This window comes from Pyrus communis, chromosome 3 (assembly GCF_041283825.1).
Source record: "Pyrus communis isolate YQ-2024b chromosome 3, ASM4128382v1, whole genome shotgun sequence".
NCBI lineage: Eukaryota > Viridiplantae > Streptophyta > Magnoliopsida > Rosales > Rosaceae > Pyrus > Pyrus communis.
Genome location: NC_142567.1, coordinates 26,059,879 through 26,130,962, shown reverse-complemented (window position 1 = coordinate 26,130,962; position 71,084 = coordinate 26,059,879). Strand labels below are relative to the sequence as shown.

The following is a 71,084-nucleotide window of genomic DNA, read 5'->3' as shown; positions in this document are numbered from 1 at the left end:
TAGTGGTGCCACAAGAATAGCAATTTCTTTCAAATAAATTGCTTACAAATGACGTGGTTGGATGTTTTCATCTAAATTTTTTTATAGGAAAACTAATAAAAATTATTTGAAAATTTTGAGTTTTAATCAAAAAGATAAAAATATTTTGTCAGTGAATAGTATGTAACTTTTTAGAATAAAAATATCCTTAAAATTAAAAATAAACAGTACCAAAAGTATTTTGTTAAGATTATTTTATTTTATTTTTTTATATGTCAAAGTTTCAAAAGAAAGAGGTGAAGATGGGCAAAAGGTATTTGATTTGACTTCTTGTTTTTGTTCTTTGTAGTTGTCCTTTCCTTCGTCCTTTCGTTTTCCTTTTCCTTTTCCCTTGTTTGCTTGCCTTTACACACTTCTATTTCTCTCATTCCAAAAGAAAAATATAAAAAAATCTTAGTTTGAAGATCTGCAACTCTAACTTGGATTCCCAAATCTATACAAGAAAACTACGTACCTTTGAAAAACTAGAGATGTGAGGAGAGGAGACTTCACTTGTAAGCAAATCCCACTTTTACTTTCTTAGAGTTGATGAAAATATGGTTTGTATAGCCATGGTTTTGAGCAAGGTCTTTAAATTTTTAGACGCGTTTTTATTAGAAGCATATCAATATTTTTGATAAAAATGTCAATATGATTTGTATAATTGTTGTTTTGAGCAAGGTCTTTAAATTTTAAGACGCATTTTTATTAGAAGCACATCAATATTTTTTATAAAATAATATGTTAGAATGTATGTTAAGTACTTTTTGAAACCTTAAAGAACTTATAACTTTTTCTGCTAAATATTATTAGAACCGTTTGCATTGATTTGAAACTGTGTTGGTGTGTTTAATTCTTTTAAAAACTCTTTGAAACAGACTTCAATTAGGGGGGAAGTGGTTGATCCTATTTTCCGTTCATGAATTTCCAAATTCATGATTTCTCATTTCCAAGTAAGCAAAGCATGCCTAACTTCGTGTCAAGAAATGCAATATTGTAAACTTATAGCATGTTTACTTATCAGATGTGACTGTGAGCATGAAAATAATTAACATCATTCTGATTTATTAATTTTTTTAAAAAAATTCAGTGAGAATCGAATTTGGAGTAAAGCACAATCTGCCAATCAGTAAAAAAAATTTCAAAGGCAATATTAGTGGGTTTTACTGGGAAAGGGGAATAAGTGAGAATCGAATCCGTGCTAGAGTGCACAAACATAATTACTTTCTATCATTGTAGGAAAGCACAATCTGCTACTTTTTCTACATTTACTAACACGTAAATGGTCAAAAAATAAGTTAGGCTACACATTAAGATGAGTAATTTGATACTTCCCTTATTTCAACTTTACAGTCGATAACATCAATGGTCCTACAACATGTTTCTATCTTAAATTTTTTGCAAGACATATAAACCTTCCCCAGAAGCAAACATTTTATTTAATTTATTGGACTGAACTAACCCTAGAAGCAAACTTCAAACCTTTCATGTGAACATAATCTCTCCATCAATCTCTTTATATTCGCACCATAATCCTTCATCCTCTCCTCTCTTTCTCTCTCTCTCTCTCCTATAATGTTGGAGTTGATGTTTATGGTTGCTAGTGCTATTCTTGCACATATCACTTTCTTCTCCTCTCACCCTTTCAATGCCAAAAGAGTCGCCCTGATGATCCCATCCCCCACCCCACCAAAAAGCTCTTTGCTCGTGACAGCTTCTTTTGGACTTGCATGCATCAACTTGCCAACCCTTAGTCACAGGTGAGTTGGATTCTCTTCCCCTCCCGTTCTCTCTCAGTTTTTTCCTTTCTACTGATAAGGTAAAACAAAATGATAATGTAGCTTAATTTTTAGTATTTAAATAAGAAGGGAAGAAGGGGAGGAGAAAATAAGCGTTCCAAAAACAGTAGATTTGTTTGTGTATTGTATTTGAACACTATAAACAAGTAAGGAAAACTAATTACAATCTCATTCTCCTATTTCTTCTATTTTTTTCTATCATATTTGTCTCTCTTATTGGGTGGGGACTGTATTGTGAGTACTATATGCTCGATAAAATACTTTAGTTGACAAGTTTTGACAATCTTCAATGTTACTCTATGGTATTCCATCCACCCTCAACAAACCTTTACAAATAATAGTAGTTGTCGATATATGTTGGTATAAGATTTCAACATATATTGGCAAGAATTGATAGGTGCCCACTATATGCTTCGAACGAAGTTTTTTGATGGATATTATGACCAATTATTTGAAAACTCCGAATCCGCCGTTAGCCAAAGATGTTAATAAAACTGACCTGAAGATAAAATATTAATAAAGATAAGAGTATTTTCCAAAGGATTAGGCAAAAGTTCGAGTAAAATTTTACTTTGGGAGCTGGTGCGGTAATTTGTTAGCGAGATGTGCTTTGCCTAAACCTTTCGAATTAGACAAAGAGTCTTATCAAGCTCCACTAGGTTTTTTTGTATAGTCGTTTATCTAGTCTATTGAGGTGTGATTTGCTGACACGTATGGCGCATTAAAATGTAATTGCTTAGTCATTTGGTTAGGCTTTTGGAGATGCGATTAGACTCTGTTTAATTCTTTATATGTAAAAATTTATTCTTCTTTGAGTCACGACTTGACATTATTTTAATGTACAATCTTTATAATCATAAAAAAATTTTTTCATTAACATCTACATATTATTTTTAGAAATTTTATTCGATTAAAAGATAATTTAGCCATCTATATGAATCAAAATAATTGGTAATTTATTATGAAAATGTTACTTGTTTTTATAACTGTTGATTTACTCTGCAAATAAAAATGACTAAGCACTCCAACCAAATAAATCTTCTAGAAATCATTTTTAGACGAGGAAAAAGAGAAATAAATCTTCTAGAAATCATTTTTAGACGAAGAAAAAGAGAAATAAATCAAATAAATGCTTATATTACAATGTTGATAAGATAAATGATATCAGGTCCTTGAAACAAAACACAACTTTTTACGTGTAAGAAGTCAAATATTGGATGTAAAGCTTATGAGAAATATTAAGGAGACTCTCTCAAAGTAAAACTCTCTATTGATAGATTTTTCAGTGTGGTAGAAGCACAGTCCTGTACAGGAATTGTAAATAATACAATTGATTAAAAACTTAAAAAAAGAAAATTACAATCAATTATATTATGACAATTGATGTACCTAGATGTGGTAATAAATTAAAGATAGTGTTGTTCACACAACTTTGTTATTTCTTATACACTTTATTAGTTTTTATTCACTATTTATTTTATTTCATTTAAGTTGACGTTTAAAAATATAAAAAAATATGTGTAAAACGAAGAATGCATACATAAACAACGTTAATTAAATTAATAATAGAGGAGAGATTTTTCTTTCATGGGCCATGAATGTCACTTTCCGCATAAAGTGACTTTTGCTCAATTTGGAATGCCTGCATTTGTTCCACCTTCAGTTCCCACCTCATTCAGTGGTTTCTGTTCCTCTTTTGTGCACACACCAGACAACAAACAGTTGGTTGGTTTTGCCGATTATGTATGGTCCATGACTCTATGGGACCTTGCTAGCTGTTCTTTGAACTTCTCACGTGTCATTTGCTACTTTAAAGGCCATTCTAAAAGTTGCTTTTAGAAAAAAGAAAAGAAATCATCTTTCCTCAACCACGTTATGTGTACTTTCTAATACATGTGAATTTATATAAGTTTACTTATAATAGAAATTTGTAGTGACGGAATTATAATTTTATGACTGATGTACAACAAAGAAAAATGAGATTTGAGTTGAAAGTGGAACTTATGCCAACAAAGAAAAACGATATTCAACTATGAAAAATAAGATTTGAGTTTTGACCACAATTATCTCCAATGCAAATACACACAACTTGTCAAAACTCAAAACTCCGAAGTTATCTCCTTCAATGCAAAAATCAAATTATAAAACTTAAATAAGTCTTTTTTTTTTTTGAACAAAAATTTAAATAAGTCTTTTACATCCGAGGAGAAAAGAAAAAAAAAAGAAGAGAAATTTTATTGAACCCAACTATCTTATCTTTACACCCAACTAGAAAATTTTGTCTACCAAACTTCCATATTCATCCTTAAATAAATAAGAAAGAAGAAACAATTTTATACACCCAAACACAAACATAATTTTTTTTTCTCTCTACACCCATTTTATCTAATCCGATGAATCTAACCCTAACGCTAACAACCCTTCTCCAAAATCATCAACACCCACCATCCCCTTACACTTTTTTTTTTCCCTATAAAAAGGGTTGAGTTCACCGGATTAAATAAAAAGCGATTAGAGAAATTATTGTTGTTTGTGTGTTTAGGGTTATAAAATTAGTTTTTCATTGTTATTTATTCAAGGAAAATTTTGGATGTTTGGTGGATAAATTTATTTAGTTGGGTGTAAAGATAAGAAACATGGGTTCAAATGTATTTTTTTTACTCAAATATAAAAATATAGGTCTAAAAATATAAGTCTTCCATTGAATATGGAACAGGAAATGGATCATCTCCGGATCTCTTTTATCAAATCTATCAAATTTATCAATCTAGATATTTGAAATTTGATATAATAGATAAAGTTATTATAACTTTAAAAAAGATCCTATTTTTAATCGTTGAATGAAATTTTAAAAATCTAAATTGGTAAATTTGATGGAAGAGATATGAAATGAATCTCTTTCCCATTGAATATAGGCTTAAAAAAAGCGAGTTTTAAATAAAAAAAGTTTTTAGAGACTCGGTGGGAATAGCTTTAGAACGGTAAAGATAGTTTTAAATAAAAAAGCATATGCGATAAAAATAAACAAAAAGAGTTTTGGCAGATCAATAAAGTGATTTGGGATTCTACAAGTACTTTTCTGGTGCTTTTGAAGATACGCATGTCAGATTCTTTGTCTTCTCATAGTGCACTTTTAAATGTATTTACGAAGAGTACTTAAATTTGTAACTAAAAAAAATATATATGTTCCAAACACAAGCGTTTTTATAAACACGTGCGAGCAAAAGTACTTTCTACCAAAACGTTCTCAGGCAGACCATGACGAAACATATTCCATTAATCTTTTGGAGTATGAGGGGGTTAGTTACTTGCTATGCGTAGTTTGGTCTAATCTTGCAGATGGATGGTTGGTAAATAGTTTTAGACTTGCAAATAAAGAAGTGATTTTTTTTTTTTTTTTTTGGGCAAAGCAAATAAAGAAGTGATTAGTTTTATTAAATCGTTTGGAGTTTGCAAAGTGATGATGTTGACTTTCATTCAGGCAAAAGTCAAATGTTTGCACTCGTATTATCGAGACTGGTTAGATATAACTCATGTGAATATATGCAAACGTTTAAGATCTATGTTATGAGTTTAGTTGTTGAGTGTAACATATGGGTCTGTGAATTTAATTCATATTCATAGTAAAGCCATAAATTTAAGGGAACTTTAACGAAAAGCTCCTGGTACTGTTCACTTTAACGAAAAATTACATTTTTATGCTAAAAAATGAATCGTAGTACTATTCATTTTACCCTTTATTTTGTATTTTTCGTTAAAACTCAAAGTTTTCGAGCATTTTTCATTAGTTTTCTTTAAATTTAACGCACAGTACTAGAACAATAGTGTTGTAAAAATCAAACTCAGACAACGTAATTCGTCTTTTGAGAAATAAACTTACACATATACTTATGGAAGACTTGAGGGCACAAATTTGTTATACCTATACAATTTTTGTCGATATCTCACTCGTTACGTGATTGAGAATCTACTATATCATGTGAACATGGGAGCAAATACAAGCTTTTGCTACAACATGAACCCAAACCAAGGAGGGTTTATGCAAACAATGAGCAAAATAAATATGATTCAAAACAAACCAACTCACCAGAAGCCAAGATTAGGACTCAGGTGAGATTAGAATACAAGCTCTTCAACAAGCAACACGAGACGACAACCACCATAACGAAAACAAGCAAATCCGCACACGATCTCGCTGATCCAGGAGGCCAAAACGTTTCACATCCTCTGCAAAGTCCAAAGGCACCAATTTTGCAAATAAACCTAATTAGGACTCATCTTATACAACTAGCAAAGGCCTTTTTGCAAGTGATTTCATGAGAAAAGCTCTATAAACTAATCCTCGTTAATCAGGAATGAGCTTATTAATTAGGTTTATTTGCTTATTTGTTTGTCTTTCATTACTTTGGAAGAATTTTTGCCTCATACATAACAGTTGCGTAGTGCACCCGAGAAGAATTTTTGCCTCAAACGCCACTTAGATCCCACCGATCTATATTCTCTTATAAAGTAAGTGTAAAAGTTGACTAAAAAAAAAAAGAAAACTAATGAAATTGACTTGAAAACTTTGAGTTTTAACAATAAGGACAAAATAAAAGGTAAAGTGAATAGTACAATGATTGACTTTTTAGTGTAAAAATGTGATTTTTCGTTAAAGTGAATAGTACCGGAAGCTTTTCGTTAAAGTTCTTTAAAGTGTAAAAAGGTAAATACAAAAGTAAACGTAAAATTTATTCACTTTGTCGCACATATAAAGTTAAACAAATGATTCTAAGATTAACACAACTTCTTATTTTTGCTCATGATATTTAAAATCAATATAAGTAGTCATTGAGATTGTCCACCGTCAATCATTTTGGTCATTCTATGAATTTTTTTTTTTAATTTGAAGAAACCACTAGTTCAAGTAGACGGGTTGATTTGACAAAAAAAATACCCTCAATTTAACGGGAAATTTTCACAGAATAACCAAATGATTGATGGTGGACAATTTCAGGGATAACTTCTAACGATTTTAAATCTCAAAGACCAAAGCGAAGAGTTATGCCAATCTCATAGATCATTTTAGTTGGAAAAAAACTTTTTTTTTCCTGCAGTATAAAGTGTAGGGGAAGAGGATGCTACCACATCTTAGGGTCAGAGCATACTACAAACCTCTTTGAGAACTTGCAGAAGGGTCTTAGCTTTTGTTTTGGTTTTTACAGATCGCCCATAAAAAAGTATTGTCGACAGCAGGGCTCAAACCTAAGCCTTAGTCTAGTAAAGAAAGCGATCATTGCCAACTTAACCAACCCTCGTTGGGGAGTGAACAATTTTTTTTAGTATAACGATATTTTGGCGAAATGGAGGAAATTTATGCTTAAGTTACGTAATGAGTCAGTTATAACATATATTGGTATCAAATTTTGCATTCATAAGAATCCACTTATAAACGAAGAAGAATATCATTTAACCATAATAATGAATGACAAAACATGAAGAATCTCAACCATCTAAAAAAATACAAATTTTGATGTCAATGCTAATATAACTTTACTCACTCTTATCTTGGTTTTTCTAATTATCCAAATTGTTTATGTCAATTTTGGGGTTGTTTTGCATGCAATGTGGATGGTTGGGACACTGTGATTAGGCAAACATAGTGAATAATTCCATAAAACATAAAGCAAAATGTCTTGCATTATGTGCCATTAAAAGATCCCAAATTTGAACGATAAGATTAGGGTTTGATCATGATGCGACACCATTGTTGCATTGTGGTTGTCCTTGTAAAAAGGACTTGAACGGTGATCTTAAAGTGGGGAAGAAAATAATGGAAGATCTAAATGGGGCAGGGTGTTTTTTATTTGGGAGAGGGGGAAGGAAGGGGGACCGAACCCTAATTTCAGAGAGGGAAAGAGAGGGTCCCCAAAATGCATGATGGATTTCCAATTATGTAAATATTCTTGATGAACATATTCAACCTCCCACTCACAATGTGGCTGAAAACTACTTACCACCATTTGCATTTACCCTCTTGCCTAACCCAATCTGTTTGTGATGCATGCACTGCCCTAGGTTTGGTGATATTTGTTTTATCCTACAGGTACTAAATCATCCCCTAACATCAATATGTAAATTAATCTTTGGTTAAATCTAAAGTGTCACGTTGTTAGACTAATTTCTATTTCAAATTACCTTTTCAAACACGGTGATTCTAAGTTTGAACTTCTTTCTAACATTGTTAGAATGTTAATTTGCAATCGAGAAAGCCATGAATATAAATGATTCTAGGTTTTTAAGTATGACTCAAACATACTTCTTAGGTGATCTGATACGTGGTTATTCACTATGAGATAACTGATTTTAGTGTAAGACCTGCATATATGTGATTCTTTCGTGTTAATATCACAAAATCAGAATAATACCCATAGCTTGCATGCTCACTCATTATTTTGTTTTGGTTGAACAAATTCATTTTCTTGTGAGTAAACATGTTCTGGGAAAGGTAATACCGTTGAATGTGGTGAAATCAAATACATGAATGAATGCTCTAATCACTTAAACTCCAACACTTCTTTTAATCAAGATGTCATGTTTGGTATTGGTACCTAACAAGGCAAAATTTTTTTTATCTTAACCCGTTTATTCTTTTTTTACACTTAACTTATTACATTTTAACTTGAAATTTCATATGTGCTCATAATTCTCTTTCTACACCCAATAAAAACAACACAAAAAAAAAAAAAAAAAAAAAAAAACCTCAGCAATTGGTAACTCGACCAGCCACCCTATCTCTCCAACCCTAAACCACCCTAGTTTCTACCCCTCCCCGGCCCCCCACCACCACCTCCCCTACCACTCACTCACAACAATTTCCAAAGTAGGGGAACTGTATCCCCCAACAACCCACCATTGAAAAAGATCCAAAAGAAACTTATGTCCATATATTTTTTTTGGAAAAATTCAAAATTATATTAAAATTGTGATTCTACCCATGTATTGCACAATACACGTAATGATCCAACACATTTAGATTCGACAGGTCGACAGTTACGGTGGAATTCGGACGTTTTTGGCTGCAGAAAGGTCGTGAGAAGGATATTGATTAAAGTCTGAACGTGAATTTAAAATAGGAGACCAAAACAAAGAGCTCCCATCTTTTCTGTCATTTCGTTGTCGATGTGAATCTATCATTAAAGTTTTTAGACTTCTGTGTTGGGCTTCTTGCTTGCTTGAATGGGCCATGGACTTCTTTCTATCAAGGCCCAAATCCAAACATCAAAATTTCTACTCAAATCTCAAGCCCAATTAAGCTCAACCGGCGCTCAAGTCCCTCCGTTGTCGCCAAAGCCCTAGAAAACAGACGACTGAACTCTCTTCTTCTTCTTCTTCTTCTTCTTCTGCAGTATTCATAGGGCTGGAAAAAAATCCCAAAAATCCCAAACCAAACCGAAAAAATCCCGATCCCAAACCAAAAAAATCCCAAACCAAAATTCCCGAAAATTTCGGTATGTCATCCCGAACCAAACCGAAATTTTCGGTATGGAATTCGGGATTACATCTCCATTTTTTCGGTATTCCCATACCGAATAGAAATAAATATTATATATATATATTATTTTTTAATTATAAGAGAATTATTTTTTAATTAATGGTATTGGTAGCCACTAGTGTGATTAATCTTTGTCTCAACTAAATAACTAATGTTTGTTTGTTCAATTTGTTTGTTTCTATATTCCAGTTGTCTCAACTAATGTGATTAATCTTTGGATATTAGTTTCCTGCATACCTAGCCACTAGTGTGATTAATCTTTGGATATTAGTTTCCTGCATACCTAGCCACTAGTGTGATTAATATGTGGATATTAGTTTCCTGCATACCTAGGCAAATCAAGGAAACAAAGGAGCAAAGACCATTATGCATGCATGAACATATCAGTATACATATATTGTATATATATACACGGACAAGGTGGGTACAGGGCATGCAATTAGTTGAGCTCAAATTTTTTTCTTTTGTTTTCGAGTACACAATATAGTTGTTCTTTCAGACATGGGCGCCGCCAAAATTTTCATTTAATTACAACTATGTGGAGGAGGAATCAAAGTTGGAATGTGGGGTGAGATGGCATTAGCCCAAAAACTTTGTGCACAAATGGGTAGTGGGTAGATTGAAACTTAATTTTAGCCCAAAAACATAATATGTCAAATTTTAGTCCAAAAGCCCAAAAACATTTCGGGATTCCCAATTTGTCCCGAAATCCCGAAATTATTTCAGGATTTCCGAAAATTGGGATTCCCGAAAATTTGGTTTGGGATTGGTATTGAATTTGGGATTCCCAAAAATTTCGGTTTGGGAATCGGAACAAGAGTTTCGGTATGGGATCCCATACCGAACCACCCATTTCATCTCGGAATCGCCAATTGCTCCAGGTACTGATTGAATTTCTGATATTCTCGAATTGGGTCTGTAAATTCGAACTTGTTCTTGTTACTTTTGCATCTGAACTCGTTTTTCATCTTGTTTATCTTAATGGGCATTTCCGAAGTGTTCAATTAGTTTTCATTTCGGGCATTTTTAATTTTTGGGTTTTCTTCTGCTCGATGATTTATTTATGAAAGCGTTAATCTTGGTCTGAAAATTGGGTGAAATTACTCTGATTGGTGCCATTTGCTCATAAGAGTTCTTAATTTCTAGTTTTTGTTGAAATGGGGAGACTGATAGCTGATACTACACGTAGTAAGAAATTACCTTTTACTGTTAGAAAAGAAAGAAAAATTCCAGGGTTATACAAGTATGGTAAGAATTACTTCCAGTTGGGTAGCCATGGAAGAATCGAAAAATTCTCAAAACGCGGGCATGTAGTCTTTTCGGTGCTTTAGTGAGCAAGAACATAAGACTTTTGAACATGATTCTGTTTCTATTCTTTGTATTGTATAGCTGTTGTTAGAGTTAGTTAATAAGATTTCTGTGCCAAAATATTCAAGCAACATGTCATTCCGGTGGCGAATTCTCTTTCAATTAGCTTCTGTCTTTTGGTTGTATTTATTGGAAATGGAAGGCTCCAATTAATCATTGCAAATTTTCATAGGGTTCACTAGCAATATCGACGTTCTTGTTTGCGTTATTAAGTAGTATCTGTGATTACTAGTGGCTGTTATTAGTTACCTTTATTTTTACCCATAATAAGATTCTTCTGATATTTATCTATCCTCCAGAGGTTCCAACCTTTACTTCTTCACAAAGTTTGATATTTTGCAGAAATGAAAATTGTTCGGTTTGCTTTACGATCCTTCAATGACTCTGTATCACGCCGATTTCATCAGCCACATTTGAGAACTCTTTCTACAAACAGGACATCAGGTACTTTTTCGTACAATTCCTTGCTGTAACTCTCTTGCTGGTACCATTTCCGTGTGGGTTTGATAATTTATTTGTTGAAATTTTGCTTGAGGTATTACGGCAATAGATTTTACTCTGGTCTTTGGAGGTTATACTTAGGGCATGGTTTGTTTTCGCTTATATTAAAGCTTATTTTTCAAGTATTATTCAATCTGGAAAGAAAATAAAATTTGATTAACGGTTTATACGCTTCAAACTGGACTATGCACATTACCATTTTTCAGTGTCAGGTGGAGGAATGGATGATGAGAAAAATTCTAATTCCTTTGAATCTTTTGATGATTTCGAGCGGCGGATCTTCAGTGAAACTTCTGGGGGTAGTTTTTTCACGAAGCTTGATAGGCTCGGGAAGGCTCATGATGGACATGGTTTAGATCTGGGTGGAGGAATTGGAAGTGGAAGTGGTTCCCGTATACTCGACGGCTTAGATGAGAGTTTTAACACATTATCTGATGGAATGGATGGAAAATTAGAGAAAGCAGCCACCTACTTTGAGTTTGATGAGGAAGAAGTAGACAAAGATGATTATTCTTTCAGACCAGGTATGACGTTTAAGCCAGGAATGACTTATGAGACAAAAGTATGTTATGGAGCAACTGAACCTTTGTTTTTATTTCCTTCTAATTATTTGTTCCTTATTGCGTGGTATTACAAACTTATAACCTGATTTTAGGCCCTCTTATTTTTCCCAAGTGGAAAATGCATACAATTCAGCCCTTTCTCATTTACAACTGAACCATATTATTTTGTTGCAGTGTTCTTGTTCTGTGTATGCCTTTTTTCCTCAAATATTCCTGTCTCATGGAAGTACTATGTGACTTTATGTAGGATCTGGATCTTACTAAGCCAGGAGTTCGTAAACTTTCCCGTAGGTATGAGTTTGAAGTAACTACAAAGGAAGTTCTTAGAAAAGCCGATTTCAGGGTAAGCATACCTGTCAGTCTCCCAAATATATTGAATTCCAAAGGATTACATAGCAAAAATAAATAAATGGAGGATCCCCGTTGCTTTGTATATGTTAAGTCCAATCTAAAGCATTGTTTTATTGTTGATGACCCTAAACCTATTTGTCCTGCTATGCATAACTAGCATTTGAGACCTAAAATTATGCAAGGTAAATCCAGCTAAATTGTGCAACGGATGGTCTATCTTGATTGAGACTCGGTTTCGGAATTATAATTATATTTAGTGAATATGATTTCGGATCATACCGGCCTGTTGGCTGGATTTCTAGGTAATATTTATCATGGTGCCTCATTTTTTCTTAGATAATTGCAGAATACTCTTATCCTTATTATATTTGTTGGTTGCAACTAATTTAGATTATTAGAGAACTTAAATTTTAGCACAGTAGGAAGGTTGATGTAAAATGCTCGGCGCCCGGTTGCCTTGATGTCATTGTTACTCTCCCCCCTGCCACCAGATATTGTTCAAATGTAGGTTTTAGCTCATCTTTTTTTGGTCCTGGGCTTCCACGGAAATCTGTAATCTGAAATCTTGTTTCACCGGTTTTACAGGTGTGCTTGCATATAATAATGAAGCTCTGAATTAGGCAGTTTCAATGCTAATTTAGGTTGCTTTTGATCTCTGATGCTTCGGATGTGTTATTGCTAAATGTATTATTCTGTGCAGAATGTGAGATTCCTTGCGAATTTCATAACAGAGGCTGGAATTCTCATCAAAAGAAGCAAGGTAAATATGATTTCATGTCGAGTGACTTCAACTTTGTTAAACGTGCGCTGAAATTTGATGGTTTTATGTTTCTTCACTCATAATGTAGACTGGAATTAGCGCCAAAGCTCAGAGGAAGGTCGCCAGGGAAATCAAAACAGCTCGAGCTTTTGGTTTAATGCCTTTCACGACAATGGGGACAAAATCGTTTGTTTTTGGGAAAACTATGGAGAATCTGGATGAAGATTATGAGTACGAAAGTTATGATAACCATATGGGTGATGCTGATGGAGGAGATCCACTGGCGCCGTAACCATATGGGTGATGCTCATATGGGTTATGATAACCATATGAGTACGAAAGTTATGATAACCATATGGGTCATACCCGTTATAGTGAGGCGCTCTTGAATCTAGAATTTACAGTTGACAGCATAACTAAACACCTGCCCCTACTCCATAAGAGTGTACAAAATGAGAAGGAAATGATGGAATCAGATGGGTGCTTGGTGGAGGTGAATTCCAGCTGGCCGGTAAATCCACGATCTGGTCGGTACGTTGGTTATTCGGTTTTTACTTGTTCTAGATGACAGTCACTGTAATAACAGCCAAAGTCGTTCGCCTTGGTATTCCAAGTCTGTTGGATTTTGGGTTTTTATTGTATTTTGGTATCTTTAGTATATACATAACTTGTTTGTAGAAAGAGAGAGTGCTAAAGAACTACATTTTTTGAGATCAGAATTGCATGAGTAACTCTTCTTGTTCCAGGAAGTTCAAAATTAAACAAAGATTGTGATGACTGGTTTTTGCCAGTTAGTGCCATGACCGAGTAGTATTTTTCTTCATTTGTAATTGAGAGGTTTCGATTCTTGCCAAAAGAAGAATTTGAACTACATTATTGCTAACTTATTGTGAAGCTTAGCTCATTCTCACATCCTTAGTGTCGATAATATCGCTTGTCAAAAAAAAAAAATTGGGTAGTGCTATCTAGGGTTATTTTTGCTTCTTACAAGCCCCTCTCAATTTTCATTGTGGATCAAATGAATAGAAAATCAATGACACAAATTAACAAGACTGTGCAAAGGAAAAAATAGGTGTGAATAGCAATATCAAAAAAAATTTCCGACTCCAATCCACTCTTCATATTTTATCTTCCACAATAAAATATTAGTATCTTAATTTTCTTTTATCTTTTGGACTCAAATTTTTTTCAAATCATTTACTAAATTATATTTTTGAATAAATATACAAGGTCAGTTGCTACGAACCGAATCCTCTCTGGATCCAAATAAATTGAGCCTAAGGATCAAGGGATCCGGACAGTTGAAATTTGATCCAACGGCTACAATTATTATAACTTTTAGAGGGCCCCTATGTTTGTAGCCGTTGGATAAATTTCAACGGCCCATATCTTTTGCTCAGGAGGCTCAATTTATTTGGGGTTGGAGGGGATCCGGTTCCAGTTGCTACTTCTTCAATTTGCTAATTGGGTTGCTACCTTCATTGGAGGTGTGTTTTTTCTACGTGGCATAACAAATCTAACTTTGCTATCCTATTATTACCTTCCTTATAGAGATGCTCTTACATGCTAGTTTGCCTAATCATCCACGTCAGAATGAAGTTTGGCCTATCTAAAGTTAAATTATGAGTCAATTTAGAAAAAAAATCATTTTCTGCATATGTGGGTTAGTTTACTTGGTCAAGGCAGTGTGCCCGCTCTCTTGCACCTCAATTTGAATTCCCATTATGAATTAAATAGTTGGAATAGAATATTGTTGTTACACAAAAGATTAAAATCATTTCTATAATCCTCTTGATTTAACAAAATAATAATAAATAAACAAAGAAACCTTGTTTTGGAACCTTAGCCGTCGACGTTGAAATTTAAGGACCAAAGAAAAAAAAAAGTCCCTTGGCACTCAGTCTCTCCTCATAAATATAATAGAGCTTTAAGCTTTCATGGTCCTATTTTCTGATGAATTATTCACATCTATTTAACAGAAGAACCAAAATATAAAAACAGAAACAAAGTTAGCCACCAATGGAGGTTGAGATTCGATTCTCTCATATGATTGGAAGAGACCAAATTAGCTGATAAGAAGGTAACTGCAGGTTTAGTAGAGACAAAACTAGCTGATGTTATATCAAGAGATTTTTTGTATGACACTTTAGTTTCAACCAGAAGCAGTTCCAATTTAGCTTTGGTTTTGAAATCTTTCATGCCACAGTGAAATTTCATCTTATATAATTATTATTTGCACAAAACCGAACGGCATAACGTTCTTTCTTCGGACAGTCTAAAACGTTTCACCACGGTTTGTGTTTGTATATTGATCATTGATCAATGCCTATCAAACTAGTGAAGTATAGTAGGTTGTTTGATATAGTTAAGAAGCTTCTAATTTCATTACAGATGTTCTTGGATACTCTCATTACACGTAAAATGTCATTCTTCTTTATAACTATAAATCATAGTCTGACGCATTTACATTCATATTTAAATGCGATTTTTCTGCAAAAAGATATAACTTATTAATAGATGTAAAGGCTAAAGAGCCAAGTAGTTGCATGTTCTCTTCTTGTTAGCAACAACACTACCAACGTAAAGGGACCACGTACCCCACCCCCTTGCCTATTATATTCTCTCTTATTTTTATCATCGTCACCTACTTCCCCAACCCCCTCTCCCTCCCAATGAAGAAAGAGTGCCAGAAACCCAACTTACCGATCAGTGTATCACCCAAACCTTCATAGATGACACTTTCACATGAACCCTTCTCTCTCATCACCACCACAATCTTGATCACAACCTTCATATCTTCTCTCATCACACCACATAATTGGAGGGTGGCCAATGCCCTTGGCCTAGCCTCCACTACAGCCATCACATATGGCACTCCAACGGTTTGTGGCATTGTGGCTGAGAACCCCACACAGAGCATACAATGCTATCAAAACACTCAGAGCACCATTTCAGTCCAACCCAATATTTCTTTTGAATCCATTTCTGGAGGCAAGAGCTTTTTCTGTGGCCTCAGGTCTGGAGGGTTTACCCTTCTCTGCTGGGAGACCAGCTTGTCTAGCTCAAATAGGTTTCGACCGAAACGAATATACCACAGTGAGAATGTAACTTTGACTGATCTGGCTGTGGGTGATGAACAAGTTTGCGCCAGAGAAGTCAACTCTAGAATGGTCAGGTGCTGGAGAGGAAGAGATAATACAAGTGGGGTTTTGTTTCCCTCACCTGGGGAAGCATTGGAGTTTCAAACAATCACATCGGGAAGCGGGTTTTCGTGTGGGATTTTGATGAATGATAGGAGCGTTCTGTGTTGGGGCCAGGGTGGTGTTGGAGCTGATATTCAAACAGGGTTTGAGAACGTGAAAATGTCAAGCCTTGTTGCAGGAGAATCTCATGCTTGTGGCTTGAGTATGAATGGAACATTGGTCTGCAGAGGAAACAATGATTTCGGGCAATTGAATGTACCTTCAAGTACTTCGACTTTCCAGTTTTCCGGCCTTGCGTTGGGGGAAAATTTTACTTGTGCCATTCAGCGAAAAGATGGATTTGTTGTATGCTGGGGAGGAAGAAACAGATTTGAATATGACAGTGTTGTAATTACAAATGTTTCATTTGAGTTAATTTCTGCAGGTTTGGATTTCGTGTGCGGCGTGACAACGAGTAACTTATCAGTGATTTGTTGGGGACCAGGGTGGTCTGGTTCTCGTGATAACCTTCCACTGCGAATGATTCTTCCTGGTCCATGTGTGCAGGGTCCATGTACTAGCTGCGTGTACCCGAATTCGGAGACTCTTTGTGGTGGTTCAGGGAAAATATGCAGATCATGCCAGGTTGAACTCCCATTAGCACTTCCATTGCCTCCAATAAATCAACCTACCCAAGCTTCAGAGCCGGGTTTTTCGTTATCCATAACAAGAAATAGGCTTCTGTTGGTTTTTGTAATAGTTGGATCAGTTGGGGCATTTGCAGGACTCTGCACTATTGTCTTTTGCCTGTGGACTGGACTGTGTGGTTCTTGGTTGAACTGTCATGACTCCGTGCAAACCGAAAGTTCTACTGATCCAAATGCGGGTTCTTCTGCTGCTAGAATCGCCAATGTTCCTAATGCTCCATTAAGTTCAAGTTCCATGAAGGGCAGTTTAAGTGGTTCATCATCGAAGCACGGTGACAAGACTCAGTCATTTCACCTGGCAGAACTTTCAACTGCCACCAAACATTTCTCAACCGAAAACAAGATCGGTGCTGGGAGCTTTGGCATTGTCTATAAAGGCAAGCTTGCGGATGGTCGTGAAGTGGCCATCAAGAGGGGAGATACAAGTACCAAGACCAAGAAATTTCAGGAGAAAGAGAGCGCATTTGACTCCGAATTAGCATTGCTGTCCCGGCTTCACCACAAGCACTTGGTGAAGCTAGTGGGATCCTGTAAAGTTAACGATGAGAGGCTTTTGGTTTACGAGTACATGAGCAACGGTTCGCTTCATGATCACTTGCATGACAAGAACAATGTGGAGGAAAATAGCAGCATTGTGAATTCTTGGAAAATGAGGATAAAAATTGCGCTTGATGCAGCCAAGGGAGTAGAGTATCTTCACAATTATGCAGTGCCAACAATAATTCACAGGGACATCAAGTCCTCAAACATTCTTTTGGATGCAAATTGGAATGCAAGGGTATCCGATTTTGGACTGTCATTATTGGGGCCGGAATCAGACCAAGAGATAATGTCGTCCAAAGCGGTTGGAACAGTTGGGTACATTGATCCCGAGTACTTTGTGTCAAACGTTTTGACAGCACAGAGTGACGTATACGGATTTGGAGTGGTGCTAATGGAGCTTTTGACAGGGAAGAGGGCTCTGTTTATAAATAGTGAAGACGGATGTCCAATGGGGGTTGTGGAATACGCAGGGCCGCGAATAGTGGCAGGGCAGATGCAAAGCATGTTGGATCAAAGGGTGGGGAAGCCGGACCCGAAGGAAGGCGAAGCTGTTGAGCTAGTGGCTTATACTGCTACGCATTGTGTGAACTTGGAGGGGAAGGAACGGCCTAGCATGACTGACATTGTTGCCAATTTGGAGAGGGCTCTTGCTCTTTGTGAGGATGATCCTTTTAGCTTCCCTACCACCACAATTTCCCTCCCTTCGTTGTAAAATTCCATCCCAAAAACATTGTTCATTCTTTTCTCCCCTATTAATTCCATACCTCTTTTTTTTTTTTTCTTTTTTTTTTTTCCCTCTTGACGTGATGGCCTTCTGTGATCTTGTTTGAGGTGTTAAGAGTATCTTTTCACATTTTGCTTTTAATGTCGGAGTTGTTGATGAAGACTTTGTTGGTGTGGGAGACATGGGCCATGAAGATATATAGAGATTTTAATCAACACCAGTAATCCCAACAAAGTGGGATCTTTAATCAAAACTTACAAATAGTTTGGAGTATATAGTTTACTTGATTAAGAGCATTCACATAAGCACTAGAGACTTTTTCTAACGGAGGCGACCTTAACCTCCAGTTTTACTAGAGGAAAAAAACTCAAGATTTAGGAGATATCTTCTATAACTTCATTGTGTTTTTTCTTCTCAAATTTCATTAAGCCAACTTGTAGGCATTTTTTCCGCAATGATCGCTTATTATTATATAGTTATTTGAAAATTTCAATTGATCAGTTAAAGTACTTAAACATGATTCAAGATATATGTCTTTTACTTAATGTATCATTTGAAGGAGCATGAATAATATGGTAAATATGTTATCTGTCTCTTCATAAGCATTATGACTTTCTTAACACAAAACTTAGGGGGGACAACTACCCCTATTGGGCCTAAGTTGCCTCCGTCCTTGTATGCACCCAAGGTTTCAAATTCAGTTACCTACCATAAAAGCATAGCTTAGGCTAAAAGGAAAAAAATTAACTCAAGCTTAAAATGAGCTTTTCTATTAAAATGTAATTTCAACTAGCGGTTTCAATGTATGCATGTGAATTCGCAATTTCATGATTGTGGCACACAAGTAGTTTAGTATGCTTCCATGTATAGAATTTAACTATTTGAAATCCATTTTAAAAAGAAAACGAAATCACAAAGTTGACCTAAAAAATAAAAACAAAGTGAAAGAAAAACAAATTTGAGTCACACTAGTTCAAAAAACGCGGTGCCTCCGGCGGCTGCACTGTTTGATACATCACAGGCTGTACAGCAGCTATTGTTGAAAAAACTAAAAAACTGAGTTTGCTACAGAATGAGTAAGAGGAATGCGATGCAAATTCATTGACTTGAAGTCTAATTAAATACAAATGCTAATAACTGAAAGCTAGAAAATAAAGCAACATCTAATCCCACGACTAACAACTCCTAATAATCTGGGATTCTCCTAAGGAATAGGTAAAAGCAACAGACTTCCTAATTAATAGGAATTTATTAAAAACAACTAAATATCTTAACACCCTCCCTTAAACTGAATGCCATCTACACAATCAGTTTAAAAAAGAACTTGAACAAACTCCAAGTAGTCCACGCAGCTTCTCAAATGCTTCCAGCTTTAGAGGTTTGGTCAGGATGTCTGCAACTTGGTCTTCACTTCGACAATAAACCAAATCAATGGTTTTTTCAGTCGTAAGATCACGAAGAAAATGATACCTCACATCTATATGTTTGCTTCTTCCATGTAAAACTGGATTCCTGGAGAGTTTGATAGTTGAACTGTTATCACAATGAATCACAGTAGGCCCATGTTGATAAAAATGTAACTCTTCAAGAATCCTTCTCAACCAAATTGCTTGACATGCAGAAGTTGCTGCAGCTATGAACTCTACTTCAGTTGTGGACAAAGTAACAACCTGTTGCTTCTTTGATGCCCATGATATGGCACCTGAACCTATCAAAAACACATGACCGGATGTACTCCGCCTATCATCCAAATCACCCGCATAATCGCTGTCAGTGAACCCAGTCAAAACAGATCCTCCGTTTTTCTTGTAGAAAATACCGAAATCCGTTGTTCCCTTCAAGTAACGAAACACTCTTTTAGCAGCTTTGAGATGCAGCTCCGTTGGTCTTTCCATATACCTGCTAATCAGACACACTGCATACATAATATCGGGCCGAGTGGCTGTCAAGTACATTAAACTTCCAACAATTTGTTTGAAGTAAGTACTATCAACCCTCTCCCCATCAAGATCACTTGTGAGCTTCAATCCTGGTTCAGTTGGAGTCCCAACTGGATTACAATTCTCCATGTGAAACCTCTCCAAAATCTCCTGAGCATATTTTTGTTGCCCAATAAAAAATCCAGTGGCTGTTTGTATTACTTCTATACCAAGAAAATATTTCATCTTCCCTAAATCAGTCATGTCAAATTCAGCTACCATAGAATTCTTAAAATCAACAAACATAGCCTCATCATTGCCCGTGAAAATGAGATCATCAACATATAAGCAAACTATCAGGATTTTACCTCCTTCTCCATACTTGATGAATAGAGTATGCTCATATGGACATTTGCTGAAACCTGCCTTTTCAAAGTATGCTTCTATACAACTGTACCAAGCTCGAGGTGCCTGTTTCAGTCCATATAACGCCTTCTTCAGTCTGTAAACCTTATGTTCATCACCTTTTATCACATAACCAGGAGGCTGCTCAATGTAGACTTGCTCAAGTAGTTCACCATTAAGGAAGGCTGATTTCACATCAAGTTGGAAGACGGGCCATGAGTTTTGTGATGCTAATGAAACCACCAGCCGAATCGTATCATGTCTTGCAACAGGAGCAAAAACCTCTTGATAATCAACTCCATGCTCTTGATTATAGCCTTTCACAACCAGCCTTGCTTTGAACTTGTCAATTTCTCCCTTTTCATTTAGCTTCGTCTTATAAACCCACTTCACACCAATGGTTTTTTGCCCTTCAGGAAGATCAGTTAGCTCCCAGGTCTCATTCTTCTCTATAGCTTGAATCTCTGCATCCATGGCTTTTTTCCACTTTTCTTCTTTCACTGCTTCTGCAAACAATATAGGATCGGAGCCTGCAAATAAAGCAAAATGAGCAGTAGTATCCTCATCAGATAATTCATCTCCACTCACATAATCTATCATCCACGATGGTCTTTTCCTTTGTCGCTGTGGTTCTGAGCTGGATGCCTGATCTTCATTTGGAATTGAAACACTTGCTGAGGAACTTGGTGGAACTTCTCCAAGGGACTGATCAGGAATCTGCAATTGTGATTCATGCCCTTGACTTTCGAGAGGAGGTTGCAGTGGCTGTTCAATTTCCCCGTCAACTTCCTCAGGATCAATTGAAATTTGTTGTTGTTTGGTGCTGCTCCAATCCCATGTGCTTTCTTCATCAAACAATACATCTCGACTGATGATTATTTTCTTGGTAATGGGATTATATAACCTGTACGCCTTGGATTCCTCACTAACCCCAATAAAGACACACTTCACACTTTTATTGTCAAGCTTGGTTCTCTTTTCATCTGGAACGTGTGCAAACGCTATACACCCAAAGATTCTGAAGTGATCAACTGATGGCCTGGCTTCACTCCAAGCTTCTTGTGGGGTTATATTTTTTACAGCAAGGGTAGGGCTTCGGTTGAGTACATGAATACACCAATTAACTGCTTCTGGCCAGAAAGTCTTCGGAATATTTTTTCTTATTAACATGCTTCTCACCATGTTCATAATCGTCTGATTCTTTCTTTCTGCCACGCCGTTTTGCTGCGGTGTGTATGCAGCAGTAAGTTGCCTCCGTATTCCATGCAATTCACAAAAGCTTGCGAAGTCATGTGAGTTAAATTCACCACCACGATCTGTACGAAGGATCTGAATGTACTTCCCAGATTCTTTTTCAACTCGAGCCTTAAAGCTTTTAAAAACAATGAAAGCTTCAGATTTCTCTTGCAAGAAATAAACCCATGTTTTTCGACTATAATCATCAATAAAGGTAATGAAGTACCTTTTGTTTCCATTCGATGTTGGATTGATTGGTCCACAAATGTCTGAATGAACCAACTGTAGGATTTGCTCAGCTCTCCATGCTTTTCCTTGCGGGAAAGACTCACGGTGTTGTTTACCAACAATACAATCTTCACACATTTCTGTAGGACAATTAATCTTAGGCAATCCTTCCACCATGCTCTTCTCATGTAGGGTCTTCAAGCCTTTGAAACTCAAATGACCATAACGAAGATGCCACAACCATGTTGGATCTTGCACTCTTGTTGAGAGACACCTCTGAGCATCATACCGAATGTGCAGAGGGAACATACGATTGGCTGTCATTTTTGCTTCTGCTATCAGGCCCTTCTCTGGATGATGAATTTGACACCGGCTTTGTTGAATGATGATGATATAACCCCTTTCTTGCAGTTGGCCCATACTAATGAGATTGCTTTTCAATTCTGGGATATAAAACACACTAGAAATTGTCTGCACAGTGTTGTTTTTCATATGGAATTTGATATCCCCTTTTCCCATGACAGAAATGCAGGAGTTGTTCCCAAGCTTCACAGTTTCTCTGAATGTTTCATCCAAAGTAGAGAACAAAGACTTGTTTCCACACATGTGATTGCTGCAACCCGAATCTAAATACCAAATATCACCTGATGAAAGCTCCGTCTTGTCAGTGTAAGCCATCAAGAGCATTTCTCCTTCAGTCTCAGCAAAATTCACCTTGGTTTCCTTCTCTTTGTCAGGGCATTCATACTGATAGTGGCCAAACTTGTGACAATGATAGCATTCCACACTCGCCTTGTCAAACTGTGTTCCTTGATTGTAAGAAAGTTGGCGTCCTCGACCTCGGCCTCTTCCTCGAAATCCCCCACGTCCTCTACCTCTTCCTAGAGAAGTAGTTCCTTCATGAGTAGTGACCTTCAAGGCTTGCTCTTCCACAACATGGCTAGTCATCCTCTGCTCATGAACTAACAGTGAGCTTTGCAGCACATCAATCGAAAGACTATCAATGTCATTCGATTCTTCAATGGAACACACCACATAGTCAAATTTGCGTGTCATTGAGCGAAGGATTTTCTCAATGACTGCAACATCTTCCAAATTTTCACCATGAATGCGCATCTTGTTTGCAATTGACAGTGTTCTTGCAAAGTAATCATTAACTGACTCTCCTTCCTTCATGTGAAGAATTTCAAACTCTTTGCGAAGAGCTTGGAGTTGTGCACGTTTCACCCGTGCAGTGCCTTGGTACTTCTTCTTCATTGAATCCCAAATGTCTTTAGCAGTATCCTTCTTGAGGATGGTTTCGAGAATGGCACGATCTATTGCTTGAAACAAATAATTCTTTGTCTTCAAATCCTTCAATCTCTGATCCTCCAACGTCTTTCTCTGTGCTTCTGTCAAGACAGTCTCACTAGCGGGCTCAGCGATGCCGGTTTCCACGAGAGTCCAGTACTCCTTGGATCGCAGAAAATTTTCCATCAACATACTCCAATGATCATAGTGACCATCGAAGCGTGGAATCGCGGGTTGCACAAAGCTTTTTTCAGAAGCCATTGAATATCTTGCTGCGGCAAGAATGAAAGCTGCTGCTTTTTCAAGTCAGGCCCCAGTGGGGGGCTCTGATACCAATTATTGAAAAAACTAAAAAACTGAGTTTGCTACAGAATGAGTAAGAGGAATGCGATGCAAATTCATTGACTTGAAGTCTAATTAAATACAAATGCTAATAACTGAAAGCTAGAAAATAAAGCAACATCTAATCCCACGACTAACAACTCCTAATAATCTGGGATTCTCCTAAGGAATAGGTAAAAGCAACAGACTTCCTAATTAATAGGAATTTATTAAAAACAACTAAATATCTTAACAGCTATGTGCTGTTGATAAGCTTGGGGTTATAAAAAATATTAAGTCTTAGATTACTAGTTAACTTATTAATTAATTAGGTACTAAATGATGAATCATGTGAAGCAATAGGAAGTAGGAACCTACTATAATGTTTATCAACATTCAAACTATTGCCCTGGGAAGATTCTAGGGATCTTTTAGCCAATTTTTTTTCAAATGTTCGTCATCAAGTTAATGAGGTTGCCCATCGTTTAGCTAGTTTTAACTTATCTATTACGATTGAAATGTTACGGTTTAAAAAAAAATCCTAATTTCATTTAAGACGTTCTCTTTGTTGGTTGTACATCTTTAGGAGTGCTAAAACACCGTTTCGCTTAAAAAAAGAAAAACTACTGTAGGTGTCTTAGTTACATAAAAATTCAAAGCCACATGCTATCTAATGAACCTCACAAAATATAGGATAATTCTAGTTTGGGGCAGGATTCCAAGGCATGCAAGTTAATATATACATATATTTTGACACACCTATCTAATTATTGGACAAAACTCATTCAGTATTATGGTTTGGTGATATTCATTTTCACTTGGAAGTGAAAGGTTTTAGGGTTGAATCTCGTGGATGACGAATTCGATACCAAATTAGACTACCCATTATGTGATTTTGCCGAACTCCCCCTTCACTTAGTTGTAAAAATATTTATGTACTTAAAAAAAAAAAATTATTGGACAAAAACAATTCAACGGCTTTGATTCTATGGCAGAAAAACAAAGCTCGAGTGGAGTGGTGAATATGCTACTTGGGTTACAAGCTCTGTATTTCGTTGCATGCTCTATTTCTTATGAATTAGAATTCAACATTGGAGGTAGAAATAGGATATATCAAACACAGAATTTCGGATACAACGACATATATTTTTATAGCAGCAGCAAGTTTACTGTGCGTAATATTCAACATTGAATATACAGCATATTATGAGTAAGCACACGTAATTTACTCCTCATTGTCAAATTCAAATCTCATCAGAAGCCTCACAGATTTATACTTTTGACCTCTTTTGTTGTGCAGAGGAACAGCTCGGATCCCAGTTCTGAGCTCTCGGATTGGCAGACATGTTTGGCCACCAAAGTCATGATTCCCAGAAGTGTCATACTCTTTGACTTCAACTCTAAGCACAGCCAGGTCTGGAACCGTCAATGGGAAGGTGAACTCCTTGTTCCACACTGGTACCCATTGGTCCTCTATTGGTTCGGTTTCCATCATTTTTGTGTCCCTTGGGACTCCAGCAATTCCAACCTATACAAACAAACCCAATTAAACATTACCACATTTCACTGCACTGCAATTTTGCAGTTTTTATATACTACAGGCGGGAGCGAACTGTTGTCTCAATTTTTTCAAATTACAATTGATGTGATAATATTTAATTTGTTTATATTGAAATTCATTTTGAATCTCATTTATTTGTATAAGTTAGTGTTATGTTATGCAGAGGTGCAACTTGAGTTGGGCAATCCGAATCTGTCCATATTCAACCTGACTTTAAACTCAAATAAGTGGTTTTTTTTTTTATAGTTATAACCCACCCAAACCTAACCCAATTTCAATCCGTTCATTGATTGGGTTGAGTTAGATTGATCATTTGCCCGTCCATCCCCAACCCAATCCAACCCGACTAACCAAACTCAATCTAACCAGATTGTAACCCATATCAATTAATACTCTTACTACACCCAAGTGAGCTAAGTCCAAACACCAAGTCAAGTCCAAAAACCAATGCCCTTTCTAATTTGTTTTTTTTTATAATAAATTACCCTTTATAATTACTTAAGCTTTTAGGAAATAAGAGGCTTTGATTAGTCAGCCCATATTCGTAGTCTCTAAATCCTAAAACTTTATAGTAGATTGATTTATAAAATTAAAGTTAGCTAGCTTTGAAGCTACTTGGCTTAATTTTTTTTAGAAATTCTTGGAAACTAAGTTGTCTCAAAATTAAATTTGAAAAAGTTGGGTAATCCGAATCCAACCCAAATAAACCCTAACTCAAATAAACCCGAGCTCAAATGAACCCGAATGAAACCCAATCCGAACCCAAACCCGAATTGTAAAAGTTGGGTTAGGATTGGGTTGACCTTCCAACCCGCCCAACCTGCCCGAGTTGCATCCCTAATGTTATGTATCACGTTAGTTGAAAATAAAAAATAAAAAATAAAAAATAAAGTTGATGCATGAGAACAAAAGATGACATTTATAGCAGACACTAGCTAAGTTATGTATTAAAGTTCAACGTCATTGATGTATAACCAGTACACAATTGACACGCTATGTGTCACAGTAGGGTAATGAAAAGTTAAGATAAAAATGTATGCACACTCTTTCTTGGAATTATTGGTTTATAGCATTTACTAGTTATTTGTTAATATTTTATTTGTCGGACATTTTTTTCAAACTGGCTACTCAAATTAGAACCCTATATATTGAATTAGTTTGTCAATCTAACAACATAACATCCAAAACTGTTTGGATCAATAATTTCTCGCTAAATAAAGGATGCATGGGGATGTAAATGTGAATGAACATTTTGTTGTCATACCCTCACGAAGAAGTCCGGTGGAGAATATAGATCGAAGTGTGTATGGTGGAAGTCCGAATGCCATCCTTCACCCAGGTATACTTTTACCTGCTTGTCAACGAAAATGTTGTGGAGGAAGAGTAATTGACATGATTAACAAGATTAACAAGCTTGATCAGATGCATTCAACCAACCTTCAAAGTTGTTCTCACTGGTAACAAAGGTTCATCAGGGTCAAAAACCTCATTATTTGGGCCAACAGCCAGCAAAAATTCAGGTTTTTTCACATAGCCACAACCTCCATTTGCTCTGAACATTCCTTCCATAATCCAAAGGTACCTTCCATATCCCTTTGAGAAATACACAGTTGTAATATATAAGCAGGGAATTAGGGTGAGTAGAAAGATGAAAAATTTAGCAGTTCCTTGTTAATTCACTCAACTTTCTATATGGTTATGAGCCCCTTAATCTTTTAAAACGTGTCAATTTACACTCCAACAGTCATATTTATCACTTTTATTTTAGTTTTGCTTCTCTTGAATGGATAAAAATAATTCTCAATTTGACGGAAAAAAATTGACAGATTTGACGGTAAGTGCCAAATTGTCACGTTCTAAATGATTGGGGGGGCTCAAAACCACCAATTTGAAATCAAATGGGCAAATCAGATGAAATGTACCAGTCCAAGGGGCCGTGCTAAAATTTTCCTTAACTAGTAAGTTCTTAACTACATGTTCATAGATGTCCAAAAAGTAGAAGCCGATTATCTAAAAGCAAACTACAGTTTTCGAAAGAAATCTAACTTGCATATTGAATGCCACCATTTGAGCTCCATGACTCCATCCAAGCATAGGATTATAATTTGATGAGTCCAAACGTGTACCCTTTGGATAAACCCTCAACAAATTCCTCTGAGTAAACCTAAAGAAAGATTAAAGCACATTCGATCGTTTAGATGGTGAAAAAAAAAAAAAAAAACCTTCACCATAAAACCAGAACTTCTTATGCATAACATCACCTGACAATGTCGGATCCACGAGTTTTTGTTTCATTTTCGAGTTGTTGCTCGCTCAAGCTAAGACGTCTGACTTTAATTGGATCGATATGCCATATATCTAATCCACCTTTCGGCTTCCCTGCGTGAATCGCAATCAACTGTTTATACTCCGGAGTAGCATCCTGCTCCTCTTCATCTTCATCATCTTGTTCCCTTTCCTGCTATCAATTGTGTAATGATACATTAGAAAAGGTAACGTGATTTCTGATGCCTTATGCATATATATATGTTAGGCTTATTAGCACAATGTAGATTATTTCACATGATTTGTGGATCCAGATTCATCTCTCCGTCTCTGTGATTCATGATACTCCGGTGGCTTGGTCGAAATCAAAATCCTCCTCTTCAATGATTCCGGTGAAGGGAATTCCATTAAGAATTCTGAATGAGGAGAGTACAGCATGTCACCGAATGTCCCAGTGACCATCTGCAATCACATTTAAAAAAAAAATTGAAGTCACAAAAAATCGTTGAAAATTATAAAATTGGAAACCCTTAGGTAGAACATTCTATTCACCTTTGCCACTTTGGCTTGAAGATTTGAAGGTAGGTGGTCTTCAAATGTTATGATAACAGGGTACTCAGAAGCAACAAAAGCGTTGTCCTTGATCGCGCGCAAACATTTGATGAGGTCCACCGGACTTGTAAGCGTCCTAAGGGTTCAAAGAGATCAAATTCTATTATGAGAATATTTTTAATCTGTTAGGACAAATAATTGGAAAGAGAACAACCAAAGATTAAACTCATACCCTCCGTGACGAACCTCCACAGTATTTTTCTTAGAACCCGGCCACAAGTCTAATTCAATAACCCTAACACCTTGAAGCAGCGCGTTAATTATCGGATGTATACTACTGTTACTGCTGAATTGATTTCCTGTTAAGTAAGAGTTGTGGCCGGTAAATAGGAAATAATGAGCCAATGGAGAATTCATGTCATGGTGCACCTGAATCCAAATACATTTATCCTCAAATTTCATTACATTAAGCATCATTTTGTCACGTTAATATGCTTTAGTGTTGCGAATATTTTTTTAGAAAGTTTAGATGTGCTATTATTTCTAAAAAATGAAATAACCTTCAGCCCTCCGTCGATGTGAGTCGAACCAGAGAATAAAAAGTTTGATGAGATTACCTTTGAATAGAGAGGAGGATTAAGGTTGCCGAGGAGATATCGAAAGAAGGCATCAAGGTGGAGACCCTTTCGTTGAAAGATGTTGAGATGCTTGAGACTATTGAAAATGGTCTGAGCATCCTCCTTGGTGGCACTGGATTCTCCTTGAAACTCAATCAGAAAACACTGCAGGTCATCGATGGTCATGGTGCCATTTTCTGCGAATTTTTCAAAAAGGTTCTTAATATCTTCAGGAGGCTCTGCCATCCGGAGCCTAAATTTTCTATGGAAGCAAAAGCAGACATCGAAAGACTGCTTATTAGACATTTTTGAAACTGCTTTCTCCAGTTTATTTTATCTGAACAGAGAAAGGAAGAAATGAATTAAGTTTTGTTTTCGAGAGTCATCTACGTATTCATCCTGGCTTTTATGTACGAGTGGCCTACACAGGAACTTGCATACATCAACGGCTAACAAATGTTTAGAATCTCCTGAAAAGAACATATTTGGCTTGAAATTCTTAGGACTGGCTTTGCAGCGAAGTCAGAATTTGTGCTCTTGTAAACTTTAATTCCCAACACTCCACATGCCCTACTCTTTCTGTAAAATTCAGGTACAAGCTGTTATATGACAATTCCAATATCTCAATCAAACTTTTTCTTGGCCACAAATAAAGAGATGCTTCTTTATACCTGCCTTTCTCACATGTACATTCTCTCTCGTCAGTGCAACTTGGCTAACAAGATATTTATACTTTCTATCCCCCTATTCGGACAACTACTATGTTCCTTAGATGGTGATACGTGATTCCATAGGGGAGACCTGTAAATATGAAAACGGTTTATTGCATATTGCCATTTCGAGGAGTGATACGCAAGGCATGTACATTTTATATGGTTCCGAAAAGAAAAAGTTTCAAACAGCATTTGGTTCTGTGGCCCAAGAAAAAAGACTGAATTTAGCCATATCGATCTGCAGCTTGAAACATAATTGAGAAAAAGATAAAGAGGGAAAAACAAAAGGACACTGTGATTATCTACTTCTAGAGAGAAAGAGAGCATGTAAGTGGAAGTTTGAACATATCAATAGTTCTTTTACAGTGAGCGAAATAAACAAAAATAATAGCAGCACTGCAGTGGGCAACGAAATAAAACTCCAATGAGCAGAACCAAATTAATGCTCAGACGAACTCAAATCGCATTAGAAGCCTTACTGAATTGTATTTTACTCCTTTGCGATCAAAGAGAGGGACTGCACGAATCCCTTGTCTCAATTCGGAGACTGGCAAACAAGTTTGGCCACCAAAATCATCTTTCTCAGACATGTCATACTCATGTACCTCAACTCTAAGCAAAGCCAACTCGGGAACTGTCAATGGAAATGTAAACTCTTCCTCCCATACAGGTGTCCAATCGTCCTCTTTTTTCTTCGTTTTCTTCATTATTTCATCTGCCGGCACTCCTGCTATGCCAACCTACCATAAGATTAACTGTTAAAATAGAAGCACTACCAAGTGCATACATCACCACATTATTGTTAATCAAGCAATTAAGTCATACATCAATTGGTTTTGAGTAGAGCTCCACATTAATTGGTTTATCATTTGATTAATTGACCATCTTACCCTAGTATAGAAATCTGGTGGAGAATATAAATCAAAGTGTGTTTGTTTGAAATCCAAATGCCATCCATCTCCCATATAAACTTTCACCTGCCACGAAACACAATTAGTATAACGACATTCTTTAGTCACGTACGCAGTGACAGAGCTAGACATATATATATGGGGACCTTCAACCGGGGAATGAGAGAGAGATAAAAGTAGCTATGATTTGGAAATCCCCTTACTTCCAACTTCATATACAGAGAAAAGGAATGGTAAATGTGCTTACCTTTAAAGTCTTCTTTACTGGCAGTTTTGCTTTAGGATCGAAAACCTGATAATCGGAATCCGCTTTCATAACAAAATCAGGCTTTTTAACATAACCGCAACCCCCATTGGCTCTAAACATCCCATGCATCAGCCAAAGAGATCTACCATATCCCTGCCATTAAACCAGAGAAATGTTATATCCGCGTGATCGTTGGAGAAAATAAAACTAACAAAAAAGAAGATAAGCAATCCTTATTCTTGGACTGAATGCAAGAACTTTAAACAACCTGCATATTGAACGCAACCATTTGAGCACCATGCATCCAACCAACAAGCGGCTTGTAGTTCGAGGAGTTGAACCGAGTACCTTTTGGATACACCCTTAAAATGTTCTTCTGTGTAAATCTATGAAAAAGTTTTTCAAGTATAGATGTCAATACTGACTGCATTCATAATAGGAGAGAATCTTTGTGCATTTCATTGTGCTAGAGGAAAAAAAAGTACCTAACAATATCTGTTCCATGAGATTCAGCAGCCTTCTCGAGTGCTTGTTCACTCAAGCTAAGCCGCCTGACTTTATCGAGTTCAACTTTTAGCGCGTCCTTTAAACCACCCTTGGGTTTTCCAGCATGGATTGCAATTAGACATTTGTAATCGTGTTCTACTGAGGAGAACGATCCATGATTGTTATTATTGTTGTCCTCACTTGTATCACTGTCACTCTACAACCCAAAAATTAATCACCTAAGAGGCAGAGCATAATGGAGGTTAAGGATGTGGTAAATAATTTCGCAAACACACCGTATCATCATCTTCCCGTTCATGGGTAAGCTCTGATGGTTCCTTCCCCCATAAATCTTCCTCACTTTTATGTGAGTCAAGTCCATTTTCATTGGAAGTTTTATCCTTAAGGTACTCCTCTGGAGGTTTTGTAGATATAATAATTCGATATTTAAGTTCTTCGGGCGAAGGTAACTCTTTCAAACAGCAGGTTTCAGGGTAAAACAACATTTCACCAAATGTTTGAATGAGCATCTGGAAAATACAAGACAAATCGAAAATTTTCAGTAGTAGTTGTGTGAAGAACTTGATTAAAACTATTACAAGATTAAGAAGTTCACCAGTGCTACTTTAGCTTGGAGATCAGCCGTAAGGTGGTCTTCAAGAGTTATGATGACGGGGTATGGAGATTCAGAAAAGGCATGCTCTTTAATTGATTTCAAGCATTTTATAAGTTCCACAGGGGTTGTCAAGGTCCTACATTCACAAATACACACTTTGAATATCTCTCTCATGACTTGGAGCATATGGCGGGATTGTTATTGGTGCTCTAAAAAAGTCTTCATGCCCTTCAAATTTAGAAAAACAGACCAAAATTTTTGTACACATAGTGACATATCTGGAGTGCCAATAACAACTCAGTTTATAGAAACATCTACTGAAAAAAACTGACCTAAAATATGAGAAATCTGTAGGTAAAGTCAAGGATATATAACCTTGTGTTTTCATCTCTAATCATGTGATGCTCGCTCGTGATGATTGTAGAAATTCGAAGGATAATTACATGCCTAAATTTCAAAAAATTGGAGCTAGGTTGGACGTAATTGGAGATTAATTACCTTCCGTGGAGAACATGCACATTGTCCTTTGTGGAATTTGGCCAAATATCAAGCTCCACCACCCTCACACCTCTTTTGAGTGCCTTTATGATCGGAACGTCGCTGCAGTCACTACTTAGCTGATTTCCAGTCAGGTACGAATTATGGCCGGTATATATGTAGTAATGGGACAACGGAGCTGTCATGTCCTGGTGAACCTGAAACAAAATACCCAAACAATAAAATTATTAGGAACTCTCTTAATCATAAAATCTATTGAACATCATTTGCCAAGTGCCATATTTAGTAAATTAAAAATTCTTTAAATTCCAAAGATGCAGACATCATTCTGATAGAAAAGAAAGTAAAAAAAGGATGCAGACTTCATCAAGAAGATAGAACATCAAATTCGCAAATCAATTTAAGTAAAGCCAGATACTAGATATGATGATCAAGATTGGTAGATTATGAGCTATCTATGTCCATCTTTGTTGCCATGCTAGACTAACAATGTAGCACTCAACAATATTCTTCGACTCGTTACATGTAGCACTTTTTCTTATTTGCAAATCATATGACGAAATGACTAGTTAAAAGAGGAAATAAAAATATTGGTCGCGTGTCCAAATGTGATTTGAATGGTTCATTATTAGTCATAATTACTTTTTTCACTCAAAACTCATAAAATGTTAAATTTTAATATCAAGCTAGCTAACATAGTTTTTACTAAAAGTGTACAATATCTTGTAGTTTCCTACGCCGATCAAACTGTGATTTGAACGACTGGGGACAAATATTCTTTCACACAAAGTTAAAAAGAAAAACTGCTAAAAAACTCATTAAACAAGCTAACAGAGTTTCAACTAAACATGAAGAATCTTGTACTTTCCTACACTTTCTCGGGAAACAAACAAAACCCAGAAAACCAAGGAGAAAATTAAAAAAGATTACCTGATCTCGAATAGGGGGATTGAGATCGGGAGAGAACAAGTAATGGTGGAAGTCTTCAAGGGACAGAGTGCGCTTTGTGATCAACTTGGCAATGTGGTGCCTCTTCTGCAGCACCTGCTCCACGATCCGCTCCGCGTCGTCTGATACCGACGCGCCGCCGCCATCTTTCTCCCCCTGGAGCTCGGCCAAGAAGCGGCGCAGCTGCTCCGCCGTCATTTGGGTCCCCCCCTCAGCGTACTTTTCGAATGCTTCCTTCACGTCCCGCGGTGGCTCTTCCTCCTTCACCCTGAACTTCCTAGTGAAGCACATGCACATCCTAAAACTCCCCATCTCTTAATCGATTAATTTCCAGAACAAAAACCAGAGCTTTTAGAATATGGCAGAGAGAGAGAGAGAGAGAGGGTTTGTAAACTTGTGGCCTTGTAGGAATGTAAAGGGTGTAAGCTTTGGGGGTTTAATTATATATTTGATATTTTGATTAGTGGATTAATTGTCGAGATGAAGTTAGACAGACAGTCTTTTAATATTCTCGTTTTTCACCGGTTTGTTTGGCACCTTTTGTGTTCTCTTTTCCCTTTTTTCAAAACGTATTGCGTGTGAATTATGATGCATGATTGTAGGCATTTTTTTTTATACTTTTGCTTAATTTTTAAGATTATTGTATCAACAGTTCACAGTTATTTAATTTCGTATAATGTATACATAATAATATTTTTTACGTATTTGAGTTCGTGTAATAATTTCTTGTATCATTGTATCAATTGTTGACGGCCATCTTATGCTAAAAAATTGGCACACGTGAAACACGGCTGAGTGTAAACGTAATTAGAAGTCAAGAAGGAAGTCAACGCGTTCATAAAATTTAAAGCAATGAAAGATAGAGATTTGATGATCTAGAGACGGACGAGGTCCTATAGTTTTATTTAAAATATACTTGGAACGAGCAAAATGCACGTGGGTTTTGTTTTACTGAGCCATGCAATAAAGAAATCAGCTCAAAAAACCAAACCACATCTGAGCAGTTTCATGTGGTTACGTCGGTGTGAATTAATGAGAACAATTTATATCATACCGATGCACACCAATACACCATCGGTGTATTATTTCGTGTCAATAATATATGAAGAGAAATTTAAACGTATTATGTTATTGATATGGAGCTTTACGTGAATCTAAAATCCTTCTCTCGAATAACAGTATCTTAATTAAAATTGAGGTGAGATACATGGAAAAAATCAAATACTACCAAGACAAATAGATAAATTTAAAGGAAAACTAATGAAAAATGATTTGAAAACTTTGAATTTTAACGATAAGGGTAAAATAAAGGATAAAATGAATAGTACCATGATTAACTTTTTAGTGTAAAAATATGATTTTTCGTTAAAATAAACAGTACCGAAAGTTTTTCATTAAAATTATCCATGACTAGCTTGAGGAATAGGGTCCATTATGTATGGACAAAAATAAAATAAAATAATCTGACATACGTAAAATTACAAACTCTCACTGTAGGAAGAGCATAATAGTTTATATAATATGGCCACACTGCCACATGCTATTCTATGCCAATAACAAATAATATGTGGACAAAAAAAATTATACGTTTTTTTTATTAGCACACAATGTCACTGCAACAATAATATCCGTGTTCTTTGAATGTTCTCCCAAAACAGATGTCAAATAGTTCATTTCATAAAAAATGTTGGAAGAAGGCAACCAAAATTTTTCTCGAATTGAAATGTCAAAGATGATGTGGCATGTGCAAAAAACATAGGCATTGAATTTGGCGACAAATTATACTGTGAGAATTTGAACACCTGCGTGGAGTGAGTGTGAACACGTGCTCGTTTTTGCATCTAACCCACCAAACTAACAGTTTGTGGAAGCAGAAAATTCACTATCTGAAACGGAAAGGGATCCTCTTTGAATCTATTTTGTAGGGATCTTATTGTATATCGTGGGTTAATTTTTATCAGATATTATTTATGTTTAATTTTAAATTAAAAAATTTAAATGATTTCTGATTGCACGATACACGATAAATACTAAGAAGTGGATCCGGATGGGATCCAAGGAGCTCTGAAACATCACAATCCTTAGTCATGCATGCATTCAATATATGCTTACGCAGCCCCAGTGCCAACCAAAAGCACAGATAAACCCAACCCACATAGAAATTAATCAAATATATTTTTAACCTATGTAATAAATAGTCATTTAGTACTACGATCTGGTGGTATTCCTGTTCACTTAAAAGTAAGAGGTCTTAGGTTTGAATCTAGTGGATGAGGAATTTGATACTAAAGTAGGCTGTCCATTGTGTGGTTTAACTAAACTCTCCCTCCCTTTAGTGTAAAAGACATTGATGTATTCAAAAAATCTAACAAATTAGACTACAACAAAACCCTAATAAATAAATAAATTGACAACGAGATTGATGCTACCTGCTACATTTCGCGTATCATCAATTATTAATTAGGATTTGCTAATTGCAAAAGCCAGCTGTATCTATGCGGTAGTCACCCAATCTCTAAAGATTTAGATGACATCATAATGCAAAAATCTTTGTCTAAATTATTACAATTTATATTACGTATACCATGTCAATATTTTTTTTTTCCCACTTTTTATACAAGTTTTATTAGTGTTTTTAATTGATTCACTGCATATTAGTCATCTAAAATATGTTAACGTTTTTACCACTTGATGATCTATAAGCCTTTTGTTAGAGAGTTTGAATTCCACCTCTAGGAAGGGAAGCATTAATTGACTAATAGTTAAACAATCATAAAGCAGTCTCAGAGTTAGAAATTTTGAGGGATATATGCAGACCGACTTGCCATCTTGTCTCATCGTGAATGGCTTCTTGTTCAATTCATAGAATTGGGGCTCATGAGTTCCATAAAGTCCTTTGCATGACATCCTACATCTTTTTTTTTTAGTACCACTTAACCGAAAAAAGTGTCCCATCAGCTCTCGGAATTTATAATCATCAACCATTCAATTGTTGGAAAATAGTTCTTACCAGAAAGTGATGCCCGTATACTGCTGCGGGATTAAAAATTGTATGGGTAATTATGTTTGAAAAACTACCAAGTTAAATCTAGTATCATCAACATATCTCTAACTTTCCAGCAGTATATAAATGTGAGCTAATAAATGTATCTCTAAGTTTCTAGATATGTTACTAAAAGATCCATAACTTAGGTTTCAAAATGCACTATAGCATTGATTAATCTAAACAGAACTACCTCAGCAAAGCAAGCAATCTTATTTCCTTTAGGAATATCATTGTTTTGTTACTTTACAAAGTGAATTTGTTCCAAAAGATTGAAAGTACGTGGGTTTCAACTTTGAAATATTACTGATCTATATTAAAAAACCGGAGGATTCAATTCATCCAAACTTGTGATATCTCAACTTTCACCCTACCATCTATTCTTTAAGAGTTCATTTAGTACCCAACTGAATTTTACTGCTTCCTTCATCTTCCTCCTCCTCAGTTGCACACTCATTTGTCTCCCAATCCCTTCCACTCTTGCATTATCTGACACACTCCGACCGAAATCAAGGCGTGCATGGCAACGTCACCCGCCAGCACGCTTTGATTTCGGTTGGGGTGTGTCATTATCTGTATCGATGAAACATTGAAAAATTACAAACTTTCATATTGCATATCTTTCAATCAAGTAAACATTAAAGTTGTCAAATGTTTAACCATATAATAATACTTTTAAACCAAACCCAAAGTAACCAGCTAAGGGTTTATAGATTCAAACCCAAAGTTAAACAGTTAAAAGCATGTAATAATCACCAGAAGCACATTAAACTAACAAAAAAATAATAATAATAATAATACAATCAAGAATGCTAGCTAAGAAGGATAATATGTAGGAATACAAAAGATATTTACCAATCAATGAAATTAAGCATGCATGCCATTGAACGCCCAAACAAAAAACGGAATTCAACTCCAATATAATCAAAAACCAAAAAAAGAACTCTAAATCAAAATTCTGAATTCAATAACCCTAGAATCATTCTCTAACTTCTCACCCTCTAATAAGTAGCTTTCCTCAAGTTCTTGGAATCACTTTATGCAATGTTTCAGCCTTTTAACATACTCACAGTCTCTCATTTTTCCTAGAAAATCAAGTAGCATTAAATTTCATAATCTAAAAATATAACCACAAGGCATCTCAGGTAAATCCCAATAAAATTAAAAAACTCATACATTCAAATATCAAAGAGCAAACAAAATTAATAATAATAAAATTAAGAAGTGAAAGCTCACAGATCTTGAGATTGAATACGTCCTTCCTTTTGCGTCTCTCGCTCAACAATGCATAAACACACAAATACAATCTTTTCACTTGCGATCTTTGCATATCCTCGATAATTAAAAAGAAGCAGAAGCACAACATACCACTGAGCATTAAACCTAAACCCAACTAAGGAGATCAGGTAATCTACTCAAACATACCGACTTAGGGTCCTTGTGCCACTTCAACGTAACTTTGCAAATAGACAACCTTACGTCCTCGCATTTGGCAACAATTTCCATGTCTTATAATTTCCCCTAAAATTGGCAGTCAATAAAGCAACATAAGCAGAGGAGAATCAAGCAATGGAAACTCTACCCATACGCATATAACACATGTTTGACTGACCTCAGGTCCATAGAAAGGATGTCATGGTGCACAACGTCATAAAGATCTTAAACAGCCTTAACTGCACCTTTCTCCAGTTAGGCGTTCCTCTTTCTTTCTGTGCAATATATAAAACGAAGCGAAATTTTGAGAAAAAAGAAATCGATATACCAGAACATATGACAAATAAATATCTATATAAAAATATCAATTTTATGTAATTAGAAGAAAAGAAAACTCAGAAAGATGATTTAAATTTTAGAGAGCTGCCTTCGAAGCGTTAGACAACTATCACAGGAAGCTTGTAACCAGTTACAGTGACTACCCGATTCACAATTGTGAAGTCAGAAGAGGAACTTACAGAAATCATTTCTACTCCCTCAGGATTTGCATATCTCAAGGAGTCATCCCAGTTGTTGCTAGTGTCATCATAGCCTAAAAGAAATTCACAAAACCATTCATACCAGACACATGAATTTTGATATAAAAAATATATATGAATTTAAAGAAGAATCTGACAATCCATAAATAAACCAATCTAAAGCAAAGAGTTCACCATAAGTTTTACCTCCATAGTAATAGGCAGTAGACTGATAATCTCTACTAATTGATAAAACATTTATTGTCAATTAAAATTATATGAAATTACAAGTTTAACCCTATAATTAAAACAGAACATGAATAAGAAATATGGGGCAGAAATATAATTTCACATAACCAAATTTTACTGATTTTTTTTCAAAGCCTCATCTATATGTAATACTAACATATCTCTAATTAAAAAAAAAAAAAAAAAAAAAAAAAAAAAACTTCTCACTCCCACATTATCTATCAATCTCTTCATCTCTCATTCTATTTCAAAAACAAAAATAAAAAAATTTCTCACACTTTGTGTGTGCCCATATGCTATAGTTATGGAGACAAATGAATCCATGAAATCAGGTAACAAAGGGTAGCAGAGCGCTCTGATGTGATTTATCCATTTGCAGCATTACCAGAATGAATAGACCCGTATTGGTTAACAGAAGGTTGCATGGAAAAAGAACTCGAGCTTGGACCACCACATATAACATAAATGAATGAATCTTTCAAATGTAGTTTGTTAATAGTTTTTCACAATCAATTGTTGTGATACCTAAATACCTTATCTCACCCTGTTCAATTTATATCACGTCTCATACCATAACTACAAACAAATACACAGTTACTCAGTTTCTCAAATAATCAACTTTCACAATATACAATATAAAACTATCACAATATTACAAAAAAAAAAAAAAACACAAAAAAAAAAAAAAAAAAAAAAAAAAAATTTGTTCCACAAGAGTCTCAAAAGAAAAAACCAAAATTATTTACCTTGAGCACAATGGGCTTTGAAAGCTTCACACAAAAACCCCAAGAAACGAAGAGTAATGTTTCTTGAAACGAAAGCAGAAGCAAATCATACATCCAAACGATGAATCTAACAATATAAACAAAACCGAAAATTACAAAAACAAAATTCATACACAAATCCCATCTGAATATCGAAACCTGTCAGCGAGATTCCCTCACCTATGCAAATATCTCGATCATCATTAGATTCTAATCAACTTTAGTTAATTGACTTAACGTTAATAAATTGTAATAGGAAGTAATGATTATGTCCAACCTTCGGGTCAACATTTGTAGGCTATATCTACAAAAACTACCAAAAAAATTTAAAAGCCATACTAAGAAATTAAAAAAAAACTCATCAACGAACGCCAGACGTCGGAGGTAAAAAAAGGGACCCTGATAAAATCGAAAAACCAACAAAATTCCTATCGACTGAAGATAAGATAAGGCACAATGAGGTTTCATACCTTTTATATACCTTAAGCACAAAGTGGTTCCAAGGTTGCACACGAAAGCCCCAAAATTGCAACAAAGGTGTAGGAGGACAAAACCGCCATTTTACTGTAAAAAAAAAAAAAGAAAGTGATGATAGACCCATCTCATTGTCTTATTTTTACATCCATCTTATAATTTCACCCGCCATAAAAAATAAAAAAATAAAAATGTTATTTGTCCACCCACCTTTATTCCTAAAATAACCTCTAATGTTTTTAAAGAGTAATATTAATATGTTTCTTGAAAAACATCATGCTTCTTTAATTGCCACTAGCTACCCTAGCGGCGCTAGAACCTCCTCCCACCCCTATCAAAAACCAAAATCTTTGACACCTGCTTGGCGACATCTCCTTTGGAAAGAGAGAGAAACCAAGGGGGGAGGAAGAGAGAAGCATAGGGACGAAAAGAGAAAAACATGGGGGAAATTGCTCCAATATAGAAGCAGATTGCTCCAAATCGATTTGTTCCAACTGGAATTAGGTATTTTTTTTATTTTAAAGTCTTGGTTGTCCTATGAGGAAGAGGAAGAGAGGGTGGAGGTGGTAGTATTGGAATTGAAAGGGAGAATAGGGTGGTGTTTGTCTCTAGGGAGGGTAATGGATGATTGGAGATTTAATAGTCATCGGGCATTGTGGATGATTTGGGAGAGTGATGGATTTATTTTTACTTTTGTTAGTTTTAGTTTTTCTTTATTCTCTTTTAGTTTATTTAATTAAAGTTACAACAAATTTATAAATATGGATTTAAAAGTCTTTTGCTAAAAGTATAATTATGTGATTAATATTTTTATTAAAATGTAGGTGAAAAAATAAGACAATAGGGTGGTTTTAGTAGCACTAAAAAAAACGCTGAAAATCAATTGGGGGGCATTTTCGTCCGTGCACTGTTCATGAACAGTGCACGTTGAAGATCATATGAGAAAATAATTTACAATTAATATATGAGAGTTTTCACCTCTAATATCACCAAGGTTTTTGTAATAAAATCCGACAGCTTATAATAAGTGGTTAAGTTGGGACAATATCAATGATATTGATGGTGGACCACATTGGGCCTATAAAGTTTATCATGATATTAGAGCATGCTATTCTCTCAAATCGTCCTAGGGCTAATTTGCCTCCTTAAGTTGGACTTTCGAAAAGTTATGCTAGCTCCAACTTAATGATATTAAATGAATGGGCCTTTTCGGAAAGTTGTATTGGCTCTAGTAAATGAATGTTAATTGGGCTCTCAAAAAGTTGCGTTAGCTCTGATATAATGACTTGATCAACGTGCTCATTTTTATTAGTGACACATTATTTAGTTTGCAAATTTAATATCTTTAGCATTACTCATAAAAGAAAGTGTTGGAAACATTACGTGGTTATCATCCATAAAGAACTTCGGCAAACGTATGGGGAAAAAGTAGAATCCTGAAATTACCCCAGTTCTGAAGCCAATTCCCTAAAAGCAAGTTCCTTAGTGTCTGACAATGAGTTCCTCACTCAGCAACACTATATACACAAGCACAATATGTATATGAATAAGTTTTGGGGGAACTTGATTTGAATACAGTGAAAGAAGAGGAGAATTTATTCGTATTTGGGTGTTGGAGGAATAAGGAATACGTGAGATTGATGTGGGGTGTATATGGAGGTCGTAAAGTGTAAGTAGAACGTGTGGGATATGAGAATGGTATAAAAAAGTTTGTGGGTTAGTAAGATAAACTTTAATTGAAAAAGAAATATGGAACGTATGCAGTAAGCGAGGGTGTGTTCAACAATATGTAGAGTGTAAATAAAACAACTATTTATATTATTAAACGAATACAATTATGAAAACAGAGAAATGATCTACATCAAATATTTATGTTATGAACCATAACTGAAATAGGATTTCTTTACTACTGTCCAAGGAAATATTTGAACCAGTGCGCTGAAAGTTTTGGGTGCCTCTTAAGGCTATCATTGTAATCCACGTAGTTGATGCCGAATCGTACAGTGTATCCAGGCATCCATTCTAAATTGTCTAGCAATGACCATGAGAAATATCCCTTCACATTTACACCATCCCTGCATAAATAGGATGCGAAATTAATTGCATACGTAATTAACTTGAATATTAATTGCGAAATTAATTACTTGATCCAAATTCTAAGTTTGAAGAAACCTTAACCTCCAGTGAAAAATCTAGAGCAAAAGTCGTCGTAGGAAGAGGAGGAAGGAAAAGCACTTCTGTTTTTCCTCCTCTCTACCGGTCCAATCTGCTCCCTTTTTTTCTACTCCATTGTACCCTTTGTGGTGACTAAGTCTTTGTCTAACCTTGCTTATATTGGAGTTCTCCATCACTTATTTTTTCTCTCTTTTTCAATCAAATCCTTCTCCCAAAATCCTCCCCTTTAGGTTATTTTGGGTAATGTAGGTTTGGCAAGAGATGATGCTGGATTTTTGTGATGTGGGTTTTCTAGATTATGGTGCGGCTTTTGTCCGTAATTTTTTTTTTTGGGGGCTTGAGTCTTTTGTTCATGTCATGTGGGGTTAGTGTGGTTTATCTTGATGCAATTAGAGCTTCATTAGTGGTTTTGTGCATAGAGTCTGTCACTATTTGTTTCTTTTCGAAGTCGGCTTTGCTTCATGCTTGTATGCAAAGAGTCCTTTCTTATCGGTTTTGTTGGTAATTGTGTGTGCAAAGTCCCTCATGTGGCGAACTAAGTAATTGGGGTTTTAGTTGTCAGGACTGAAGTTCTTTTGACTTTGGAGTGTTGGATATGTTCTGCCTACCGTGCTTGCCATGCCCAAAGATTTGCCCATATGGTGGCTATAGATTGGCTAAGTTGATTTTTTTTTTTTTTGGAGTTCTTTATGTCTAAAGATCCATCATATTTAATTCAAGATGCCCTCTTTAAAGTTGGTACATTTTTCTTAAGATGTTAGTAAAACCATTATCTTCGAAAAGAAAAAATACTTATTCGATTGCTCTTTGAAGATAGTGGAGGTGGCGAAAGTGGTAATCAATTCTGTGGGTGTCATTGAGAGCTTCCTCAAGTGATAATGTGGGATCAATGAACTCATCAACGCCTGCAATATAATGTTATCATCTAGTTTTATATGTAGATCACTTTATAGAACTCAATTGCATTTTACACCGTATACATATGAAGCATTAATTATTTAGTTAATTAAGGCTTAAAAATAATTACTGTTCTCAGTAATGTAAATGAGTGGATCATTATATTTCTTCTTAATGTAGAGTAAAAGGTCTCAAATTTCTTTTGGGTGAACAACTAACCAGCTTGAAGCAGCCTACAACCCCAATATTTGAAGGTAAGTTAGCTAACTAAATGAAAAACAATTACCATTTGAATGCAAATAGTTTAGCTAATTGTTCAATGCGTACCGGAGAACCAAGGGCAACTCCATTAAGCTCGGCTGCCACAGCATTTAGGGTTATGAGAATTTAAATATTTTATTAAACATAAATGACTCAAAGTAATTAGTTTCTTAATTTGCACTCACTTGATTCAAAAACACGAGCATCTGTCAAGTAGCTTGCATTTACAGAATTATTACGAGGTTGATATCTTGAATAGTGAGTAGTATAATAATTTATTCCAACAAAATCAAATGATCCTTTTAGCAACTTGGATTGTTCTTCTGTAAATTTAGGTAATCGTTCTCCAACAAGAACTCGCATTCAGCGCAGATATTGGCCGCTTGTCATTGGCTCCATAAACCTACATATTTAAACAGAGAAATTTCAAAAAGGAATTTACTATTCTACAAATAAAGTATTGCTAATAATTGAATCGTATACTATGAAATAAATACCAAAGTAAGTTGATATATAAATATTAAGATACTTGCCATCCAAACATAAAATCCAAAGATCTTAATGCAGCAATTTGAGGGCATCTTCATCTTCTAAAACTTGAGGAAGATCCCAATGAAAGATTGTGACAAATGGCTTTAGACCTAAGCATGAGTAATAAAAGCAACACGTTCGATTATATAACATGTAATGTTGGAGAATAAAATTGCATATAGGTCATGATTTATGTGAAAAAATAATATATAATTAATACGTCGGAGATTTAACTCATAATATTACTGAGATCTTTTATTTATTTATATAAAGTCCAACACATAGTAATAGATGAACAATACCAATAATGTTGGTAATGGACCTAAAATATTTATCATGATATAAGAGCAAATTATTATTCTCCCACGTCCTGGGCCCAATCTGCCGGGCTTGATTACGACTAATAATTGAAAAATCAATTGTTGGCTCTAGTGACTGAAAATACCAACTGACTCTTGAAAGATGACCCCATGTGGGGGCCCTCGTGAGGGGCGTGTTAGTAAAAAAATTACACATAGGTCATATGATAAAATAATTATAACTAATATATTGGAGATTCTACTACAAATATCACCGGTGCATTTTGAGATAAAATCTAACACCTTGTATAAGTTGGAACAATATCAATAATGTTGGTAGTGGATCATGGTGAGATGACATATGATCTCAAGTATCATAAATGGCTTCAATCGACATATAATGATAAGAGGCTTTGGTTTCCTGTGTTCTTTGCAAAAATGTACGTGACACAGTGCAGTGGTGGCATGAACTCTCATTTCTTTAGATTTAAATTATATAGTTTAATTAGGTTTTATATCGTTATATTTTGAGTGATTAAACTTGAATTATAAGACATTTTGTGCCGAAACGTACATTTTGTAAAATATATAATTTGGTGTTATATATTGCAAGAAGAAAAAAAAAATTGAAGGGGGAGGAAATTGGTATCACGTTATACTGATACTCCCCGGCTTCAATTTTTTTGTTTGGTTTTTTCCTTTCCACATACCATATTTGGTTTTCGTTTTTTTTTTGCTACATGCCTTGGTCTCGATGCACTTTCTCCTTTTTAATTATCTAATTTGGTCTGATCCTAAGAAGATGTAATTCATGGGATATGTAAATGCTTTGAATTGTTCCTTCATTTTTTCGTTTTCTGGGTTTTTATAATCGTTTTCAAATTATATTGGCTTGCCTGGTTACCGCTTCTCAAATTAATATACATGTCGGCATTCAAGTTTGTTTCACTTTTTTTTTTCTCGTAATTTTATGGGGTTATTTGACTTGTTTTGCAGATTTAAACCTTTAAGTTTGGTTTTAAAGGGGTTAGGTTTCATGTCCCCCATTTTTTCTTTATTTCATTCTCGTTTTTTGTTTCTAGAAGGGTAAAGTTTATGTCCTCTTTTTTTTTTCGTGTATTCATTTTTATTGTCTTTGTTTTTTAAGGAGTAAGATTTATGTCCTCTTTGATTAGGTGTAACTTATTTTTTCGTTATCAATAAAATTTTCCTCGTACCGAGATTTCCCAAACCAAAAAAAAAAAAAATATTTGAAGATGGACTTGATGAGATTAAGCAATGCATCACCTCTTTTTCGAAGTTCATTGATGGGATTGTTGTAGTATCGTATTCCTTCCTTGTTCACGCCCCCACTTAGCTTTCCATCTAATTATAATTAGAACAAAAAAAGCTTTCCATCAAAGGTTTGCGTGTTCAATTTCACATCAACGGCATCTCCCTATAACCTAGGAGCTTGGTTCGGATCGGGCGATTCCGGAGGCCCTGCCATCGATGTTAGTCTGAAGCGATTCCTATCTTATTGACTTATTGCATGTCAAAATCTGCTTCAAATTTGTGATTTAATATAATTGGGCTTTAGAAAAGAAATTCATGATTTTGTCTAATCCAATTGAATGATTAGAAAAATTTTCATTAAATTTCTGGGTTCCTGGGGGGTTCTGAATCGTGATGTTGAGAGAGCTTGGTTGCATTAATTGCTAATGAAATTAGCTTCTAAACGTTCATAATTTGCCTTTTTTTATGTTCTTTCCATATTTTCTTTGAGTTCAGATATATATATTCTTTTTGTGATACATTGCCGATGCCAAAATATCATATTTACAAGGACAAAGATAGCAGGTTCTAAATCAAATTTTTATCCTGGTTCTGCTGCTGGGTTCACTATCAGTAAAAGGCACATGAAATATGGTATTGATTTCAGAGCCTTTGATTTCTCAGAATGTATTCATATATCGGATGTCATCTGAATTTAGTTGTAGTTAATTTGTCAAAGTTTGTTGTTGTTTAGCTTTTTCAAATGGCAGCCTTAGTATTTTTTGTGAAATCCAAACTTTGCTTATCATTGTAGGTATGTAAAAGCTGCCAATTGGATTTGTTCCCCAGATGATAATGGCATACTAATATAATGGTTGTTCTTTTGCTTTGATGTACAAGTAAGAAGATTGGTTTGCCCCTAATGTATCCTGCTTCTTTCTGTTCCACGAAGTTGCCAAGAAAAAAAGTACTTTGTGATCGTATCCTTTCTTATGGTGATGTGTAGATAAAATCTGCCTTTTTTTCTTTGTATCAGCAACCTATTACCCCTTCATGAGCATGTTCAGTTAAGAAACTTTTGATTTTTCTTCTGTTTAATTTCTCATCCGATAGGTTCAATATTAACATCCATATTGGAATGCCAATCGAGAAATGCAATGACATACTTCTAATTCCATCCTCATTAAGTGTCTTAGTAACAATCAAGAATTGAATGACAAGTTTCTCATTGTTTGTTTCTGTTACAGATCTACAAAGGATGATGAAAGCTTTTCGTCACTGATCTTTGGAGAAACAGAGGGATGCATATAAAAGATGTAATTGCCTACAACCTTTGTTTCAGTTGAAGCATGTCATCAAAGAGAGTAGTCAATTAACAGTTGCCAATTGATATAGGGTCTTAAATATAATTTTAGCTTTCATTTCTTTTTTATATAAATTAAAATTTTTTACAGTTTTATTTTTATGTAAGATGGGTGAAATATATATATATATATATATATATATATATATATATATATATATATATATTTGTTTTCGTAGTATTACTTTGATTTGCAGATATGTCATTGCAGCAATACTACATATATTTTTAATTTAAACATCCTATATATTTTCATACTGCATGTCGTCTGGGTAACCTCAAACAGATATGTCAAACATTTTTTTTTCTAATTTGTTGTAGTGTTTCCATTTTTTGGTGCAGAGCTCCACGATTGGCTAGCGTGAATCTTGGTATCTTCATATGCATGCAATGTCCAGGGATCCACAGGAGTCTTGGGGTACATGTATCAAAGGTATAATTTTCGGTTATGCAAAAACTTCAAATTCGTTTTTTAATTTTTATGGTACTCAATTTCATATTTTATGCGTTATGCTAATGAGTTTCGGTTCTATTTTTTTCCTGCATTATTCTGATGATTTGGATGCTTTTGTAGGTGAGATCTGCCACTTTGGACACATGGCTCCTAGAGCAGGTTGCATATATCCAATGTAAGTACCAATGCTGTTTTACAGGCTTCTTTCCATTCTGGTAGTAAGGTCATATCTCTATCAAGCAAGGTCGCACTGAGAGTGAGAACACCGAGGGCACACTCTCTTACCCTCACTGACCCACATTAAAAAAGAGGCACATTATGTTTGCACCCTATTTTTGCATATCTCTGTAAATTTAGGTATTTTTTACCCAGTTTTTTTTCGTTAAGCTTTCATCTTGCTGTAAATTTAGGTGTTTTCTATCTCTGTTGGTCCATCTGCTTATACTTTTCAAATGTTGGTTCATCTTATGTTACTTACGGAATGATAATTATCGCAGGAGGAGAAGCAGAGGGCATTACTGCAAATGCAGTGTAGAGTTTTGGTAATAAGCCACAAGAGGACCAAGAAGTGAATTCAAAGAAGGTTGGCTTTATAATAGATTACTCTCTTTCTCTCTCTCTCTCTCTCATATCCACAAACACAGATTAAATTACTATAAGTTGTTTAGTTGCAGTTGATTGGATTTATTGGTTAATCTTAATTTTAGTCCACATAAATTACTATGGCTGTGGAAATTGAACTAAAAAGTACATTTCTTTTTTAAAATTGAATTTTTTTTTTCCTACCAAGAAATAGGTGGTTACAAATTATTTACTCCACTAATAAAGAATTTGTTAAATTAATATAAGCTTTTTAAATGTTTAATTTCCATTCGAAAACTTGGGGAGTTCTAGGTATGTTGTTTATTGAAGAAGCTCAGTCTCAAATCCCTCAAATGGTCTCTCAGTTGCCACTTTGTTTTCGTAGGTTGTGGAACTTGATTTTCTCTATCCGTGTGAATTTGTGCCTTAGGTTATGTTTATCTGCTAAGTGTGTATTTTGGAAATGCTTATTTGATGAATGCGCTGGTATAATTGATCAGTAAATTACTATGATAGGTGTGTTTCTGTGGAAGTGATTCATGAAGGTTCTGGATTACAGTTTTCGGGGTTAGATTTCTGAATCTATGGGATTTCCTTATCAATTATCGTTTCAAGGGGTGAAAAACAGTGAGGGACGACACAGGAAGAGGGGAGAAAGAGGACAAAATAATGGTTTCTGCTACTTTCAATGCTTTGGGTTAAAAAAAGAAGAAGGTTCACTTCACTCATTTTGATTGAACTTTTCGTTTCTTAAGTTTCTCTTGCTATATCTATAATGTGTATATTTCTTATTTATGTGTTTCTAATTCTGAGATTGTCTCTTTTACAGAGCATGTGGTGTGGAAGCACACCAGCGAGGCCTTACATTCGATGTCGAACTCAAATGTGGCTGTAATCTAACCCCTGAAATACCAACATAGCATGTAGGAATGCTAACGTTTTCCTGTGTGATCTTCATACAAAGGTACGAAGAATTAACTATGTTTAGTTTAATGGCATTTTATAAATTTTAGCCGAGTCCCCACATGAGGTTGATGTTATAAATTTTTGGACTCCATTCTTAGAAAATTTTGGCTTTTTCAACAAATGATTCACCGAGAATTTGTTAATCGCTTTAATGCATATGAGATAGGGTTTCTGCTTTGTAGGATCTATTTCTGGTCTTTAGAAATTGCTTGATTTGGTATTGTCAAATGGTATATGAATTTCCATGTTCACTTTGTCAGTATGTTGTTGTAGTAGTTTAATTGGATGGGATATAAGTTGAGGTGTTGACATGAAATCAGACACAGGTAGTTTTCCTCGATTTTGTGGGAAAACTAACTATTTCTGCCAAATACTCAAGTATTATGTCTTCTTCTTTTCTACTTTCCCTTTTCTGTGTTTTCCCCCATGTAGTAGGCTGATTACATGAAACAATGAGTCTATAATACTGATGATGGAATATGATCTACAAATGAATGGTTTCTTATAGCATGCATATCCATACATAGCAAGCAATACAATCATCCCCCTTTATTCACAACAACAACAACAACAATAATAATAATAATAATATACAATCAACTATGAGAGTTTCACTTCATTGGTTATTATATTTGATTGAGTTAAACTTGGATTTCTGGATTTTGACTTTTAGTTTGTTTCTCTGTTGCAGAGTTGGCTTCATTTCATTCCAGTGACTCTCTAAACAGGTCCAAGAACTCACTAAATAGGTAGTTGTCTTATATCTTCTTCTCTTTTTGTGTTTATATTTATTTTTCCTGAGTTGTGTTTGAATATGACAAACAAGAACTACAAAGGCAGCCAAGAATATCCCGCAATCCATTACCGGTTGAACAATTAATTGGCCATATATCTTGGATTTGCAGTGTTTTCGTTTCGGAAACATGGGAAACTTTATGCATCATGTATATCTGCAATGTATATCACTTATATATTTATTGTACAAAATATTAGTTCACTTACACTTTAATTCTATTCATGGTTGTGGTTTTCAGGGTAAATGGTTTATATTGAAGTCTATTTATACTGCAATTTAATTCTATTCAATAACACTTTTAGTTATTTCTGCTCAAATTTTGGTATCTAGAAACGCTTTTAGCCTTACCAAAGCCTTTCCAGACACACTCCTTAAGTTGATCAATCATTTGTTTTGTTCAATATGGCATGTTGCTCTATAATATTTATGTGTATTTGTTAAAAATTGAATCAATTGATTAGGATGAGAACTTCAGTTTTGGGTTTTGTTCCACAAGGACCCTGGTTGGTCATTTATGTGTGAATTTTGCAATGAAATTAAGGAGAGGATTAAGAAGACCAAGTAAAGAAGAGGCGTGGTTTTGCAATCTATGACTGCAGCTGTGACAAAGCTTTTCATAGTGGTCAGGATGGTAAGGGTTTCAAAATGTCTAATTTTATTCACATGTATATTCTTTTTCACGTGCATAAGCAAATGTACATGCATAGGCATGGTGTGTACGTTTTTCTTCTTTGAATTACTTTTATTTTTATTGAGATCTGGTCAGTATTAAATTGAAATTGATATTTTAGACTTTACTCCTTATGCGGTTTTCGGAACCCAACATGTGAAGGGTTAATTCTATTTTTAGGTTGAAGGAAAATACAGTGTATAATTTGGGAAGTGCTTTCAATTCTACTCTGATCTCTAATATGAATATAGATTACAACCCTGGCCCTGAGTAATCCAAAAGCTAAAATCACACCCTCTTAATCTGAACTTCATTGTAGACGTACTTTCTTTCCTTCTTAATTGCTTCTTAGGGCTTCTTTGTTTTGATTTTCATCATCCAATTTGTTAAATTTGTTGTTAATTTCAGGGTACTACTAGTTTTCTGCTATCTCTGATTCCACACTTCAGAAAGGTATGCCTCTAATTTATGATAAATTTTGCCAATTTGCTTCTCTTGATTTGGAAAGGTAGGACTCTAATTCCTTTGTTTTCCGAAGCCATCTTAGCATCTGCATCCCCAAGTGTAGAACAAAAGCTAATCCAATTGCTAATCTTAGCATCTGCATCACCAATTCACCATTATCTTTTGATTTTGAGTACCTTTATCGAATAGAGGGTAACTACACAGTTTTATATCTTCGATTTTGCTTTTGTTTACTAAATACATGCATAATCTGTGGTTCGTTTGAACTTTGATATATGTCAAACTTATAATCTCGCTTTATCACTTTGTTCGCGTTGCTATAATCTGCCTTCCCCCGCTCTGTAAAATGTTTGAATATAGTCATATTAGGAGTCTTAATATGATCATTCTTCTATTTCTTAGATTCGAAATGTTTTTAATCTCATTTATTTGGTGTAGCTTTGGTCATTTGTCTAAAATTTAATCAGATTTGGTCCTTGAATTTCTCTGAATTGCTAATGGATTTATTTTCTCTGGAACTTTCAGAAATTCTGGTCGTGAGAGGAAGAACCTGGTTCCTCCTAATTAGTTATGTACATTTTTTTATCTGCTCAACTCTTGGGTCAATTGTTTGCCAGTAGGAATGTTTAATTGCTTGATCAATGATGTCGATTCAATTTGAAGAAGAAACAGGGCTTTTGTTCAATAGGGATTTGAAGTAGGGATTGAGACTCACATATGAGTAAGATGTCCCAATTGTTCATTGATTCTTAGATGCTGTCTTTTTAGTTGCTTTGTGTGGAAACTATTCATGCCTATTGCGACTAACACATTCGAGTCCCGCAGCAACGCGCGGGCATGTTTTCTCGTCAGTCTCCAAGGGTTAAGAAAAATCACTATTCATTTGATTGGGCACCCGTACGTAGGTACCTGGATACTGGTGGGTGAAGTTATACCATATGCTTGATCCTCTACCACCTTCATTCCATGCGCCTTCCTACTGAAATTAATTTACACACAAAATCGTCAGCATTTCCCGCATGCTTGGATATGGTAATTGGTCTGACATTTTTGCACAAAGCACGTATTAAATGCAGAAAGACTGACTAAGTAAGACGCTGAAGCTGAGCCAAATATGAACCCAGCTGGAAAACTGCTCCTGTTCAGGAAAGCAGTGTCATAACGAATTGGCATGACGGCACTAGCTTTACTATTTGTCACTGCCATAGCTAATTTAATAGGGTTTTTGGTGAACCGGAATGGTTTTGCTCTTCCTGACATGGGTTTATATGTTAGAATTTTACATATATTTCGTTGTCGAAGGTAGAGTAATGAATCAAAGGAAGAAAAAAAAGAATGGTATTTGCTCAACAAAGAGCTCTGTGCCTTGACTCTTGTCCGGGCATTGGGCAAATCTTGCCTCTTTGAAGATACCTACCTTAACCTTAAGTCAACAGACCTTGAGAGATTCTAGACCTTCATTTGGCATTTAATCAGAAATACACAAATACTTAAATTCACTTAATAAATTACCGTACAATTAAGTCACAAAACAGTTGTATTTAAGGATTTGACTACTATAGTTGTATGTATTTAATACAATTACGATATCAAATCTTTTGCACTGTTTATGGTCTTTCTGTAGTCTCTATCCTTGATTGACGTCGGCTAAGTTTATTAACACGTGTCAATCAATAGTAGAACCTACATAAATGGCACACACAAAATGAGTACATACGATTTGAACTATACATAACTAAATCACTGTTTTGACTTCAAGATGATCTGTTAGAAAAGTAAACATGTTCTTAGGAAGTGAAAGATGTCTGCCACTTGTTTAGTCATGCACTAGTGCAGTGCAGCTTTGATGCATTGGAACTTCCTTTTGACGTCTTGTATTCTATCTATATTTTCCTTATGTCCTTCAACTTTGATAAGTAGTGTACTGCCTTGAATTTCGAGCTTACTGAAAAATCTTTCATTAATTATTTTGAAATTTTGTACTTAGGGATATTTATAAATAGAGTTCTATAGAAATAAGTCCTTACAACTCATATTTTTAAACAGACACCTATAAGTAAACATCCAACAAAAATCCAAAATATATGCCCCACCAAAACTAGCCACTTGTTTCATTTCATACACGGGAAGGTAAAAATGGGCCAAACTTTTTGTTGTTTTGATTCTTTACATTGAAGGATCTTGAAGAGTTCATTCAAGCAGCACATTTGAGATGCACATATATTTCTTTCTCCTCTTGTTTGCTCATGTTCAAAGAAGGTGTCGATTCCCTTATGGACCTCTAAAACACAAAAATACATCATGAGTGAGAGTGGAGGAAGACGAAGAAGAGACTTGCCATCGGAGCCAGATAAATTAAAGGGAAAATTAGGTTCACATCCTTCTTTTTGTTACTCCATTGATTAAAATCCTATTCATTTTCAATTTTTGATCAAGGTTCTTGGTATTAATAACATCATTAATTCTTTGAATAATAAAATATTTTTATTTTTAAATATATTCTTTTAGTGTTAAAAATGTTACAATTAGTATATTTATATTTATGGCTAAATTTTTTATCATATATTTTTATTTTTAGTTTGTACCTATTTTTAATTTGCAAATATTTTTTAATTTGTACCAATTTTCTTTTCATTTTTAATTTGTACCCATATATTAGTTTCTTTTTGTGCCCATATTTTTTAAAGTTTTATTTGTGTTTGTACCCATGTGTATACCATCACATGACATTGTATATTTAATCAATGACAGAAAAATTGCATATGGTATATTTATGTTTTATGCCTAAACTTTGTATCATATATTTATATTTTTAGTTTGTACCCACTTTTAATTTGCAACATTTTTTTTTTAATTTGTAGTATTATTTTTTTAGTTTTATTTTGTACCCATGTCTTAATTTCTTTTAGCGCCTATATTTTTTAAAAATTCATTTGTACTCATAATTTTCTAATCTTATATCTATACCCTAATTTATTTATAATGTACCATTCTTCTTTATTAATGCACCACTTTGTTATAGGTGAAATGTACCATTTTTTTTGTAAAATGTACCAATTTTTTTAACACTATGGATACATTCTTTTGCCATTTATTATTTCTTATTTTTACATAGTTTGTATCCATTTATTCAATCAAAATGTTTGAATTTTTTTATTGTAACCGTTTCACTAATAGTATTATAATGAGGGATTTTAAATTTATAGGATTATAAATCTCATAAAATATCAAACAATTAATGTCAAAACTATAAAAATATAAATATTTATAGTAATATAATGAGGTGTACAAAGTGTAAGATCCCACATCGCCCAGGGGAGTAATCCTTATATGTATACTCTCATCCCTACCTAGCACGATGCCTTTTGGGAGCTCACTGGCTTCAGGTTCCATGGGAACTGAAATTAAGCGAGTAGCGCGCGAGAGCAATCCCATGATGGGTGACCCACTAGAAAGTTCTCGTGTGAGTTCCCATAAACAAAATCGTGAGGACGTCGTCGGAGCCCAAAACGGATAATATCTTGCTACGGTGGTGGAACGGGTTTGGGATGTAGTGGATCTTGGGCCGGGATGTGACACAAAGTCAAGGGACATTGATCAAATTTTGAATACTATTAAGGTTTTAATCAAAGAATGTTAAGAATTAGGGACCGCATCCAAAGTATTCCTAAACTAAAAAACCCTCAAAGGACTAGGGTATGGTAATTGCTTAAACACTTTCGTTATGTATATCAGGCCACATGGCTTTTCTTCCTACTTACCAAGCAGTTTCCTCCTACCTTCAGTGTGAATGTGATTTATAAGTAAAACTGTAAAACATGAACTTTGGTTGCAACCTTCCAGTCATCAAACTAAAATATCCTGATATTTCTTTTTTTCTTTGTTATGGTACGTAGGAAATTTTACTACATGACCAACCAATAGTTATGGCAATGAAGTTAGAGTCATTGCTGTTGGGTATGCTATCTACTACTAATTAATCAATATTTCATATGTTTGTTGTGTGATCAAAGTTACGGGAAACTTTTCAGTCTGTACGTAATACAAACATGAGATTAACTAAGCCTATATGATAATATATTCCATTAAAGAAAATAAAAACCCACGATATTCAAAATATAAACAGCAAATTAGATAATATAAAACCTAGATTCATCTGAAAATAAAATGAAGAATTGATTAAGACATCCAGTTAATGTTGAAGTACATTAGCTATGGAAACCCAGGAAAGTCAGAAGTGGAAGACCCAACTATTAATTTGGTGCCCTAGATTTGTGGCGGTTTTTGTGTTTGCATCAGACAAAACACTTAAACGGTAAATATTGCATGAACTGGAATGGTGTTGCTCTTTCCTCGCATAGTGTTCATATAGAGAAAGTACCCACGACAAATACTTCAACGGTAATATTTAATTAGGAAGGCATGTGATTCAATATTGTGGTAGATAGAATGTTAGATTTCTACTCATGCATTCCGAGTTCAATCCACCTCTCCAAAATATTGTAATAGTTTTGAACCTCCTCTCCTATCCTTAATAAATATCTAATTAGGAACGTGGATTGATACATATTATAAATAATTAATATAATAGTCTTCAATATTATTGATCAATTGGCCGCAATATATTGCAAGATGATAACCCTTATATAGTGGACTCCTAATCAGGTCATCATGGCAGAGCCACTAAGGGACCAGAGTTGTTTCATGCCCATCTTGACCATTGTGTAAAAGTTTTTTAGTGACCTCAAGCCTGTAGTTGTAGAACCATGAGATATGAGGAAGAATATGAATTGTTCTCGTGAAGAAGTTGAGTCGAGCGACGTCGTATCTTATACTTTTTTAACTATTTTGTTTGTTTTGTCTTTGTGATTTAATGAAACTCAAAAATGGGTTTTAAAGTTGATCACCTTATTGTTAATTCTAAAGCAACCTAATCAACTATTATTTGCAGCCTCCTCTTTGCTCCCCTTTTTTGTCAAACGATTCAAACCAGATTTCTTTGTATTTTCTCCCTATAAATTCAAATTTTTTTTTACTAGTTACCCTGCGCTCTACCTCCTGTTAGTTGTATTATACACTTCTTTTGGTTCTCTCCATTAAATTTAATGGGTCTTTTAGTTTTGCGAAGATGACTCATGTTATGAGTTAGAAGTTTTTTCTCAATACATATTAATTTATGAAAGGTCCACTTAGACAAAAAATTCTTGCTCCCCAGTCCCCACCGGAGGTCATGACTGGCATTCATTTGGGAACGTGCATACAGCTTGCATGAAACTTAACTATCATGGAGAGACGGGGAAACACAGGCAAGGGCAGTATGGCATACAGTGTTAAACCCAACGAGCAACCCTTTCTTGTCCTGTCGATGTCAATTGATTCCTCTATTACTTTCCTTACCCAATCGATTACCTTAATTGACTCGATCGTGCAACATAAGTTTGATGTCCAGTGAGACATCCACCAACACAAGAACAAGATTACGATGGGTTAAGTGCGCTAGATGTTTTTATGGTTCTCACTATGTATATCGGATCCCTGAATAAAAATTCCTGCGAACCATCGAGTTTTCTGTTTCTCTAACATGTTTCTTAAACTTTTTTTTTTTTTTTTTTTTTTTTTTTTTTGGGAAACCTCATACAAGGGTAATTTTATTGATAACGAAAAAATAAATTACATCTAGTCATGGAGGACATAAACCTTATCCCTCAAAAAAACAGAGACAACAAAAAGGAATACACGAAAAAAAAAGGGGCGTGGGGACACAAACCTTACCCTTCTAGAAACAAAAACAAGAATGATACAAAGAAAAGAGAGGGGACATGAAACCTAACCCATCTAAAACCAAACCTAACCTGCAAAACAAGTCAAACAACACCATCAAGTTAGGAGGAAAAAAGAAAAGAAAAGTGAGACAAACCTGGATGCCGACATGCACATTAATTTGAGAAACGGTAGTCAGGTAAGCCAACATAGTCTAAAAACAAAGCAACATGAACTGCCATCGAAGGAGAATCATGCCATGTTAAAGATGGAGTAGACAAGCCCATGTTTGCAAAATTGTCTGCAACAAGATTTCCTTCGCGATATATGTGAGATGCGTAGAAAGTCATTTTTCGAACGCGATCCAAACAAATAGACCATTGCATATGAAGAGGCCAATGGGGATCAAAATCAGACAATTGAAGAGCAGAAATAACACTAGAATTGTCACTTTCCAACCAAAGACAATGCCAACCCCACTGATATGCAAACTCAGTAACAATAATAATTGTTGATAACTTTGCAAAAAAAGAGTTGTGATGACCAATCCATTGATAGAAACCTCCAAGAAAACGACCATGGCAATTCCTGAAAACTCCTCCACAAGCAGCAGGACCGGGATTTCCTTTAGAACAACCATCCATATTAAGCTTAACCCAAGGAAACCAAGGAGGAGACAAAAAGACAGGAAGAATAGTAAGTGTCTTTGCGAGGGATAGGTCGGATCCCCAAAGAAGAAATGATCCAAGTGTCAAAACCCTGAGAATAACTAGGAATAAACTTCCCACCATGAACAATCACCGAATTGATAGACATGCAAAGACAATGAAAATAGATTAGACGACCCTAAAAAATAAACTTATTTCGTGCCTTCCAAATAGTTGAAATAGTAGAAAGACCTGCAAAAATTCATAGATTGTGCAACTATTTGGAAAATGACTTACGGACATAGACATCCCAAAAACATGTTTCTTAAACTAAATTTAGCCCACGCCATTTTTATTAAAATCCCGACTTTGTTAGGGCGTGGGAGATTTAGGGAGGGTATGTAAAGCAAAAGCGTGAAGTCATTAGTTCTATACGTTCTTCTTTCCTTATCTTGTTATCTCCTAGAAATTGTATACTGAATCAGTACCTAATATTGTTAATTACTTGTATAATTTAAATTATAACAAGTACATTGTAAATTTAAAATTTAATTTCAATGTGGAATATGCTAGCTGACGTTGAAGAATGTTAAACCCAACCACGACCACGGACCACGAGTTAGGTTTATCTTCCAAGCAAGAATTAAGAATTATAATCATATTTGACTCCAAACGACTTAGGTCATCTGCATTTCCACAGCATACAAAGTTAAACTTAAACTTTTAACTTTTAACTCTTGTACATTAGAAATGAATGAAGTCAATTTAAAGATAATATATAACTTTTATAAAGAGAAAGTTAAATATAATTTTTTTAGACTACATTTTCGAACTAAGCGAAGTGTTATCAATAGGAAATAAGCATGTTAATCATCATTTAAGTAATAATTCAATCATCAACAATCACATCATATGATTTGCAAAATATTGGTTTAAATTGATAGTACCATTACCCTAACTTTTGTATCTAATGATGGGTTCAATCCTTAACTTTATAGTTATATGCAAAACTCCACTCAAGTTATATATGACTCCAACTTTTTCGGTGCATTAGAAAATAATTAGGTCAAATATGACTTTTAACTTCAAATTTTTTTGATCTTTTATGCTAAGATTCCTAAAAATAAATTCTGAATCCATCCTTGAATGCATATGCATATGTATGCACACATGTACGAATTAACTATGCATATTGCTAAACTTGGTGGTGGGTTCAGAAATGCCAATTTTTAAATCTTAAAGTTTGTTGGTCCAGCCGTTCACACAAATTACCAAAGGACAATACGTTCAAGGAAATTTGGCCGTACTACCTGCAGCATGCTTGTAGTTTTAATATTTTGGTGGTTATTTTGAGAGTTGGGGTATCATACTTCTTTCTATGCAGAGCTTCATGCTACCATTTTTATTGTGCAGTTGACACACGGCAGGATTAGCGAAATCAGTGGTTTAAAAGTGAATCTTCTAGTGTGATATCTTGCTTTTCTTTTGGCTCTTTTTTCTCCTCCTTGGGAACTTCGAATTCTTAGGAAAAATTGTCTTTCTCTTTTGAAGCACATGGTTTTCTGTTGCTCTCATATTTTTCGAGAAAGGAAATGGTCTCTTATAAATTAGCAAATTTAGGGTTGCTTTCGTCTTCCCTAGTATGGCATATGGGATCTCTCCTTTTCTCCAAACAATTTTTTTGAGCATCCCAACCTACATGTTTGTCTCTCCTTCTTAATGATCTTTTTTCTTGATTTTTTTTTTTTTTTTTTTTTTTTTTTTTTTTGCAGCTTGTTTCGCAGGTTATTACTTTTTAGGTTTTGTTTTAGATGAGTTAGGTTTCATGTCCCCCTCCTATATTCCTCGTATCTTTCTTGTTTCTGTTTCTAAAGAGATAAGGTTTATGTTCCCCTTCTTTTCATGTATTTTTTTTCCTTGTATTATGAAAGGTAAAATTTATGTCCCTTCTAACTAAATGTAATTAACTTTCTTTAGTTACCAATAAAATTCTCTTGTATCGCCGACGTTTCTTAAAAAAAAAAAAAAAAACTTTATTCAAGAAGGAAGTGTGAATTCGTGTATATAAAACCTTTGCCCAAGAAAGTATTGAACTAGAACTAAAACTTTACCCTTTACACTCTCGTATTCTAATTACTCTCTTAGAAGTCTAGAACTAGAACCGTGGAACCTTTTTGTTCCCGTTGCTTGCTATCATAACTACAATATAACTAATTTTTTTTGACAATTTTGCTGTAGCGATGGATCAGCCGCCAACCATCCAAACTAGCATAGGGAAACATCTCTACTTCAATCCACTTTTTGACAGTTTTGGTGTCGTGGTCAGCCCCTCTAGAACAGTTAACTTGGAACAAAAAACAAAAAAACAAAAAAAATAGCAAACATATGGTCAAGTTTTGTGGTCAATTCTTTTCCATGTAAGTATACCACCCACCTAGATTTTAAAATTTTGAACAGTCAAAATCTAAATTTTGGAAACTTACTTAACTCAGAGAAAAGAACATAAAGGGCTGCATTTTACAAAAATGGAAGTTTGCGATAGTTTTAAATGAACCATGAGTTCTAATTTTTTCACAGATGTGTTAAAATTTATCCAATTTACACATTCTATTAATTTGTAGTCTTTTATTATGTTACTGAGACCAGCTGAATTTCCTTAACAAATTGTCAAATTCCAAGCAGGAAGTTAACTTATCTAACTCTAAAATAATTACAAAATATGGAATTGGGTTGCTATTTTTTTTTCTTCTTTTTTGGTAGATGCATGGCATGTCCTTTTGATGTGTCCCTTTTTTTGACTCACCACAACTACAATTTAACAGATGATGTAAATTTATCAAATTTCAAATTTGGGAGTGCAATGTGAGAAAATTAATTTAAATTTGACGTGTAGAAATGTACTTGTCCTGAATCCAAGTATAAGGCCACATCAGGTTAGTACTCTTTGATATGATCACCTCGCTAAAAGAAAATGATGATATCCCTTAAGAAAAGGGATTCTCATATTTTGCAAGAAATGGAGACTACAAAATCTTCAGCTTGGTGTTAATAACAATTTGTGAGACTTCTCTTAGGTCTTTCATAGTGGTTTAGGTGAGACTGGTGAGTGTAATATTGATATTTATATAGAAATCAAGCATCGTGAGTTTGATTCGTATTACATTATTGGCACAGCAGTGAATTTGATACGAGTGAGGTTTATATATTAAATGTGTGAACCATCTACTTTTTATTTTATATGTTTTATTGATATCACACTCAATTTTTCATGCTGCTGTAACAATTCTTCATACATACACTTCTTTAATGAAAAAAATTCGGAAAGAAATGTAGGATGACTATTTTATTGTAATATCAATTCTTTGTATTAGTATTTGAAAGTCTGCAGCATGATAATCTTTTCTAGCTGGCTTTTGGGTGATTTATCATATCTCGGTTTTAATTAATGAGATCAAACTTCAGACAATTAAAAATTTCTTCCAACCGAATTTTCTCATGCAATGAGGATTATCCTCTGCATGTTTTTTTGGGTGCAAGATTATGCAAGACTACTCATCTGAACCATTGCTTACATCTGAACGGTTAATAAAAGCCATGTTTTTAATAAGTCTAATTTTTTATTTTTCACTCGAGTAATGCTAGGTTAATCCAATTTTTAGACTGAATTTGTAAACTATTTGACGTGTCACCATAAAAAAATAAATACGTTAATCAACACTTAAATAACAATTCAAAAATTAACAACCATGTCATATGACTTACAAAATTTCTTTTTCACCCTCTTCTCAGACCATGTGTTTGTATACCTTTTATTTATAGTAGTCTTTTCATGGTGAGGTCCTTGATTTCTTCCCGACAAAATTTTAAAAACTGAAATTTATTTGATTTGAAATTTCACAACAGCAACAAAGTGAACAAAAGATGAATACGAAGGAAGAGTGCCGGCGGTAAACAAACAGCCGTGAAGCCCAAATCTTTATTCTTAATGTAGACAATATTGTATATGTTAAAAAATATGTGATACGGTAAAAACATTGAATATTGTTAGACGGTGAATATAAAAAAGCTTGTATATATAGTCATGCACCCAGTAAAACAAGAAGAGGATCCTCATCCTTGTTCTTGAACATAGAGTTTAATAATAAAGACAGGATCAATTGAAAACTATAACTAGCACGTACGCTTGAAACGAGTTCCAATTTTTTATGTTTTCGTAATTCGTTTGCAGTTCTTCTTAATCTTTCAATTATGCATTAATTAATATACGCAAAATAATCTTAATAATTATCTTACTTGCCAGCACACAAAACAAAGCATGCAAAACACATTCAAAACACATGTGAAACACATGAAAAACATCAATATCAAAAGAGAATCCCTAAACTCAAGCCAACTCAATGTTTCTAATTTTTTAATCACCCACTTCCCAAATCAACGTTTCTGTTTTATCCTTTGGAATTGTATTTGTTGAGATCTTTTTTTCTTTTTTTTTTTTTTTTTTTTTTCTACTGCACTTTTGAATTTATTGTTTGGGAGTTTACGACATATTGAACCCATCAAAGATTCCTTTGGAATGAAAATTGGATGCCAAAAAGATTGTACCTGGCATCTAACCAATCCATGACTGTTGGTGTCCGAATATCCCTTGATGCACGCGAGATTTTTCAATATGATCGGCACATAAGATGATATATCATGTGTCATTATACAAATACTAGAATATATGTATTAAAAAGTTAATACTTAAAAAATAAAATTTTTTACCATTTACATAAAAATATGTGGTATATCATTCCTATTTCCGTTGCAATGAAAAATTTATCCTGATGCACAATCTTTCACCTGAAGCTGAGATTGATTTGATTTGCCGTTCTGTTCCAAAAAGACTGCTGACAAACTGATTTGGCTTTTTGATGGAATGGGGAGACTTTCACTGTGAAGTGTGGGAGTTAGAATTTCATGAGTAAAGTCTCTTACATAAATAGGTAATTTGATTCAAAACATAAGAGATACATCTCTATTTCAATCCACTTTTTGACAGTTTTGGTGTAATGGTCAGCCCTCTAGAACAGTTTTGTAGTCTTTTATTATGTTACTGAGACCAGCTGAATTTCCTTAACAAATTGTCAAATTCCAAGCAGGAAGTAAACATATCTAACTCTAAAATAATTACAAAATATGGAAATGGGTTGCTATTTGTTTTCTTCTTTTTTGGTAGTGCATGGCATGCCCTTTTGATGTGTCCCTTTTTTGACCCACCATGATTACAATTTAACAGACGATGTAAATTTATCAAATTTCAAGTTTGGGAGTGCAATATGAGAAAAAAAAAAAATTTAAAGACATATAGAAATGTACTTGTCCTGAATCCAAGTATGAGGCCACATCAAGTTAGTACTAGTTGATATGATATCACCTCACTAAAAGAAAATGATATCCCTTAAGAAAAGGGACTCTCATATTTTGCAAGACCATGCCCCAATAAAAGGGATGAAGAGAAAAATGAGGTCTGGCTTGGAACGGAAAATAGTTTGGATTGAAGATCCACTTGAATTTTAAGGGTATTAGATTGATATGCAACAACAACATTTGTTAGCGTAGCAAGAAAAGAAAGGCAGAATAGGTCAGGGTCCCTTAGTGGCTTTGCCCATGATCACGTCGCTTGTGAATCTCCAAAAAAAAAAAAAAAAGGTTGCCAAGGCTTCCTCTAATGTTTCTAGTCCATTTGAAAAACTTTGGTGACTTACTAGTTGAAAGATCGTTGTTAGTTTCTGCCAGTTTGTTGTTAGTTGTCTGCTGCTTTGTTGTGGCTTTTCCCTGTAAAACCTTTTGGCTCTATCAATGAAATCCTATCATTGCATTAAAAAAAAAAAGGACAAATAATCAATGTATCCAATAGGCGTGAATTAGAACATTAGAGCATTGGTTATCAGTAGTGGAGCCACTAAAGGACCAAAAGGATCCATGGCCCATCTTGCCTTTTTTTTCTTCTTGCTACTTAACAAATGATGTTGCATGTCAATCTAATACCCTTAAAAATTAAATATGTCCTCATTCTAAACTCTTTTTCATTCCAGGTCAGGCCTCATTTTTCTCTTCATCCCTCTGATTGCAGTGCAGTCTTCTCTTCCCTTCATTTTCCCATCAACTTTTCTTTGGCTTTGACTTATATTTAAAAAAAAATCTTGCTCACTTTTTACCTCATATTTGGGTTTCTGGGTTTTGTACAATGCTTTTAGTTTTCTCTATTGAATTTAGGGTCTTTCAATTTTTATACAAATTACTCCAATCTCTCATATTCTAAGTTTAAATTACCTATATATGTGAGAGGCCCTCCCACACATGAAATCCTGGGTCCACCACTGTTGGTTATGGATTTTGGTCTAATTAGAGCTTTGGTTCTTAATCTAAAAAAATATAAGTATTGGTTCATGAATTTGTCATAATGTAGAGCAATGATCATTCACATTTAGAAATTTTATCCAAAGCAAAGGGTTTAAAGAAGAAAAAATGAAGAAAAATTATAGCATAGTTAACCAAAATGATTATTGCTACACGCTGTAATCAGTTTAAGGACAAATATTTATGGGATTTTAGTTTGAAAATTAAAGCTCCAATTTTAACTAAAGTTAAAAGATCATTGTTCTAATTAATTTACTCTTATAAAATATCAAGGTTTACCATTTAAATTAGTTTTTAGCATTCAATAATATCGCACATGGTTTTGGCAAATCCACCATGCCTTTAAATTTTTTTTGTTTCCTGTGAAGGAAAAACATTAATATTAACAAATCAAAATGCAAGTATTGTTTGCAATGTTTGATTTTTTATTTTTTATGGTTTAGGGTGTATTCAATTGAGAATTTAAAGGATTTTAATTATTTTAATGAATTTAGGGGTATTCAATTAGTATTTTAAGTGTTCTCTAAAATTCAACGTGTATTCAATCAGGATTTTAAAATAATTTATTAAAATCCTTAGAAATCCAGATGTATTCAATTAGGATATCAAAAAATTTTATAACATTTCAGGTGTATTCAGTAAGGAATTTATTTAAAGATTTTACAAAGTTGAGGAATTGGAGAGATTTTGTAATGCAATTTAAGAATACATAGTCAGATTGTTAGCTCGTTGAGATCATATCACACATTAAAATCTTAGACCTTGCCAAGTGACTTTGCCAGATGCTCACACTCAAATATTTCACTTTAGCATATCTGATGAAGACCATTCTACCTCCGTATATCCAGTTCCCACAAACCAATACTTAATTCGTTTTTGTATGTACAATACCTCTTAACTTGTTACACATTTCAATTAGTTTGGAGGAAAAACGTGAAGAAATAGACTTTCACCCCCTGCTTTTTTTACCCCATCCCTAATAAAATTTTCACCTCATCATAATCTGTTCATTGAAATCTCCAAGATATTTAGTTTCACGTACGCTATGTGCACATTCCCAACTTAATGCAACTATACAAGTCATGACCTTATCACGATTAGATTATATAGGGCTACATTCCCGTGATATTCTAAATTATTTATAATGTTGTGAAGGTGTCTAGCCAATTGATATCGAAGACTTTTGGTAATTATTTACAGTCTGTACTTTTAGTAATTATTTATTATCTGTATTGATTCACGTTCTTAATTAAATATTAACGGTTACATGTTTTCCTCATACATACTTTCTCTATATAAACGCCATGCGAGGAAGGCCAAAACCATTCCAGTTCACCAAAAGCCCTAACTAGCAATGGCAATGAGGTTACAGTCACTGCTGTTGGGTGTGCTACTACTAACTGGCTTTGCAGCGGCTGATGGTAAAACTACTGCTGTTATACCCAGTCGTTATAGCAGTGCTTCCCTGAACAGAAGCAGTTTTCCATCAGGCTTTGTATTTGGTTCAGCTTCAGCATCTTACCAAGTTAGTGTTTCTGCACTTAATAAGTTGTTAGTGTTTTTATTTAATGTCAGACCTATTAGCATACATGCAGGAAAATACTAACATGTTCATTTTGTACTCTTATATGTGTAAATTAATTTCAGTATGAAGGTGCATGGAATGAAGGTGGTAGAGGACCAAGCATATGGGATAACTTCACCCACCAGTATCCAGGTACCTACACCGGTGCCAGATTGAATTGAACCTTGATTAACACAGATTTATTCTTAACCTTTACAAGGGTTAGACACTGATGGGGGACGAGGCCTAAACCATGAGGTTTATGAAGATAATGAAAATTTTACGTGGTTAATTGCAGAAAAAATCAGTGATGGAAGCAATGGGGACGTGGCTGATGATCAATACCGCCACTATAAGGTTCAAAAATTTCATTAACTTTGTTCTCCAATCCTTCTGAATTATTCAATAGTATAAGGAGAGAACCAAAGAATTTACGGCCTTAAGAAAATTAAGGAGGTTGAAGATGAGGCATTTTCTTATAATACATATTGTGTTATTCTATATAGGAAGATGTAAAGATTATGAAGGATATGGGATTGGATGCTTATAGGTTCTCTATCTCTTGGTCCAGATTGTTACGAAGTAAGTTGATCATCCGCATTCGCATTAATTAGTTGAGACGGAGTAGTGTGTCCATGCATTAATTAGTTTAACCTATTTTGTTCCCCTTTCGAATGTATTTGCTTATTTTCTTGTTTAATTTTAATTATATAATTAGATGGAAAGCTAAGTGGGGGTGTGAACAAGGAAGGAGTACAATACTACAACAATCTCATCAATGAACTCCTAAACAAAGGTGATGCAACTGCTTAATCTCATATATCATCCCACCTTACAAATACACACACACACATATACATATATACATATTAAGAGTTACATGTTATATAATCGACCGTGTTGCTTTTATTGATCATGCACAGGTCTAACGCCATATGCGACAATCTTTCATTGGGATCTTCCTCAAGCTTTAGAAGAAAAATATGGTGGTTTCTTAAACCGTCAAATTGTGTAAGTAGTACTTTGATCCTCTAATTAATAATGATTCAGTAGCTTCTTGATGATTGATCGGTTTATATATTCAAATGTATAATTTCTATAATGCATAAACCTTCAAAATCAGCATGCAACTGATTTTTAATTTTCCATGTTGCAGCAATCATTTTCGAGACTATGCAGAACTTTGCTTTAAGTTATTTGGCGATCGGGTAAAGCATTGGATCACACAAAATGAGCCACGGACTTATATTGTTAATGGCTATGCATCAGGAGGATTCGCACCCGGGCGATGTTCTGCTTGGCAGAACTTAAACTGCACCAGCGGTGATTCGGCTACCGAACCCTATATAGTAGCACACCACTTCCTCCTCGCTCATGCACATGCTGTTAAAGTGTACAAGACTAAATATCAGGTCATATTAATACTCAATGTTGTAATATTAAATTAATGAGATAGGGTTAATTTACCTTTTTTTCATATTGTAACTAATCAAGTTTGGGTGGTGATGTGCAGGCATCTCAAAAAGGCGTGATAGGAATGTCATTAGGGACACGTTGGTTTGTGCCAGTTTCTAAAGCAACACGTCATCGGAATGCTGCAAATCGATCTTTGGATTTTATGTTTGGATGGCAAGTTTATTAATTCCAAACTTATATACCAACCCAATTGATTGTTCATTTATACGATAATAATACAAAATTTATTAATGAAATTTCAATGATTATGTAGGTTCATGGAGCCAATGACAAGCGGCCAATATCCGCACAGTATGCAAGTTCTTGTTAAAGAACGATTACCTAAATTTACAGAAGAAGAATCCAAGTTAATAAAAGGGTCATTTGATTTTGTTGGAATAAATTATTATACTACTTACTATTCAAGATATCAACCTCATAATAATTCTGCAAATGCAAGCTACTTGACTGATGCTCGCGTTTTTGAATCAAGTAAGTACAAATGAGAAACCAATTATTTAATTTGAGTAATTTAAGTTCATCAAAATATTTAAAATCTCATATCCCTAAATGTTGTGGCAGCCGAGCTTAATGGAGTCCCCCTTGGTCCTCCGGTACGCATCGAACAATTAGCTAAACTATTTGCATTCAAAGGGTAATTGTTTTTCATTTACTTAACTTACCTTCATATATTGGGGTTGCAGGCTGCTTCAAGCTGGCTAGTTGTTTATTCAAAAGGCATTCAAGAGATTTTACTCTACACAAAGCACAAATATAATGATCCGCTCATTTATATTACTGAGAACGGTAATTATTTTTAAGCCTTAATTAACTAAATAATTAATGCTTCACATGTATATGGTGTAAAATGCAGTTGACATCTATAAGTGATCTACATATAAAACTAGATGGGAACTCCCAAACATTTGGCAATCTATTGAATCGATAGGAATGAAATGATGAATCTATTTCTTCGCCTCTTCGTCAATAAAAAACATCAAATAACAAATTAATTATATTGCAGGCGTTGATGAGTTTAATGATCCCACATTGTCACTTCCGCAATCCCTCAATGATACCCACAGAATTGATTACCACTACCACCACCTAGACTATCTTCGAAAAGCAATCAAGTAAGTTCTTTTCAAAAGTTAAAGAAGGTTTAACTTATATCTTTGACTTATCACTACACTAGACATACTTACATTTGAAATTCGCCTTTTTTGTGCAGTGATGGTGTAAATGTGAAGGGATACTTTTCATGGTCATTAATGGACAATTTTGAATGGACTTCTGGATACACCGTACGATTTGGTTTCGTCTATATAGATCACGATGATGGACTTAAGAGGCACCCAAAACTCTCAGCAAGCTGGTTCAAATATTTCCTTGGATAATGGTGAAGATATCCTGCTGCGGTTGTTGCTCGTGAAATAAATATGCCAAGCATATCATTTCCCTATTTTCATAATTGTATTCCTTTATGAATGTTCTCCCTTTTTCGTAAAATAAATATGCCAATTATATATGGATGTTTTTTTGTGTATGGACAAAATAAAAAATGGTCCCAACATACAAGATGTGGGAATATGATTTTTTGGGCCTATAACCGTAAAACTTAAGTACACTCAAGGTTTCACTTCAATTGCATCGCCCTTTCAATGATGGGCTGCATGTATTTATATTGCATTCCAGATTACATCAAGAAATTGAAACCCCTATTTACAAGGCTATTTGAAATTCAAATATACAATAGAAAAATTAAACTTTGAATTACGTGTAAAGAAATATTTAAAAGAGTCTTAAACTAAACTAACTCTTGTTGGATAACACTTCGACTTGATCATAAATTCTTGAAGACGCGCGCATACTATGACTTGGTCTAACAATAACATGTGGCATCTCGAGTGGCAAGAGGGACTAGAATACTTGTAACCCATGAATCGTAATCCTTTGTCTGACATACTACACATTGAAGATGTTACTTGTCTCCTAAGTAATAAAACCCTAATTCAAGTCAAATTAGGATATCTTAGAAATTAGGTAACGTAATCATGATCGTAAGAAGATTGGTATCTTATCCTAGATTCCCGATTTGATAGGCATACTCTCCCTACTAGGACTATGAAGATGGACTCTGAAGAACTGTTCATCTTCTCTACAACTATCATACGCATATTTTCTCTACTCCTAACAGAGGCTTATCTTGTGTACACGCTGCCGTCTACACATAGACGCGTTCATTAAAAACTCATCTTCTTAACACCTGCCATAGGCTATTCGTCAAGAATAGTTCATGATGTAGCACACATTGCTCCATTCTTTCTTAGAGTTACACCATTGAGGTAATGCATTTGTATTGATTAACCTTTCAAACCGTAAATCCGCATTCGCATACAACACACATAGTTTTACACCTAAATTCCACGATCACATGAATTAAGGACATTCTTGATGAAATCAAGCATGTTAGAATCCATCACGACATTTACGCATTGATGATTCAAAACATAGAAGAACATGAGATTTTGAAGAAAAAGGAGAACAATTTAGGAGGTTAGGCCATTTTCAACTGACCCGACTAAAGGGTCATAGGGCTAAAAATAGCTCTGAATGACATGAAAACCATCTCTAACTGAGGGTTAGGCCAAAGGGCTTGTGGGCCCCATTGGGCCAAAAAACCAAAATCAGGCCAGCGGGTTGGCCATTTCCTACCTGACGTCAGGTTACCGTTGGAATTTGAAATTTTTTTTGGACGAATTTAAAAAAAAAATGCTAATTTTTTCCCTATAAATACCTAAGTCATTCCTACACCATTTCTCACATCCTTTTCACCATTCCATACTATCTTACCTCTTCCAATAGTCTTTCCTTTAATTTTTTTTCAATAATTTTCAAATGACCACATCTTCAATGAAAGGAAAGGCTTGGACCCAAAAAGAAGATGAAGCTCTTTGCAGGGCTTATAGATGGGTCTCGGAAAATAGTGTCAAGGATAGTTCTCAAACAAGTGAAGGTGTTTGGACTCCTACGTCCAAAAAGTACTATGAGTTCTACGAAGGCACCACTCCACCGAATCCCCGAAACCACGAGAGTTGTTCTTCAAGATGGAAAAAACATCTTCAACCAAGTTTGAATAAATGAAAGCGGAGCCAATTACTACGACGAAGTAGGTGTTTTCACAAGTTATTTTAAATATTAATTATATTACATTTAATTTCATAAATTAATTAATTTCCTTTAATTTTCGTAATTATATTTTCTAGATACGCCAAGCAGAAGAATTGTATATGGAGGACATGAAAAAACCCTTTACTCATCACAGTTGTTGGGAAATTTGTAAAGGGTGGGTGGTATTTCAAGATCCACCTCAAGAAAATTTGATCCTATCTAAAATTTGCACAACCAATTACATCTCGACACGTGACACTTGAAATCCTATTTGAAAAATTATTAAGATGATATAAAGATAAGAAATCTGAAGAGTTACTTACTTTAGCGACACGTGTCACTTGAAATTCTATCTGAAAAATTATTGAGATTATATAAAAATAAAAAAATCTGGAGGCTTATTTATTTGGAGATAAGTGACAATCAAAATATGTTCGAAAACCTTATTTTAATATGGTAGTTTAATTTAACTAACCATATTAATTTAATTATGTTTGGCCCCTTTAGCCTCCTCGGTTGGAGATGGTATAAAATATGATCTGACACTGTTCATAAAAATATAATTTCTTGTATAAAGCTAAACATAGCTTTTTGATCCTCGTTCAGTTAGAGATAGTCTTAGAACTAGAGAAAGGAAAAGCTAATGTCTGAACCAGGAACAGAAAGTGGAAAATGACATGACGCGAGCTCAATAGCATTAGCAAACTCAAATGTCTTAATGCTTCAAATTGGACAAAACACATTCAATTAATGCAGAATCCGGAAAGAAAGAAGGAAAAAAAAAATCCAGAAATAAATCCAACTGAGCCATGAAATTTAAATTTACGTACCACAGCTAAGAAAGCAAAATATGTAAAATGGTATATATGGGCAATGTTCGTTTTCTTCTAAAAGTTGGAACCCTTAGCTCTTGGTCCTTTGGGGATCACCAGAAAGCTCCAAACTCGAATCTTACTGTTTCAGTCAGACCGAAATGCGAACCGCTCGACCTTCTCGTCGTTCAGATTCATCCCGGTCATTGCCTCGCCCAATCCGCAGCTGATCTCCGCCAGCACATCTGGGTCACTGTAATGGGTGGAAGCCTGCACAATAGCCCTGGCTCTCCGGGCAGGGTCACTGCTCTTGAACACGCCCGACCCGACGAAAACCCCGTCGCACCCCAACTGCATCATCAGCGCCGCGTCAGCGGGAGTCGCCACGCCCCCGGCGGCAAAATGCACCACCGGCAGCCTCCCGAGCTGCTTCGTCTGCATCATGAGATCGTACGGCGCCGAGATCTTCTTCGCGTACGCGAACACCTCGTCGTCGTCCATGTTCCTCAAGACCCTGATGTCCCCCATCACGTGACGCACGTGCCGAACGGCCTCTACGATGTTTCCGGTGCCGGCTTCCCCCTTCGTCCGGATCATCGCGGCGCCCTCGCGGATCCTGCGGAGCGCCTCGCCGAGATTCCGACATCCGCAGACGAACGGGACTCGAAAATTGTGCTTGTTGATGTGGTGCTCCTCGTCGGCGAGAGTGAGGACCTCGCTCTCGTCGACGTAGTCGACGCCGATGGCTTCGAGGATTTGGGCCTCGACGAAATGGCCGATGCGGGCTTTGGCCATGACTGGGATGGTGACGGAGCGCTTGATCTCCTTGATGAGCTGGGGGTCGGACATTCGGGCGACACCACCCTGGGATCGGATGTCGGCAGGGACGCTCTCCAGGGCCATGACGGCGCAGGCGCCAGCCTCCTCGGCGATGCGGGCCTGGGTGGGGTTGACAACGTCCATGATGACGCCACCGCGGAGCATTTGGGCGAGGCCGACTTTGACAGAGAACGGGGAGGACTTGGTGGTGGTTTCGTATATGGCTCCTTTGCCGTAGACGGTGACGACGCCGCTTCTGTCAGCCATTCTCTGGGGGATTGGTGGAATGTGAGATTTCGCGAGAAAGGAGGAGGAAGGTGGTGGTGAGTGGAAAGTGAGGGCGAAGAAGATGATGATATGGAAATGGTATAAAATAAATAATGGTATGGAACAGGG

General features: G+C 35.2%; 5 protein-coding genes, 2 long non-coding RNA genes and 2 pseudogenes across 26 annotated transcripts in view; 4 read left to right on the top strand and 5 right to left on the bottom strand.

Moving 5' to 3' along the window:
- The first annotated feature begins 9,087 nt into the window (after nt 1-9,087).
- LOC137716171 (uncharacterized) lies at nt 9,088-13,694 on the top strand. Of its 4 annotated transcripts, none has more exons than XM_068455578.2 (7): nt 9,088-9,212; nt 10,205-10,232; nt 11,062-11,163; nt 11,433-11,782; nt 12,031-12,126; nt 12,835-12,894; nt 12,983-13,694. In XM_068455578.2, exons 3-7 carry the CDS (start codon nt 11,064-11,066, stop codon nt 13,184-13,186), a joined length of 810 nt encoding a protein of 269 aa, XP_068311679.2. In that variant the 5' UTR covers nt 9,088-9,212; nt 10,205-10,232; nt 11,062-11,063; the 3' UTR covers nt 13,187-13,694. The 4 variants fall into 4 exon arrangements, with proteins under 4 accessions (XP_068311679.2, XP_088547622.1, XP_088547623.1 ...); XM_088691496.1 differs by having other exon boundaries at nt 11,427-11,782; XM_088691497.1 differs by lacking the exon at nt 9,088-9,212 and having other exon boundaries at nt 10,202-10,232; nt 11,019-11,163.
- Nucleotides 9,452-10,186, bottom strand: LOC148698221 (uncharacterized). Its single transcript, XR_015961004.1, has 2 exons — nt 9,635-10,186; nt 9,452-9,588 (listed from the first exon to the last, which is right to left on the bottom strand). It is a non-coding gene; the product is annotated as an uncharacterized LOC148698221 (long non-coding RNA).
- A 1,808-nt stretch (nt 13,695-15,502) lies between the features above and the next one.
- LOC137714915 (putative serine/threonine-protein kinase-like protein CCR3 pseudogene) lies at nt 15,503-18,210 on the top strand (annotated as a pseudogene). Its single transcript, XR_015961003.1, has one exon. The product of XR_015961003.1 is annotated as a putative serine/threonine-protein kinase-like protein CCR3 pseudogene (transcript).
- Nucleotides 18,211-24,574: 6,364 nt separating this feature from the next.
- Nucleotides 24,575-29,240, bottom strand: LOC137716302 (phosphoinositide phospholipase C 2-like). Of its 2 annotated transcripts, none has more exons than XM_088691495.1 (10): nt 29,116-29,240; nt 28,445-29,023; nt 28,060-28,256; nt 27,828-27,963; nt 27,573-27,737; nt 27,272-27,471; nt 27,057-27,174; nt 26,448-26,603; nt 26,275-26,361; nt 24,575-24,977 (listed from the first exon to the last, which is right to left on the bottom strand). In XM_088691495.1, exons 2-10 carry the CDS (start codon nt 28,748-28,750, stop codon nt 24,675-24,677), a joined length of 1,668 nt encoding a protein of 555 aa, XP_088547621.1. In that variant the 5' UTR covers nt 28,751-29,023; nt 29,116-29,240; the 3' UTR covers nt 24,575-24,674. The 2 variants fall into 2 exon arrangements, with proteins under 2 accessions (XP_088547621.1, XP_068311840.2); XM_068455739.2 differs by having other exon boundaries at nt 27,272-27,468.
- A 193-nt stretch (nt 29,241-29,433) lies between these two features.
- LOC137716104 (phosphoinositide phospholipase C 4) lies at nt 29,434-33,313 on the bottom strand. Its single transcript, XM_068455499.2, has 9 exons — nt 32,846-33,313; nt 31,916-32,112; nt 31,418-31,553; nt 31,098-31,331; nt 30,801-31,018; nt 30,584-30,701; nt 30,316-30,468; nt 30,048-30,134; nt 29,434-29,897 (listed from the first exon to the last, which is right to left on the bottom strand). The coding sequence occupies exons 1-9, from the start codon at nt 33,173-33,175 to the stop codon at nt 29,604-29,606; spliced, it is 1,767 nt and encodes a 588-aa protein (XP_068311600.2). The 5' UTR covers nt 33,176-33,313; the 3' UTR covers nt 29,434-29,603.
- Nucleotides 33,314-37,777: 4,464 nt separating this feature from the next.
- LOC148698220 (beta-glucosidase 12-like) lies at nt 37,778-43,222 on the bottom strand (annotated as a pseudogene).
- Nucleotides 43,223-44,774: 1,552 nt separating this feature from the next.
- LOC137716005 (uncharacterized) lies at nt 44,775-50,810 on the top strand. Of its 15 annotated transcripts, XR_015960995.1 has the most exons (14): nt 44,781-45,001; nt 45,279-45,416; nt 45,577-45,661; nt 45,799-45,828; nt 46,010-46,078; nt 46,468-46,558; nt 46,700-46,754; nt 47,077-47,162; nt 47,678-47,875; nt 47,991-48,125; nt 48,819-48,876; nt 49,465-49,554; nt 50,002-50,046; nt 50,584-50,810. It is a non-coding gene; the product is annotated as an uncharacterized LOC137716005 (long non-coding RNA). The 15 variants fall into 15 exon arrangements; XR_015961000.1 differs by having other exon boundaries at nt 44,775-45,001; nt 45,577-45,828; nt 49,385-49,554; XR_015961001.1 differs by having other exon boundaries at nt 44,776-45,001; nt 45,577-45,828; nt 49,420-49,554.
- Nucleotides 50,811-63,571: 12,761 nt separating this feature from the next.
- LOC137715778 (beta-glucosidase 13) lies at nt 63,572-67,414 on the top strand. Its single transcript, XM_068455126.2, has 13 exons — nt 63,572-64,392; nt 64,515-64,584; nt 64,730-64,788; nt 64,938-65,013; nt 65,150-65,227; nt 65,355-65,442; nt 65,588-65,843; nt 65,945-66,060; nt 66,161-66,378; nt 66,469-66,500; nt 66,591-66,693; nt 66,911-67,019; nt 67,118-67,414. The coding sequence occupies exons 1-13, from the start codon at nt 64,222-64,224 to the stop codon at nt 67,281-67,283; spliced, it is 1,542 nt and encodes a 513-aa protein (XP_068311227.2). The 5' UTR covers nt 63,572-64,221; the 3' UTR covers nt 67,284-67,414.
- Nucleotides 67,415-69,723: 2,309 nt separating this feature from the next.
- Nucleotides 69,724-71,084, bottom strand: part of LOC137714095 (putative pyridoxal 5'-phosphate synthase subunit PDX1) — a 1,940-nt gene continuing 579 nt past the window's right edge. The window contains exon 1 of the mRNA XM_068453383.2: nt 69,724-71,084. This exon is cut by the window's right edge and continues 579 nt beyond it. Coding sequence (XP_068309484.1) covers nt 70,017-70,955 — 939 coding nt within the window. The 5' untranslated portion in view covers nt 70,956-71,084 and the 3' untranslated portion in view covers nt 69,724-70,016.

Coding starts and splice junctions, on each gene's coding strand:
- LOC137716302 (XM_088691495.1), bottom strand. CDS start 28,750: ATGTCTAATAAGCAGTCTTTCGATGTCTGCTTTTGCTTCCATAGAAAA. Junction 27,738..27,827: donor TTCAAGCCAAAGTGGCAAAG/GTGAATAGAATG, acceptor ATGTGATTGCAG/ATGGTCACTGGGACATTCGG. Junction 26,362..26,447: donor CAGTGAGAACAACTTTGAAG/GTTGGTTGAATG, acceptor GTTGACAAGCAG/GTAAAAGTATACCTGGGTGA.
- LOC137715778 (XM_068455126.2), top strand. CDS start 64,222: ATGGCAATGAGGTTACAGTCACTGCTGTTGGGTGTGCTACTACTAACT. Junction 64,393..64,514: donor CAGCTTCAGCATCTTACCAA/GTTAGTGTTTCT, acceptor AATTAATTTCAG/TATGAAGGTGCATGGAATGA. Junction 65,844..65,944: donor TGTACAAGACTAAATATCAG/GTCATATTAATA, acceptor GGTGATGTGCAG/GCATCTCAAAAAGGCGTGAT.
- LOC137716171 (XM_088691496.1), top strand. CDS start 11,064: ATGAAAATTGTTCGGTTTGCTTTACGATCCTTCAATGACTCTGTATCA. Junction 11,164..11,426: donor TTCTACAAACAGGACATCAG/GTACTTTTTCGT, acceptor ACCATTTTTCAG/TGTCAGGTGGAGGAATGGAT. Junction 11,783..12,030: donor GAATGACTTATGAGACAAAA/GTATGTTATGGA, acceptor GACTTTATGTAG/GATCTGGATCTTACTAAGCC.
- LOC137716104 (XM_068455499.2), bottom strand. CDS start 33,175: ATGGGGAGTTTTAGGATGTGCATGTGCTTCACTAGGAAGTTCAGGGTG. Junction 31,332..31,417: donor TCCAAGCTAAAGTAGCACTG/GTGAACTTCTTA, acceptor TGTATTTTCCAG/ATGCTCATTCAAACATTTGG. Junction 30,702..30,800: donor CATGGAACAGATATTGTTAG/GTACTTTTTTTT, acceptor ACTTTTTCATAG/ATTTACACAGAAGAACATTT.